The sequence below is a fragment of the Enoplosus armatus genome, chromosome 11, assembly GCF_043641665.1.
Source record: "Enoplosus armatus isolate fEnoArm2 chromosome 11, fEnoArm2.hap1, whole genome shotgun sequence".
NCBI classification, from domain to species: domain Eukaryota; kingdom Metazoa; phylum Chordata; class Actinopteri; order Centrarchiformes; family Enoplosidae; genus Enoplosus; species Enoplosus armatus.
The window spans coordinates 6,808,911-6,880,999 of record NC_092190.1 but is presented as its reverse complement, the minus strand read 5'-3'; the positions used below and the strand labels follow the sequence as shown (position 1 = coordinate 6,880,999).

The window sequence follows — 72,089 nt, the reverse complement described above, 5'->3', positions numbered from 1 at the left end:
AAAATCTTCAAGTTTATGTTTAAATTTCTAAATATCCACAACAAGCATGGAGACATTTTTTATTTATTTCTGGGCATCATAACAAAGTCACAGATGGCAGTTTTAAAGTTCAATATTTGTGATCATTTGGATGGAAGTGTAGCTGCTATTTCTTTCTGCTGCTTGTTTTCTCTTCTTTTTCTGAAGTCTCAGTGCGGCCGGACTGATTTTATCTTAACTTCAGTCTTAATTCTTCGCTCATCGGTTCACTCCTCATCCTCTCTTTTCAGCTTGTTTGAGCCATAAAACCATGTTAACTTTGAAGGGAATTCATGTGTGACTGACAAACCCCAGCTATGGGTTTATTTGAGAATATGTATTTTTGTGAAAAGCAGGGATCAGACTTATGAGAGTTATTCATGCTTATGAAGCATATAGGAGACTGTAAGGTCTCTGAAACTAAATAACGTCTAGTTTAAAACGTGGCAGGAAAAGTGCACTGATGTCAGTTGATTAAATGTCTTTTGTTTTTATTTTGTGTTTTATGTTTAAGTTATTGTTGAGTGATTGTGCCTCCTGCATAAAGAAAAGAATGAAAAGGTTGTAAAGCCTTTGGTTGCAGTATTTTGACTGTGTAAAGTGTTTATTATTTTTATTCAGTTGCCGTTTCATTTGTGTACAACAGAGTCCGGCGGGTTTCAGGGTTCTTCTTTGTACCATCAGATCAGAGTTCTGCACAGGTTTAAAAAAAAAAAAAAAGCTTGAAGCTTTACGCAACAAAACAGCCCCAACCAGCTGGGTCGCAGTACTCCCATCACAGATTACTAATGCAAGAGTACAAATTAATAAAATATGTAATAAAGTGTTTACTTGAAAACTATGTTTAAGGGATGTTAGCAGGCCGTTGTTCTGAATCTGTTTGTCTGTATATATTCAGTTTTACTCCAAATTAAATGTTTTAGATAATCTGGATATTTAAAACGTCTTGGGACCTGTTGGACCTATTTTTTAAGTTTTCTGGGTGGAACTTGCTAGTCGCATACCGAACCGAACATACTGCTATGTGATATTGATGCTTATTCAAAAGCATGAATTACTCATTTGTATGCAAAACATTGGCAAACAAATAATGAATGACCCCCGATACCTGCCGGGCTCTGCAGTTTGCATCTGTGTAGCTACAGCAGCTGACTGGAAGACTTGTGCATCTGATCACTTTAAAACTTTGATTTACTTCTTTGCTTGTTTTGTGTTCGTCTGTTCATTCGTACAACTTTGGTTTGTGTTTAGTAGATATTTTATTTTCATTTCCATCTGGATTTGGAAGCATGAATATAAACATAGTATAAAATCTGATATGAATGATGTTTACATGTTAACCTCACTGCTAAGTTCTGTGTCGACACCCAGCTTTAACAAACTTCTAAAATGTTTTATGAGTGACAATTAGCATTACATTGAGCTGTGTTTACGGGTTGTCACATCAGAGCAGGAGTGTGTACAAGTACAACACTGGAAGTGTTCTTTATGTTGCAGGCACATCATGATCATCGCAGTATGTTTTACTTGACGTGTTTGGAGAAGATATATTGTACAGTATTTAAGCAGAGTAACTGGACGGAAACTCTTCTCTCTTTTGCACTTTTTAAGTTGTTTTTTTTTAAATCATTGTTTCATTTCATCACAGCCAAACTCTTATGCAAGTACAGGGAGATTTTCTGATTTAATCAGCCCTTCCTCCTGTCTGGTTTTGTTCATATTTGTCTGCTAGCCACTGATGCCAATAAAGACAAACTTCTTAATAGTCAAAGTGTTTGAATCCTGTGTGGAGAAATTTGGGTTTGACTTCCTGTAACTTCTGCTGCTTCTATATTCCTTTGTGCAGGTTTATTTGAGTTAACTAGTTATTAAGCTAAATACATGCAATAGTGTTGTCTTGCATTGGAGAGGTAACAGCGCCAGCTACAAATGTCTCTGCAAAGGTATGAGTGAACATACTGAGCCTACGAGTGGATGGCAGACGTTACTTGAAAAGCACAATGACATTAAGTCAAAAGTGGACTTTTAATCTCAATTTAAGGTTCAACATGGACCTTAAAATGCTCAGAAAAATTGAAATATGAACATTAAAACAACTTCTTCAAAGATCTTATGTTGGGATCAAAAGTTCCAGAACAGCTATTAATGGACGTTGTGGTGAGATTGTTTAGTCAATTGTAACAGACCAGACGCGTCATTACTGAGCAGAAGGAGAACAAAACGCTACCAAAACTGACAAAAAGCTAATTTCTTACCTCAACATTCACTGTTAAACGTGCACTGAACACCTCTTGCTTCACGCCGGCGTCCGCGTCAACCAGCAACACTGAACACAACAGCTGAATCCATTCTGCATCCTCTGCTCTCTGTTTACAGATCTGTAACAAAAGAAAAACCGTCTGTTAGAATCACACCATCACTGATGAACAGGTATGTTAAAGGTCCTGTTAAATGGTATTATTGAAACAGGAGTTTTGGGCAGATCATTACACAGTGAGGAAACAGTGTTTTCAGATATGCAGTGCAAAGCACTTCAATCTGATGCATAAAGGTGAGATTGTTGAAAAATGTGAGATGGCTTTATATACAATATACACGCTAAACATCAGCATGTTAACATGTTGATGCAAGTTCAGACAACATTATGGGATTTATGGGCTTTGTAACAAAATCAGGGAGTGCTCCTTTAAAGTGAGATAATTTGTCACGTGTCTCTTGATAGTTGATAGCAGTTCAAAACATGAATGTAGATTTGTGTAGCAGAATTTTTTCCCTCTCCCATTAAATCATCTCATGATCCCTCATATTTATCCCGGGACCCTCTGGAGGGGACCAGGTCTCTAGGTTGGGAACCACTGGACTAAACCAGCTGACTGTACATAAAGTTAAAACAGGCACCTCAACCAGCTACATCAGGAAAATGTTGTTTACACGTTGATGCATCAGTAACAATCTAATAATGTCATATATAATAATCCGCTGAGGAAGCTCGTATGATATGATCAAAAGCTCCACGGCGGCCACTAAATGGTCCATGTGTGTGAGATCTCCCCAGCGATGACGTGTCAGTTGTGTGGCTGGTTGTCAGGTCATGAGCTCAGCCTCAAACCGAGCCGAGAGAGAAAACAGGTTCATGTGAATAAAAGGTGCATATAAACCTGCCTGAGTGAATATGCATATTGTCTGAGAGAGCAGGGAGCTCTGAGGCTGAATCATTTGCCTGTGATGTATGTCGAGCAGCGGGCAAATTGAAGCTGAGTGTCGACCGCGCTTAATTGTCATCGCCAATTAGTGCATTGTGGGACGCCCACAATGGATCAACTGTAGCGAGTAGAACGAAGTCCTTTGTGCTTCTCCAATGGCCCGCGGGCCAGTCAAGACTCATTTAGGACTCGAACAACGACGGAGCAGAAATGCCAACGAAAATGAAAACAAAAGACAGTTTAAGGAGAAAAAGAGGACGGAGGAAAGAAAAAGACAGGCGGAGGGGGGAGGTGGACAACGGTCACAGAGGAGTGAAGGACTGGGCCTCTGCTCTCCCAACATGAGAGGAGGGTGTACAGCTTTGACACACACACACACACACACACACACACACACACACACACACACACACACACACACACACACACACAGTGCCCCCCCTGACATTTAGCAAGCTGCTACACAAAAGCTGGCAGGGCCCCAGTGTTCCCAGTGACCTGGTTGTTCAGAGGCTCGTTTGGCCACGTCGAAGCTTTCAGCAGGTTTGAGCCGAACAGATTGTCTGTTTGCTTTTGTCAGTGTTAAAGGGTAGATCCACTGTTTTTTTTTCTGCTCAAATCCTTATTAAAATGTGTTTTTCTATCGATCGCAATTAAGCATAAAACAACTTCCTCACCAGGCTTTAGTACAGTCCAAACAGGGAATCATTCAAGCCTGCAAAATCCAGCTTAAGTGTGTTCACAAGCAGAACCATAGCCAGGACTTAGGACTTAAAATACAGAGGTCACGAAACCAAATTCCCTAAAAGAAAGTTTGACTAGCTGCCAACCAAACTCTGTACAATTTTCTGAGAATTTAAGAAAATCATAAAATTTCATTCCATTTAACTGTTCAATGAAACGTTCTGAGTCTCACTTATTGATGTCAGTGTGTGTGTGTGTGTGTGTGTGTGTGTGTGTGTGTGTGTGTGTGTGTGTGCGTGTGTGTGTGTGTGTGCACAGCAGGACAGAGGCTTTGTGCAGACACCTGTATGAGCAGACAGGGAGGAGAAATAAAACCACAGAGGAACAGATGTTTAAAAAAAAAAAAAAAGGCTTTGACGCTTAACTCTAACATCTCTGAAAGCCGACAGAAGTTTAGTTTTCAGTGTTTGAAATGACATTTTACTGTTAGAACAGCATATATATAAATACATATACATTAGACTAAAACAAGACAAAATCAAAATCAGGTGCGAAAATGGATACTGACCCCTTGAAGGCTTGAAATTGAAAGTCTCTGAAACGTTTGGATGTTGCTTCGTCAGCTTGGATTCACAGGAGTCACAACGGATTCCAACGGAGACACAGAGTTACTGTAAAAAAACAAAACAAAAAGCATCAAAACATCAATAGAAACCTCTCAAACCACATCAGTAGATAACCACCTTCTTCATCATCAACTCGTAAGTTCAGTATGTTCTTACCCCTACAGAAGTTGCACCTTTTGTGATTTACCAAAGTGACGGAAATGTGCAACATGAGCAACTTGCTAACACATCTGCAGTTTGTCCAGAGACTAGGTAACATCGGCCACAACCGGCATCTGTAAGCTGAAAGCTATGTTAGCTTAGTAGTTACGACTGGGGTTCTTCTTCCTATAACAGTATTTTTTTAATATTAAATGTAAACCAACACATTAACCACAGTCAGATACTTTCTTTATACTCTGCTAAAAACTTTTGATTGACTTTTTGTCTCCCGTCTTTGACAAAAATGCCAATAAAGTCTTGATTTTTGTATTTGTCATGCAACTAAATCCACACCATAAGCCCAGTGGTATCACAAAACAAAATGAACAGGAGACTCAACACCTCCATATGCAGAAACCTACAGCTTTAAATACTAACGCAACCTCATTCACTACAAATCAACGGATACGTCTCTTTACTGTATTTTTCCAAGCCTGCAGTGCTGTTTTAGACTTTTTAATGTGTTTTCCTCCCTCCCAGGCAGCCGCATGTTTCCATCCATTTCACTATCACATTAAATGCAGCCAGACGTAAATGCAGATTGAAGCATGAGCCTCACAACAGTAACGCAACTGTGACAACAAAAGCAGAAGGTGACGTTTGTTCACTGTGACGGATCACCTCACTCAAACCAGCTCCAAGTCTCTGCATGTTGATTTTCATCTGCTTGGGAGGGTGAAAAAACCCCACAATGTTCTGTATTAAAACTATTTGTAAGTGAGTCGCCTTAAGGTGTGTTCACACTGAGCACAAAGCAGAGGCTTAGAGGCCGCAAGATTACATCAAGTCAATAGAAAGTCGTGTGTGGACACCCACAGACACAAGTTTGTCTATATATGGGGCGGGCTCAGGGGTCGTCCTCCGATCACAGGGTTGGAGGTTCGATCCCCACCTCCTCCTAAGGGTCCTTGGGCAAGACACAGAACCCCAAATAACTCCTGATGTTTGGACAGCCCCCTGCGTGGCAGCTCGCTGTCATCGGTGTGTGAGCGTAAATGGGTGTATGAGCGGCAAAAAGCACTTTAGATAAAAGAGTTATAAAAATGTAGCCATTTTACTTTTTATAAAGGCGTAAGAAAACAGCCAAAGACAAGACCACAAGAGTCGAAAATGCATAGAAATAGAAATCATCATCACAAGGATGATTGACTTCATTTATGACAAAGAGAAAAAAGACAAATGCTAGCCAGCTAACAGCTAAAGCTAACGTTTGTGCTGTCGGCGAATTTGGGGTGAATGAACATGGACAACCTAGAAATAAAACACTTCATACGAATCAAAAGGAGTTGAAAATGAATTTTGTGATCCACCTGAACACCTTAAATGGGAAACCCAAAGCCTTTTGTGGCTCCAGAGGGAGCTGTGTGAAGAAAATTGTGTTGGATGGGCGTTGGATGGTGCTGAAGACTACAAGTTTGAAAATGAAGTTAATCTGTTGGTGTGAGCTTACCGGACCTCTGCAGCCCGCCCCTCACCTCTGCTTGAGGCTAGCAGCTCGAGGCTACATTAACCAAAACTAGCATGACGCACCCAAATCTCTGACCCAGCTGTCTGTGATTGAGTTGCATTGTGGGTAATGTAGGTGGCAGGTTGAGTTTTAGACTTGTTGTTTTCTGGTGTTCTGGTCAAATGGCTGTTTGAGGGTTAAGGCTAAAATTAGTACGTTATGCTAACGGCCTGTGTGTGTGTGTGTGTGTGTGTGTGTGTGTGTGCGCGTGTGTGTTCTGGTTACCTGATCAGTGAGTGATGCAGGTCACATCTCCTTGTGTTCTCGCTTAAGTCTTAGTCAAACAGGCCTGGCACCACAAGTAATCACATGTGTGTGCGCGTGTGTCTGCGTGTGTGTGTGTGTGTGTATGAGTGTGTGCGTCATGTGTCTGTATGTACACATGAGAGATTGATGCCATCCAGGCTTTACACATGAACCCCTCACTGTTTGCTTTCATTTATCAGAGTAACCTGAGAGAAGGTAAATCAGACCGAGAGAGACTTGTCTTGGCTGATATGTTGAGCGCGCACACACGCACACACACACACACAAACAAACACACGCAAACACACCCTTTGAGACCTTTGTCCCCCAGAGAGCGTTGTGACCTTTGTCCAATGTGGGATATGGCTGTGTGTGTGTGTGTGTATGTGTGTCTGTATGTGTGTGGAAACAGAGCAGAGTCATGAGATAAGTTATTGAGCACCACAGTTATTTTGATTTTGTTGTATTTAGACATCAATGCATTCACTCTGTCTCAAGCAGTAGCTGGCAATGTTGACTCACATAGTCTCCCCACACACACCCACACACACACAAACACTTTGTGAATAGGCCTGGGTGTTCAATACTCAATACTTTTTTGATACTGAAAGTTTCAGATTCATCTCCTCGTTTCAATATTTGATCAAATAGTTCCTGATTTACATCTTGATTCAAATTAGACTCTGCATATTAATATTCCTCCATACATACACCTGGGCAAGTATCAATTTAAAGATGAAACTCTAAATTGGGTCCTCAAGACTGCAAACAGAACGACTGTAAATAGAATTGACTGTCGATAATAGAATTGATTATGTAAAATGGACATACTGGACAAAAAATTAAGAATTACAGCGTTGATAGAGTGAAAGAAACAATGAGCAAAGAATATTCACTAAAAGAAAAATAAACCAAAACTGTGAAAAACAGCCTGCAAGTCTGAGAAAAAAACACTGGATGAATTTATTATAGATGTTATAATAAAATGCAACAGAAAACACCTTTCAGTATAAAAAACAAAAAAACAACAACTTTGTTTGAGTGAGTGAGTGAGTGAGAGAGTGAGAGAGAGAGTGTGTGTGTGTGTGTGTGTGTGTGTGTGTGTGTGCGTGTGTGTTAGTTTGGTCGTGTGTCAGTGGGTGGAGAGATCTTATCCATCACCTGATACCTTCAAGCTCTCCTGGTGAACTCCTACCTCCTAATGCAGGAAGTCATAAATACAACTCACTGATGCATTCAGGTGCTGCAGGCTTGACTGAGCTGCAGAATCAAGAGGAAAGAAACAAATCAGTAGTCAGATTTAAAGTATCTTTTACGATCTTTTGTCGGTAAAAATAGCACATACTACATAAAAAAACATTTAAATCCTGCATTTCAAACTTGAGTAAGTACAAAAGTTATATAACAGTAAAATTTACTAAAAGTATCCAAAGTAAAATCGCACCTTCCAGAGTGAAACGTTATTCTATAGAGTTTATTATGGGCTATCATTAGATTATTATTGGAGATGCATTCGTGTGCAAGCAGCATTTAAATGTTGGAGAGGTGTTGGAGGGGACCTCATTTTAACTAGATACTGTAAATTAATTAAAATTTAATAATTCACAAACTGTTCAGGTCAAGTATCAAGAAAAACTTTCAATATAACATAAAACAACATAGAGACATAAAATGGAAATACTCAAGTAAAAGAACCTCAAAATACAAAACGTACCAATACTGGAGTAAATGTACTACTAAAGGACACTTTAAGTCAATAAATCACGACAGTGGAGAATTAAGGACCAGTACATTTTCTATTACTGCACTGAAACTACAATTAAACTGTATTATTATTGTTATTTTATCATTTTTGTCAATTTTTAATTCAGTTTATTCTTTAAATTGCTTTAATGCTCCTCGTTTTGTTGTTTTTTCCCCACTTTCTTTAATTGTAGCCCTAATGTATTTATTTGTCTAAAATAAAGCACTTAACACATAAACTTAGACTTTCATATTGTTGGGGGTGAGGGTCTAATAATTCACAATTAAACACTAAAGTAAAAAACACATGGTCAGATACGTATAAAGTGTCATCTTTCATGTCAGAACTGTTGATTTGTTTTGGTTTGGAGCGCGTTCCCTTCCATACAAATCCCCTCTGTGCGTCTCATGGCAGAATCGTGACATTTCCGACAGCCCCTGAATGCAGCAGCCCCTCTGTGTGATGAGGAGGTGCTGCGGCTTCAGACGGACTTTATTCTGTCCTGGGGGCTCAGTGAAGCCGCACGCCGCTGGATCTACTTGATAACACGGGATAAAGTTTTGACCTTGAAGGACGCGTCGGATTATTATTGCGTTTTATTCCCCGCAGAGGCAGCAGACATGACGCTTGTAAAACTTTGAAAAGAAAAAAGCCAACATGTGCCTGAAAGCTGTTTTCATCTTCCTGAGGGAATAAACCGACCCGGGAGGAGACGTCAAGTGGATTTCACACAGCGGGCTCCGGGCGCAGAGGCTGGACACTTTTACACATCTTTGCTCTCTTCGACAAAAAAAGTTAAATTGTGATTATTTCGTTTTTTCACATATTCCTGCTTTTTTCCCCCCCACCGCCCGTGAGTCTCATGATGCGACTTTTTCTGGCGTTTGCGACCTGTCGGGACCGAACAGGGCCGGTGAACATGTTACAGGCTCGTTAAATTTATTGGAACGTGACCACCGGAGATGAACTTTCTCCGTAGTGATCGCGGGAGCTCTGGTGAATGATTGACAGCAGAGGCTCGCCTGGTGCTCTGTGGACCTTTATGGACAAACTGGATTTACCGCCAGGAGTTCCGCTTGTTTTGTTTCAATCATTAAGAGGCTGAAGGGGGACTGAAACTCTGGTCCTGATCTCTGCAGCAGAAGAAAGATTCCATCCAGGTTTCCGAGATGAACTCATAAATTAAAAGAAGCGTCTTCTCATTGTTAGTTTTCTTGTTTTAATGACTCAAAATTTTTATTTTTAAAAGAAGTTAATATTTATTTTCTACATGGCATCTATGGTGAGGCACGCGCCGTGCAGCCCGGTGTTCCCGCGGCCCCTCGTGCTGCTGCTCCTGCTGTTCCGGTGTCCTGGTCTCACGTTAGGAGCCTCCAAAGATCTGGTGTGTGAGCCCATAACTGTGCCCATGTGCAGGGGCATCGGCTACAACCTGACCTACATGCCCAATCAGTTCAACCACGACACCCAGGAGGAGGTGGGGCTGGAGGTGCACCAGTTCTGGCCCCTGGTCCGGATCCGCTGCTCCCCAGACCTGCTTTTCTTCCTATGCAGCATGTACACCCCAATCTGCCTGCCGGACTACCGGAAGCCGCTGCCACCCTGCCGCTCCGTGTGTGAACGGGCCAAACGCGGCTGCTCCCCTCTGATGAGCCAGTATGGCTTCGAGTGGCCCGAGAGGATGAGCTGCGAACAGCTGCCCCAGCTGGGCGACGAGACCCTGTGCATGGACCAGAACAGCAGCGAGACCACCACCCTGGCTCCACCATTCCCCAAGCCCACCCCTAAAGGCCGGACCAGACCCCCCAGCCCCCCGCAGTGCGACAGGGAGTGCCGCTGTCGAGACCCCCTGGTCCCCATCAAGAGGGAGTCCCACACTCTGTACGGCCAGGTCCACACCGGCCCCCTACCCAACTGCGCCCAGCCCTGCCACCAGCCCTACTTCTCAGCCGACGAACACGCCTTCACCAGCTTCTGGGTGGGACTCTGGTCGGTGCTGTGCTTCATCTCCACCTTTACCACCGTGGCCACCTTCCTCATCGACATGGAACGCTTCAAGTACCCAGAGAGGCCCATCATCTTCCTGGCTACCTGCTACCTCTTCGTCTCTTTGGGTTACATCATCCGCCTGGTGGCAGGTCATGAGCGAGTGGCGTGTGGCACCAGTAGCAGCATTGGTGGTGGTCAACTGCACATCCTCTACGACACCACTGGTCCCGCTCTCTGCACCCTCGTCTTCTTGTTGGTGTATTTCTTCGGCATGGCCAGCTCCATCTGGTGGGTGGTGCTGTCCTTCACCTGGTTCCTGGCTGCAGGGATGAAGTGGGGCAGCGAGGCCATCGCAGGATACTCTCAGTATTTCCACCTCGCCGCCTGGCTCATCCCCAGCGTCAAGACCATCGTCGTCCTGGCCCTCAGCTCTGTGGACGGGGACCCTGTGGCTGGAATCTGCTACGTGGGGAACCAGAGTCTGGAGAATCTGAGGGGATTCGTACTCGCACCTCTTGTGGTTTACCTCTTCACTGGCTCACTTTTCTTACTCGCAGGCTTTGTTTCTCTCTTTCGCATCAGGAGCATCATCAAGCAAGGTGGCACCAAGACGGACAAACTGGAGCGGCTGATGATCCGCATCGGGCTCTTCACGGTGCTGTACACCGTCCCCGCCACCATCGTGGTGGCCTGCCTGGTCTATGAGCAGCACTACCGGCCCGGCTGGGAGCGAGCCTTGGCCTGCTCCTGCCTGTCTGAGCGCCAGCGCTCGGGCGTGGGCCCCGACTACGCTGTCTTCATGCTCAAGTACTTCATGTGCTTAGTGGTGGGCATCACCTCAGGAGTCTGGATTTGGTCAGGAAAAACCCTGGAGTCCTGGAGGAGGTTTGTGGCTCGATGCTGCCCCTGTTGGCCGCAGAAAGCCACTGCTCCACCCTCCATGTATAGTGAGGCCAGTACCGCTTTAACTGGACATACTGGAACTGGGCTGACCTCAGGGATCTACCATAAAGCTGCTCCATCCCATATATGAACTGACCCTGACACTCAGAAATAAACTAAAGTATCCAGACATGCAGAATGTGAGTGCGGACAAACATCTGCACGACTGTTGCTTGTGTATCACTGCGCTTTGAATTTCAGCTCTCACAAAAACTAGACGATTGTGACATTATGAAACACAACAAAAGATTCAGAGCGTAAAAAGAGAAAAATAAACAACCTGGGCTTAAGCTAGAGAAATGCCAACACAGAATATTTAAAAGAGTGACTGACTTTTGTGAAAACTGGGGTCCAACAAGCAGCTTTTCGAGCTGAAACAGTCGACCAAACTTGACTTTTACTGATAAAACTCGAGACCCCACAGAGTCGCATGGATCCATAATGGAATCACACATGCGTCTTCACATCTGCTCATCCTGAGCACTCAGAGAGAAAAAGATATTTATTTATGTACATATTGTATAAATTTGCTGTAAAAACAAAAAAAAGAAAAGGAAAGAAAATTAGGTGTATAGTGTGATATGTTTAGTTTGTATCCAACCAAGCTACGTGTGAGACAACAGAGAAATAAATCTCGCCTGATTTGAATTGTATAAACTTGTACATAAATGTGCTGTTTCATGTCAGTGTTTGAGTGTGATATCTGGAGTGTTTCGTACGATTACAAAGTGAAACAGAAGAGATGTTTGTTGAGGTTTTCTCAGACTTGGAAGTGATCGGAGAATCAAACTAAAAAGGAAGTCCGTCTTTATAATGGAGTCTGTCACGACCTGTTGCTAGGTTACGTCACACTCACAGTCACTGAAGTCTGAGAAGTGAATTAGTTTTGTTCGTGTTGTGTGAAGTAACAGGTTAACAGCTGCAGGTTAAAGCTGCAGGATGAAACTGACCCTGGCATTTACCCCCATCTGCTGGTTCACAGTGGAGCTGCTCTCTTTGTGTTCTCCACATCAGGGACTCTCAAACATGGACCCCCAAACAGATCTACACGAGACCACAGACCCTGAGTTGAATAACATTTTGTACCAAAACTGTCTAAAAGGGGTATGAATAATGTGAAATCTACTATTGGAATAGTTATTTTTCTCATTTTTTATAACTTCTGTTTTGATGATTCTGCTGTGGACTCCCTGAAACCAACTCAAGGACCTCTAAAAAGGTCCCTGGACCTCACTTTGAGCACCATTGTTTTACTTTGCTAGTGATTTCATGCCTGACATCAGATCAGACAGACGTTAGTGTCATAGACCAATAGATTTTTGAAATAATTAGTCGATTAATCAATGGACAGAAATTTAACCAGCAACAGTTTTGATAATCAAGTAATTAGACCTTTTCTTTTTAGCAAAAATTGAAACGCTTGAGCTTCTCAAATGTAAGAATTTGCTGCTCTTCGTTTTGGACTGTTGGTTGAAGAAAACGTCACAACAAACAAATAATCAAAAAAAAAATCAGCAGATTAATTGATAAGGAAAATACTCATCAGTGTAGTGGTGGTGAAAGTCAAACATATTATTTTTACCGATTATGTCGTTTGTATACGTTCTTTTATTGGAACAATTTGACTTAAATTATTCCTTATTCAGCTGGAAACAGTCCTGAAATATGTAGAAGCACGACACCACTGCAATGATAACATTTACAGAAGAAGACTCACAACATATTTTCTGTCCCCAAACTCAAACAAATACGAGGATTTGCAGCTTTTCTATGATTTTTAAAACATTATAAATTCAATATTTTGGGGGTTTGAACTGGACAAATAAGCTCATTGAAAAGTCCACACAAACAAGCACTTTTGGACTTTTGGAAGAAGCTGCTTCTCATCACAATTGATGGTATTCACACTACATATAAATCGTTGTATGTAACAATATTCAACAAATCAGTTCCACAGAACTAAATCTCATCAGCAGGGATCTGTGGTCTGATGTGGATCATCTGTTTTTGGGGGCCTTGACAACATGAACTGAGGGATCCTCCTGTCTCCTTACAGATGTCACATTAACTGTTTCTGTTGGGCGTTCAAGAGTATAAATGAACTGTCATAATGTAACACAAAACTACACAAGGAGAGCCGTCTCACAGTGTTAGAGAGACACAATGTGAAACCTAATGTCTGAGATTTGGTGAAAATGAAGCACGTTTAAGCGTATTGTTTTCTGCTTTCTCCCTGCTGTGATGCTCTGTGATACTTTCATTCATTGTCGTTGGCCAACTGTGTTGTTTAGACTACTGTGCGTCCACATGCTAGATTATATCTCTAATTTATTAGCCCGATTTGAGTGAATGTGTTTATTTGAATGGTGATGAATTGAATGAAAGGATTGATAAAAACTGACATTTAGGTTTATTTGTTTAAGTGTAACTCTGCTTTCATATTGATGATTGAGTTCTTCAAAGGATATAAAAAATATTGTAGAATTTGATTCATATTGTGGAATTAAAACGGAGTTGATCTCGAGTTTGGTACACGTCTCATGTACATCTGTGTTTCTGTATATCATATGGCATAACACATGTACACATGCTTCAATGGTTCACTACATATTTGCGTGATTTAAAAGTCGAATTTGCTTCAGTTATAATCTCCACATAGTGAAAGTTTAACTGTTCAGTGGCCTAAACATGACGACTGTTCTATGATCTCTCGTATCAGGGCATGAAGGGGAAGTGATAGACGTACTCACTTCATGCAGGCGCCGGTGTTCCTCCTGCTGCTTTCTGCAGACGTGTCGTCATATGGTGGTCGCTTGCTTGTAGCGCCGTCCACCATCTTTAAAACCCTGGACTTCTCTCTATTGACAGTAGCCTCAAAGACCAGAATACAAGACACTCATTCACTTCTTAACACCTACTCTGTACTTTATAGTAAGCAGTAAATTCTGATTTTGGACAATCATGAATCATCATAACGGACAGGTCAAGTGTCGCACAACTGTGATTTAACCAGTGAATTTTGACTATTTTGTAAAGTGGTGTACATGTTATGGACACTACATCTGTTAAATTCAGAATATGGACACTCAAATGCAATAAATAATTCACTATGTTGCAAATAGGGAATGATTTTGTATCGTGATCTGGTCAAGTTTCTAATATCAACGGTTTATTAATAAAATAGATGGGCAGCATGTCTGCTTTTAGCTAATCCAGCAAATTAAATACCTTCCAAATCACAGCACACCATCAAATGGACACAAAAATAATTTAAAAATCAAATACGGTCATACAGATCTCCCGCTTATTGACGGAGAACATCAGTGACCTAATGCAACCAAAGATATTAAAGGGAGAGATGTCACTATGTATAAACAGGATGACACAATCTCTGACAGTTGACAAATGAATATCGTCTCACAGTATATATCCACAGTGTATTACTGCATATATCATCATGTCGCCCAACACGGGTCAGGTCGTATTAGAACCAAACTCCTCACCGGTTTGTTGACTGCAGCACCACAAGAACTTCAAAGAGTTTCTGAATGCAGTATTGGATTGACTCAAAAACTGTGTTTAACTCACTTATTGTATTCATACATTAGCTGTACAATAGTAAAGTTCCACATAGACAATCTGCAAAAAAACAGCTGCTTTTATAGAGTTTTGATCAGAATTTGTACTTATTTATCAACTTTATGAGCATCTGATTAATGTTACAACTGCTTCCTTAAAAACTACGATTAGAAACACATTGGAATACACCAAGAATTGATAAATCCATACTGTAATGTCATTAAATCGAAAACTATGAGTAGTTTGTATGTAATTAAACTACAGGCTCAGGACCTGAAAATAACATAGTGCTTTCTGTTACAAGTTCTTTCACATCTTTATCCTGATAGGTGTGTAGGATCAAAACATTTGACAGAGAAAAAGAAGAATTTCCATACTTGTCAGTCACTTGTACTTATTTTACTGTTAATATGCTGTATATATGATATCAGGAGCTGTCATAAGTTACCTGAAGGTCTAAGGACCAACTTTGTACAATAAATAATGTAATAAATAAAGAATAAAAGGACTAATACTTACAACTCATCCAGGAAATTGTTTAGTTGAGGAGGTAAGTCACGCTGATCCTCGTCTTAAGCGATTGCCATACTAAATATAACGGCTTTATGTGTATGAAATGGCGCATGTGCTAAAGTTTATATTGTTGTTTAAATAAGTTTTATATTTCATGAAAGTTCATTCACTGGCTTATGATGTTGGTGGAGGTGGTCTTTGTTTCAGGCGAGGTGTCCCCCCCTATGCTACAAGAAACCCTGCAACTGGGACTGGTTGTGTACTGGTTGTACTGGTTAAATGAGCTTCGTGCTACGGCAGCACAGCTGGTCGAACACTCACGACAACAACACATTTTGAATTATTAACACAAATAACACAACATTTGTTACATGATTAGTGTTTATTTAAAATACTCCATCTGCAAATGTTTTTTTTTTCAATTAAAAACAAGACAAATTTCACAGCTAGTAGCCTACATAGTAAGCAAAAAGGAGGGGAGTATCCATCAGTCTCTTTTTACCCCCTCAGTATCTATGTAGTTTGTTCAAAAGCTCTGGTCGGGGCCTGGGACAAGCTTGGGTTTGGTTATCTGTTGACGGGGCTCTTTGAGGCGGGGTGAGGATGGCAGGATTTGAGGGGCACAATACTGAGGCTGGACAGTGTGGACCCAACCTACATTTTGTCATTATGTCAACCTAACTGCTATATGGAGCCACTCAGTAGTGGTACTGATCCAGAATCTGTAAATCGCTCCTTTTTAACCACCTGGAGTGCATCTGAAAAGTGAAACTGACCCCAGATTGGCACTCCTGATTCCCAGACAGACAACAGCTGACAGAAGGTTTGCTTAACTCCTGTGGAATATTTATACTTCAATACTTTGTCATCTTTGACGTTTTGTATGAAGATAATTTACTGATATAGAATCCAACATCACTGGAATTAACAGTAAACAAGTCTTTTTTTGTTTTACACTCAAAAGTTTGGTACTAACTCTAATTTACAAAAGAACAGCTTTTTTACTCGATGTGATGTGCCTTTTAAAAAGATATGTCTGGTGATATTCTATATTTCCTTATTGTCAACAAATCCCATGAGAAGACCAAAACCAACAACGAATTGATGCGACTAGCAAGTATTGTTTGTGTATCTAAAGTCTGATATATCTTATTCCTCTTTGCCGTAGAGCTCCACTGTTAAAGACACATCAGTGAGAAGACTGTTGCACTGGGTGACATGTTCCTTCATTACTATGAACACACACTGCAGGAGTAATATCGCACTGTACACTGTTTATTTTGAGTCATTTCCACACACACTATCCTGCTGCTGTAAATACTCACTAGGAGCACCAAATGTGTATTAATCCACTGCTAAAAATAGTCCCCAGCAGATGCAATATTTCCTCCTGTTTGAGTAACATTTGATAGAAACTACAGTGGCAGCTGTTGTGGAAATTACTGAGCCCTTTTAAGAAGTAAAGAAGTATATATTTGTGAGCCATATTAACTATTCATGGTCTTCAGTGCAAACCAATGGCCTCGGGGCTGAGAGCCACAGACATGGTGGGGAAGTCGGGAAGTATAGAGACAGAAACATTGTTGGTTTTGGTCTTTGGTGACAACTAAAATATAGAATATTACCAGCCTCATCGTTTAAGGCTGGAGTTGGAATAATTCAGAGAATGTAATGCAAAAATGTAATTTATATGACGATCCAAAGATTACCCCTCAAAGATAACTACAGTCGAGGGATTCCTACTTAACACTTTCTCCTGGAAATAAGGGACAAGTAAGAAATAAATAAGGGATTTGTAAAAACAATAGTTGTGTAGTGAAGTTTTAGGTTAACACCTCAAATTCAAGTTTAATTTGACAATCATGCAGCTGTAATGCAAAATACCGTTTGGGCAGGTCATACAGTAACATTTCGAGGCTGAATCCTGCCTGATGTGGCTGTGTTGACCCCGTGAGGTGGCTATGTTTGTCCGGGGCTGGCTGTGGGTCAGCTGGGCTTTGGAAATCAGACGGCAGCAGTCCGACCTATGACAGCACAGCGTTGGAGTGTCGTATACCTATGAGGTTGTCTGCGCTGAAGGATCGTCTCATCGCTGCTCGACTCAGGTCCTTGTACTTGTCCTCACATAGTCTTGAAATGGCCTGGACGGACACACGCAAACACAGTTACTGACAAATTCTCATAGAAAAAGTAAAAAGATTATTGTGTTTTAATTAGAGGCGTTTGAATTCAAGAAATCTGCAGTTAAAATCCGATAAATAAGATCTTGTCACACTTTGCTGTACATGACACCAGCAGAGGAAGCCAAACTGGAAATTCCTGAGATGTTTCTCTACAGTTTCGTACATAATTCACCCTGTTTGTAGAAATCAACGATGCCTTAAAGCTAGTAGCTAAAATAATCAGAATCGGAAGTAGCCACCATCTTCACCAAGACAGCCTCTGATCTGAGGTCAGAGGCAGTACAACAAGCGTGCAGTGGACTGGAGGTAAACATCACAGATGTATCATCATGAGACAAACTCAAATTACTGGTCGAGGCCTGAGGAGGGAGGGCTCACCTCTAGTTTCTGAGCGCGCTGGTTGTTGAGGGGCTCCAGAGGGAAGTTGAGGTTGTTGTCGTCAGCCAGCTGCCGCAGATCAAAGTAGTACTTGGCATAGACACTGGCTGGCACGTTGATATTAAACTGGAGAAGTTCCAGGAAGTGGCGCTCCATCTCATTCCTGGAGGGCGGAAAGATACCTGAGGGTTATTGCACACAACCAAAACTTCCGAGCAGAGTCTTAAGTCTACTCTACAACTTTAGCTGATAGCTCTCTCTCCTATAGTCAACTACATTGCGTAACACAATGAAAAAGAGGAAAATAAGATAAAAGTCCTCGACGCCCAGTAAAAAATACAAGAAATGCAAGGCCATCTTCTCAGGCGGTTTATCGCCAAAGCAAGTTCCAAAATTCATATCTCAGCAAACCATTTCTAACCTCCTCGTTCAATTGATCCACTACTGTATTTCTGAGCTTTTGCTACATACTGTTATTCAAAGGACAGCATGTGCAATAAACGCTGTTAAATCATTTTTTACAGTTTTATTCTTACTGACAATCCTAACTTGACCGATGACCATCAAAACAAACAAAAATTCAAAGGTTTCTTTCACAGAAAAGCCACTGTACATAGGGTTGATACTCAATAAAACAATAGTCACAAATGATAATCACAAAAGTGATAATTAAAATCCCATGAGATCTGGATGGGACTTAATAAATGAAAGGTGCATCATGTCAGAGAGGGACAGCGCTGACAGTGATCCTATTCAGACCTCGTCCTCACCCCCATCAACTTTGATAAAAAAAAAAGAGACATGAAGCCCCGTGTATGAATTTTGATCAGCTACTTGGGATACTGAAGGTAAACTGTTGACGCTACTCAACAGAAGAAAAGCTACTTCTATTCTACACAGGTGAGATGATTTTACTAAAGAAATGGTCACACTGTAAATTTGAGCTTTGACTTTGGAGATGGAAACAAATCTAATCCACACACACACACACACACACACGTGCAGGTAATCAGACATGTATCAGCTCTTCTTTTTCCAGACTACAACCTCCATCATCCTTCCTCCTCCTCCTCATCACAGCCACGAGAAAAGCTAAGGGAGGTGGTCGCCAAGGAGACAGCATCTAGGATGCTTTGTTGGTCAGCAGAGGTGGTGAGAGTGAGCGCGAGTGTGTGTGTGTGTGTGTGATGTCTGGTCGCCCAGGGCAACTAATGGAGTGGGCGAGAGCCAGGGCCATTATGTAGAAGCAGTGAGAGCACTTGAGACCCTCCCCAGCATTTCTCTCTGTCTGCCTCTCTGTTTCTCTCTCCACCCTTCTTCCCATCCCTCCATCCAGACCTGACCAGGCTCACAAAGACACTTCAATGGCAGCAATGACAACAGAGCAGAGAGAGTGCAGGTCAGACGTATATGAGAGGAAAGAGAGGGAGTCAAAGAGGGATTGGGGGAGTGGGGGGGACTCATGGACAGAGAACACGCAGGCAGGCAGTGCATGCACCTTTCCAAAACACAAAAAGCAAGGAGGCACTTTCAACCTCTTTTACACACACACACACACACACACACACACACACACACACACACACACACACACACACACACACACACACACACACACACACACAGAGGAAAAGCAATTGTAGGAAATAAAGCCTGGGTGCTCCAAGTGCAGCCCCTGGCCTCTTCACCAGCTTACAGCCCGAGTGACAGCAGAGATGATACAGCCTCCATCTATCCCAGCACTTCCTTTCTTTTGTCTGCTTTAAGTGCATCTTTGTTGTTATATTTCTTTTATTAGGGGGGCAAGCATGTACCCTGTCAGTGCCCCGATGTATCAGTTAAGTATCTGCAGCTCAGAAACCCAAATACCCACGGCAACCAAATTTAGAGATGAATTTGAAATGTCAACCACAACTCAGGAAACACCAATTTAACATCCATTTTTATTTTGCTGCATTAGTTAAATGACCTGACCATTGTTAACAAACAAGCTCGACAAACACAAAACTAAGCCTTTACTCAGCTGTGTCTCCGGTCCCTGAAGTTTCCTACCACCTGGACATGTCTACAGTATGTCCACGGTAAGTGTCCAGGAGACCTCCTGAGCAGACACAGAGACACCTCAATGGGTACCCTTTAAACATGAAAGAGCAGTGTTTCTACAGTGTAACTTTCTAAAAGAGACATTTCACACACTTCATGCCGTGATTGGACAGCTGTGCGGAGGTGAGAAAGGAGCCAGGGTTTGAACTTCTCTCTCTAGCTCCGTTTCATCTGTTACACTATCTCTCTCGCTTTTCATGTGAACAACAGAGTGCAACACTACGAAAGCTTTCTCTGAAAATGTGTGCTGCTGTCCCCATAATTAAACTATATCACAATTGCCTCCTCCCTATGATGGCCGGCTTTCCACCCTCCTACGAGTGGTGGCTGTTCAGAACTATTTGATTTCCGACACAGGACAACTCAACCGCTTCACACTAGTCTGCAAAACACTGCAATGCACACTGGAGTTCACAGTCTGATGAAGCCAACAGTACTATAACATCAACAAAAAGTACAGATGCAGTCTGGTCACCAAACTGAACAATCATCTGTTTGAGATTCTGTCATTTTCAGTGTGTTTTCATATAAAAACCAACTCACATGTCCTCCACAGTGATGTCTTTGAGGATCTGGCAGTAGTCGACATTCCACACAGCCTGGTCATCCCAGACTTTGGAAGCCAACAAGATGGCTCCCAGGACGATGCGCTTCCAGTTGGTGGGGCAGATATCCAGCTCAGCGTAGGTCAGCAGGCGCTCCAAGTACACCTTGAGGAAGAAGAACGTTTAAAGGTTAAAATCTTAATTGGGAATGGGAAAGTTTTTGGCAGTAGAATCCTCAATAATAACTCTATTAGACCCACTACCTACTAATGTTGCATCTTGTAAAACTGTGTTTTTATTCTTGTAATAGGCAACACATTTGAGGACGATGGCATCATAGTTGTATTTTTCTTTCATTACTCATTGGAAACAGAACAAGCCAGAGCAAAACAAACAGTCTACATACTACTAACTGCAAAAACTACAACAATTTGGTGATATTAATTGGGGGTTGTTTGCTATTTTCAAAACAGAACATTTGGTTTGCACTGCCTATTTGTGTTATGTTCAAATTTTATGTTTATTAAAAACACCAAAGAAACCGAAATACATTCAGCCTCACATTGCTCTTTCATCGCCACATTCTCAAGCAAATCTGCTCAGTCTGTTGAATCATATAACTAAATTGGATATGTTGGGATCAAACCTGTGAGATTAGTCTTGTAAAAACACAATTTTTTAATGCAGCCAAGAATGCATCTACTTTCAGCCTCCAATGCTTTTTAATCATCTCTGACGTGGAGTCTGTGTTGTGTGATCATAACACAGACACTCAGCTCAAGTGTTACCTGGGATAAGTCAGTTTGTAGGAGTTTACTGCCCTCTGGTGACCAGTTTATAGTAATACCATAGCATTTAACTACATACTCGACCATAAACTTTACCAAGTGTAGTTTCAATAATGTCTTCCTACATTTCAGAACAACTAAAGAAATATCTAACAGATTACAGAAAGAAGCATCTTTACAAATGGCCTTGGACTGATACGATTAAAAAGATCCATAATAATAATAATAATAATAATAATAATAATTCATAGACTGGAGTGTCTGATTTGATTGAAGACTGTCTAGTTTTGTACTAAAACTCTGTTTCATCATATCAAATTTGGACCGTTTTTACGCAAAAAAAAAAAAAAGGCCTAAAAAAGAATTTTGCAATCAACTAAACTTCTATTAAACTGTCCACTGAGTCTCAGGATTCCCACAAAAATATAATTATCCTAACAATATATTGGTGTAAGCTAAACAAGGTGTGTACAGCAGAGCATTATAAAGTGACAGACTTACTAGAGTGACAATGGCACATTCTGCAGTGAGCTGTGCAGCGCTGAAGAGCGTCCTGACGAAGCGGTAGATCAGTTTGTGTTCTGGGTCTACTCGGGAGTAGTCATCTGGCACTGGCTCTCTCTGTATGGGACAAACAGTTCACACACACACACACACACACACACACGTCTGAGGGAAGCAAGTACAATGTAAGATCATAGATTCATCTAGACTGATTTGCTTCTGGGGGAAAAAAGACTTTGAAGGAAATGGACCACAAACAATAGGTCAAATACAAGTCTGATACAATAGCTTCATCTTTGCGTATATAAAACTGATATGTGATAAAGAGACTGTTTGGTTCTCGTGTTTAAATCCATTAACAATGTCCTGGCATATGTCCAAGTTTGCAATTTATTCATTTTTCACTACTTCAAGCATTGCAAAGACCAAATTTCAAAATGTCAGTTACAAGAGAAGCATAACGTGTTAATGGGAAATTCCAGTATATTTCAACATGGCATATTACTCATAAATGTGGCTACTGTGGCTCTATGGGTGTAGCTAACTTTGCACTTGTCACCTCCGTTGTAGAGTTCGCGCAAAACAATGTATATCGGGGCAAGCTGTGTGAGCCTGCTACATCTTTCCAAATAAACATGATTTTTACATATTTGATTTCAAACGCTTGTCTCCGAGTCCAACTGAAAGCAAACACAGAGAGTAGCCCTCTGGAATAGCCATGTTGGCTAACATAGGCATCTACATCTGGGCCGATTTGCAGGCCGTGACTTTCACTGCGGTTGTACGGTCGGAAACTCAAAAAGCTAAATACAAAAGGCGAACTATCCTGTGAATCATTTTGTGCAGGATTGCGAGTCATTTCGCTTTGATGGTAGACCTTATTTACTAAATCAAATGAAAGAAGAAAGATTAAGAATGGAGGCAGAGGCAGAAAGGCAACAGGACCAGACACAATTTCAAGCAGACATTTAGTGGTAATGTTTGTTTTATGAGTGTTACTTTTAAAAAGGCACTTGTAATATCGCAAACATGGATATCAGTTTTGTCCGAAATGTTCCTCTTAACCCTCCCCTCTATTTGATGTCATCTTCAGCTTGAAGTGGCCCTCCACAAACTATGAGGGTCGACGGTGAAACAACTTCATTGTGGAATGAGACACCACTCATGCCTCATTATGACAAGTCTACAAATGAATGGAAACCATTTATAAAGACCACAAGAGAGGATGAGAAAGGACACTTTTTTTTTAAACGAGTGAATCAAATCCATTTTAATGATGCATAACTGAACACAACTGTTCATGTTTTTTCTTATGGATAGCTCTCAATGCCAGGTCAGTGCTAAAACTCTCCGTTTGAAGGAAGACAAGAGGGTACAACTGTCTCTACACAAAGCAAAGGTTTGTATTGGGACACCGCTACGTATCACATGGACATGCAAGCAAGGACAAAAAGAAACCGTCCACAGCAAAGTACATTTTCTACATTTATCCAGATTGTATGTACTCAAGGGGTAAACTATTGTACCAGATCCCACCTCTGATTTTGGCATATAGGTCATGGTTTTCCAGTTGTTAGGTTCAGATTCAACATGCAAATAAATTGCAGCAACATCTTAAGACTGCTCAGGCCAACTGACTGGTTGGATAGATAAATAATGGACAAATTACTTGATGTATCCAAACTTCTGGATTGAAGGAATGACTTTCTGACAAAGTAATGAGACTCTCTGACTAGCAAAAGTCACCGTTGCCGAGTTTGAGAAAATCTCATCAACATACTCACTGATAAGGGGTGCAACTTCTCATCAAAGATGTCCAGTGACCTGTCAGAGTCCCTAAAGAACACATAATACATGTGTCAACATACTTCACACACACACACAAAAGTTCTGGCAACATAATGTGCCACAAATGACATGATGAAGATCAAATTAAAAATATACACCTACCTGTTTTTGATGTGGTAGTATATTGCTAATGTGACACTGGAGAAAGAGAAAAATTAGAGAAAGTGTTGATTAGTTTTTGCATTTTATAGCTTCAATAAAAACAATCCCAAAGAGAGAATAGCATGCTGTGTGTGTGTGTGGTGTGACAAAACATTTGCACACATTCAGCAAGGAGGCTCCATTTAAACACACTGAGATAATCCTGATAAAATGTGATTCACTGAAATAATGTCATTACAGAGGCCTGTCCTAAATTAGGAGGACATCTGTTTCAGTCACGCAGCCATTGAGTATTACTTTAGGATTACCACGCTGTGATGCAACAGGATTTTCTCATGTGAAATGCGTGACTTTTGGACAACACAGAGTGGCGCGTTTGTGTTTCTGTGTGTGTGAAATTCCCTCACCATTTGATTGTGCTTTTGAGGTTTGGCTGGCTGACGGTGTTGTCGTCTATGAAGATTGTGGAACAGGAGCTGTATTTCTTTGACAGCGGGCCAGGAGATACCTTGAGGCATTGAAACCACACAAACAACAACATGAGCTGATCACAGGACAGGAATTAGTCATGATGTCTACATTTCTTTAGACTGATTCCACACTTCTGAAGTTTAAGTGTCATGCTCATTGACAGCTGTTTCCCCAGTTTGAACGGAAAACAATCAGACTTGGTAGGTACGTGCGTACTTGTCTTTTATGATGAGAACTAAATAAGGTTAGTTTTCTGGTTTACGCTTGTTTTTACTTGAGCTACATGTACTCGCCTTATCTGATGATTGGGCATTATGAACAGCCTCTATTGATCTACCACCATTTTGTTTTAATAGAGAGCTTAGATGTTCCAAGCTCTAATGTTGTTTCACAGGCTTTTCCACACTGACAGCAATATAATTCTGGATTGACACTGAATACTTGTCTGACATTCTGGATTTGGTACACAAATTAGTGAATATAAAGATGTTAAATTCAAACACAAATTATCTACTATCAGAATCATCAATTAATTGCCTTGAAAAAACCCTGAACAGGCCACTCAACATTGTAAACTCTCCTCCATGTCAGAAAAGACAGTATAGCTTTGCACATATAATCAATGCAGCAATCGGATTTATGATCAACATTTAGATTTTGACACTTACATGACTGATATGATTGATATGGTTGCTTTTCCTCTTGTCTCGTACTGTAAAGGAAGAGAGGTTTTCAGCAAAAACCAAGCTAGAAGCAGGAATGAACTCCTGGAACAATGTCCATCTTAATATGCAACATTAAATCATGTGTTTCTGATGTATGTGCTCTACAAAGAATCTTAGGGAAGTGTGTGTGTGTGTGCCATTTTAAAATTACTCACCGTCTGTCTGGGACTTGCTAAGGAAGATGGTGCTCACTCGGGCGTGGTCCGACGGGTTAGACTCCAAGGCCAGCTCTGAGGAAACAGAAAGTGTACGCAAGTGCTTTATAATGGCTATCTGTCAACAAAAGGCACATTGTCTGCTGCTTAGCTCACACTCCTGGGTTGTGATGAAGCCAAAGAAGAAAACAGGAAGCCATTAATGCCAATAATGCAACATGAGTCTTTGGGTTTATTTGTGAACCAATCTCACAACAAAAAGCCTCAGAGATAAGCAGGAAATGAAGGTGGCTGCAGCACAGATTTCACAGAGCATCACCAGAGAAGACATCTATTGTCTGATTATGTCTGACTGCGATAGACTTGACACCAAACAAGATTAAGATAAATAAATGTTCACTATGGACTGACTGGTGGACTGTGAATACAAAAGGCTACAATCCCTAGACCACTGACTTTCTGCTGAAAATCTAAACTTTGCCCTCATAATGAGCGTTTCATTTCAAATCCAATTAACCTGAGTACCAACACTTGCTCCTATTACTTTCAGATTTTCCTGGACATTTAACCAATCACTCAGTGATTTTCATGTTAATACTGTTATCACCCGCAGCGGTCTTTAAAGTAAGAATAGACTGACCAGACTTTTGTTTAAAATATAAATTCAAGTATCAAGTATTATATTAAGGCTTTTTACTTCCACAAATGTGTGGCTGGTAAAACAAAAACTACACTTAAAACTTACAACTACAAACAGCTTTTGGCAGGGTTTTACTTTTGGACTGTACAGAAGGCAATATGCAGTATGATTAGTTTACATTGTAGACTTATAATGGACATTGAGCTACTACTTTACAGATACAACTGTAAATTCCAGCAATGCAAACACTAAGAAAGCACTGGTTTATACACAAGCATGACTTAGAGAATTGTGTTCTTTATCCAAATCTGTGCAGACAGCACATTACATAAAAAACAGGGGATTAGACGAGGGCAGCATTTGTGAAGTGAGGACAGCAAGAAGAGACACGAGGAATGTAGGAAGGACTGTTGGACAGATTCTAACCCTCACCCTGCCAACAGCTGGTCTCACCAAACTGCACTCACACACTACTGTCCCACAACAACAGGAATGGAATGAACACTGTGCATGCCTGAGAGCCAGTGAGGAGTGGCAACACTCGGACTGATAGTACAAAACTGGGCTCGGGCCCTCCTCACAGAGAAATATTTGAGATGCTTTCCCTATCAGGGGCCTTTATCACAGCATGAGATCACAGCGTGAGCAAAAAAAACTTTGAGGGAGGTTGTCTGAAGACAGGGCCTATTTGCTAACCTTAATTTACACTTTGACTCTGTAGCAGTGGGCAGTTTGATCACAGGTACATAAGCTTGTTAAGAAATCACATTTGTTCTGATTAAGGCATGATCTCTTCCCCCCCAAAAAAATACAATAATGATGAAGGGCTTGTTTTTATTGCTAATTTCTGAATGGTTAATGTGGCGCCAAGAAGATGAGGGAGTTGGTAATGTGACACCAGTGTGATCAACATGATGCAGTGCCCATCTTAAGTGTGTCAAGAATGTCATCATCATCATCATCATCATCATCAGTGCACTGCTGGCAGCCGGATGGGAATAAACACGTCTGGCACTAACTAACGCGGGTGTCTGTGTGTGAATTTCCTTGCAGTTGTGAAAGACAGTGTATCATCAAGTTGTTGTATATTGTTACACTAAAGATTGACCCTGTTCGTGTGTCCATATTAGTGCAGGGGTCCCTAATACTGACACTAGTAACTGGGTGTGTGTGCACAGGATATTTGCTGTCCTCAAGGTTACTTTGTGTGCTTGGGAGTCACATGAAGGAGCTTCTTCACTATAGCAGTGGCTAGATAAAGATGAGCCTCCCTATAAACAAACAACATGGGTGTGACACTTCATGGGCTTAAATACAGGAAATGAGTATCCAGTTATATACTCTAATCATCGCAATACAAGGTAGATACCTACCATCAGGGACCTCTCTGTCGCTTATGTGCTGCAGGTAGGGCACGGTGTTATCATCGCTCACTTCGGTGCTGGTCTGGAAGTCCTCCAGCCGCTCTGCCGGTTGTCTCGAAGGTAGTTTGGGGCTCGACTCGGGAGAGACGCAGCATGACACCGTATTCCCCATTACGAACCGGGTGTAAGCTTCACACTATAGCAGCCAAGTCCAAGTAGTGCAAATATCTGTAGCTAGCTAAAGTTAGCGTCCCCCAGCCTCATGAACATTACAAGGCTATAGTCAGTATTAGCACAACACTATCTTTGCGTGCTAAATCGCCGCTGTCCAACAACTCCCAGGAACCGCATTCCTGTCCATTTGTGGGTATATAGTGTAACAGTCAGAAGAGTTAGCCAGACAGGCTCACCCTGTTGTAGAAAATCAGCGTCGTCTTGTGTATTACTCGACGTGTTGTTGTGATAACGACAAGCAGTTTTTAGTTAAATGCAGGTGGTCGCCAATTCGTTCATTCATTCATTCATTCAACATGCTAGAGTTTCGCTGCTGGGTCGCTAACTAGCATTTTAGCAAGCTAGCGAAGTAGTTAGCTTGTCTCCTTAACTTTCTTTTTCTACTCCACATTAATTCCACCGTTTACTATCGTGTAAACACCACAGACTCTACAAAATAAACACGCTACAACTTCAAACCGTCAAATTCTGGTAAATACATTTCACGAGACTTTTCCAAACAATCCCACATATGTCTCCTCGCACTCGGATCGGCGTGTCGCCAAATCTAGCCCGAGGTTTCTGCGGCCTCCAGTTGAAAAGCAAAGTAAAAAGAGAAAAATCCAAGACTGTGGGCAATAAATTCTCAATGAGGTCAGATTGACTAGATCATGTCCAGATTCCTCAATAGACAACCGACTCTGGTAGCTGGTCCGAACTCCCCCATCAGTGCCTCCACCCCGTCGGATTTGTGCTGGACGTACTCGCCGCCGACATCTGTTACCGGAGCTCCCAAATTGCACTACTTGGAACGAAGTGTTGTAGCCCCGCCCACTTAAGATTTCCATTCACTCCCATTGGCTGAAAAATCAAAACAAGGACTTTTTAAAGCCGCTCATTGGTTAAAGGAGCTGCCTGTTAGAGACGATTTAAGCCGATGAAACATTTACAACGGTACTATTTTTGTTTCATCGCCGATCCACACCCTTTTTTGACTGAAGGCAGTCCCCTATCGCCTGTCAGTCAGTGCGTTGGGTCAATATTAGATATTGGGAGACCAGGGATGGTCGAAACTTCATATTTTCCTTGCTCATGAAATATTTCAAAATATGTTTGTTAACATGTACTCGTCTGTTGCAAATGTTTGAAAATCTTTACAGTGGTCAGATAAGGAGCTACTTTGTGTCAAAGACAGAGAAAAAAAGGTTTCTACAGCTGTAAATTAATCCTGAGATAGATTTAACATTTTAGGTAAATAACTCTTTCTAAACTGCAACAACTGAGCAGTGGTGAAAAAGTACATTAGTCAAGTCAAGTGCTTTACTTAAGTAGTATTTAGAAGTACTTGTACCTCACTTGAGTTTTTCCAATTTTCTGCCATTTAATGGTGGTAGTTTTGTACTTTTTACTAGAATACGTGTATCTGACAGGTAGTTTTGCAGCCAAAATATATAATCATTTCATAAAATATGATGTATTGCTATAGATTTAACTACTCAAGAAATGTAAATAGTTCAAATGAGCTCCATCTTGACCTGCTGCAACAATAAAATTCTACTTACACATTAATGCATCAATAAATATCATGTCTGAAAGGAGACATTCTGCATAATGTGCATCATTTTAATTTTGATACTAGTATATTTTGCTAGTAATACTTCTATAGTTTTACTTCAGCAAAATCTGAAAGCAGAACTTTCATTTGTAATATTTTAACCAAATGCCTATTTATTTACATGAACAAATGATAACCCATCTCTTCAAAATGGTAAGAAATGGACTGTTGTACTTGTATTTAAGTAAATGTACTTTACACCTGTACTTAAATTGTAAGATGTTGGAAAATTGAACCTGTCTTTACATTTAAAAATGATCCCTTCATGGTTTTCAATGTTGGTCATGAATAGAATGTTCACATACAATTAATCAATTACAAATAAAATACATAACAATCTTCAAGAGTTGTTTATTGCGACATAGCAAGTGTTTACAAAAGATTGATGTAATGTCAGAGTAACAGCACTTTTAAATAATGGGCTGGTATAGTTTTGTAATGTGACAATGTTGAAACAAACAGTATATAACGCATCATTTGGTGACCTTGTCTCTACAAGATACTATACAATACATGGCATTTTTTATTGATAACTTGTAAAAGTGGCAATATATAAACTGATCACATTAAAAGTTAGAAAAAATGTTATTATTACTGTTCTAGAAATTCTATATATATATACTTTTACACACATGGATATCAATCTGTTTCATGCAGAAATGAGGCCCGTGAGTATAAACTATTCTGGCACAGAAATGAAAACACTTTTGGTTTTGTTGGAAAGATATTGTGTAATCACATCACAAAGTTGAGTTCACTATATCAAATCAACAGGAAAAGATTATTAGTAGTTTCAGCACCAGCACTGGATGTGTGAATTATAAGAGGTGGAAATTATTTTTTTTCAGAATACACATACAAAAGTTTTCATCCCAGTAACTATCTGATGGCACCAGTATCTAAAAGTTTCCCCAGCCTCACACGCATTGTTTAACCCTGTCACTGATTACTCTGTTATTCTTAAATAGTGATTCTATCAAATGTACTGTTTCCTCTCCTCTAAAATAAGATTTACAATCAGCGAGGCCAAAGGTGTGGTTTGTCAGACATAATTTCATCCCTTACAATGCTTTTAAAAAATATTACTTCTGCATTTTGTTATGTCTCTACATAGATTTTTTCAAACCACATGGTGACAGGCAGGAGAAGAGCAAAATAGGGACAACATGTACAGCTACAGTACATGCTAATGTGTACAAGACAATTCATTCAAAGCCTTCCGAATTACTAAGTACTTAAGTATGAGGTGCCATGTGATTTTTTCAGCTGGTTCAACCCCTTTATCCTCTATATATTACAAATACATACTGTACAATATCAAAATGTTTAAAACTAGAAAAATAAAAGTGAGCTACCATGAACTGATGATCTTTGAAAAACTAATACAAAAGAAACAAACTACATTTTAGGGAGAACACACTCTAATTGTTAGAGCGGCCATTAGTGCCTCCCAATCTTCTCTCACTTCATGATTGAGGTTTTGAAACTTCTTTGTGAAACACAGAATTGGTTTCAAGTCAAAATAAAGTTAACTCAAGGTCCAGAGCTTTCAACCAAACAAACCAAAGACCATCTTTGGTTACATAATCTCAAAAAAGAGAAAAGATGATTCATATGAGATTTAGCTACTAGCTAATTTCCATCTGTAGTCCCTGGATAGTAATGACAACTGAGCAAACTCCATCTGCTGATGAAGACTGTGAGATGCATTTGAAAGCTTTGGAAAAAGCTATTACTTGGACCTTGAGCTAAGTTGATTTTGTCTAACTACTGTTTCTGAGGTCAAGAAAGAACTTTGATGCTGCTCAGAAACAGAAGTTACCAAGATCTAACTCAGATTCAAACATCAACAGTGAGCTGGAGGAAAAACTAAGAATTTGGAGTTTCCATAACTGAATCACAGAGAGCATCTTATACCCCAAAAATGTCCAATATTTTTGTTTAGAGAGGATTCAGGTTAGTTTCCAGGTGAAATGAGAACATCTTTGTATTGAGGATTAACTAACTGACATGTATCTTGTTAATGGAACCCATAAAATGAAAACCAATAAATAAAATCTAATGTAGCTTTGTAGTAAAATGAATGTAGTCAAAATACAATAAAATAAACATAAAAAGGGCTCCAGTGGAGATAAAGATTGTGCTTTCATTTGATGAGTGGGAAGATATAAAAAATGGCTACTGATGGAGCCATTTCTGTTCAGGTCTATGAGAAGAAAACATTTACAGTTAAAAACATATACCACGAATTATGAAACTGATATATGCTGTGGACCTCGACTCTTCTCAACAGACTTCCTCTTCTCTACAAACAATCACTGCCGATCCTAAACAGAATACAACACTCCAAAATATAACATCTCCAACAAAGGCCTTTTCTCATACACTTAGCTGCCTGACGGTGGTAGGCCTGGTGGATAACATGAATACACACATACATTGTCATCATTATTATACATTGATGTATGTTACAAATATGCAAAGTTGGTTTCATACAAGCCATAAGAACATTTTTCATATCAAATAAACAGAAATACATGAGGTCTACACATGCTGTTGAGTCTATGTACAGTAATATAAAAAAATAAACAGACAAAAACATTCATTATCTTCTCAAAAAACACACACAGTTCCACAAAAGTGATCTTTTCAACAGAACGCACAATTTCATGGATTATTAGTGTTAAACTCATGTCACTGTAGCTTACATCTTCTGTAGATGTCACAAAGAATCCAATCTGCTACATATTTAAAAAATGGCTCTGCAATCTCACATCCATATTTTACCACCATTTAACAGATATTGCAAAACACTGAAGAATGAAATGTCATGGAAAATCATGGTGCCAACAAACTGACCGTTTACTGTGATACAATAAGATGACGCTTAACTTCAATTTTAACGCTAGTTGAGTTTAGAAAACATCTAGGTCTCTGGTGTTAGAATCCGTAAATGTGCATTTTTGTACAACCTGGATCTTCTTTTTATCGTTATCGACGTCCCTCTCTCATCTGTTACAAGACAACATTTTACTCACACAGTCAACTGCTGACAACTGGGGACACAGCGAGCCACAGGAGCAGTGAGTTATAGACAAACCGCCAATTATCTATACCATTAACACACCTCAGTGTACATTAAAATTGTGCTTTGCCTTTAAAAACTACCTGTGTGCAGAACCAGTCAGACAAAGTTGAATAACTTAGTTTTCTTTGTATTTTTTCCCCCCAACAACCATTTGGGTAAAAACTTTAACATTCACATTTGTTTTCACTTCCAAATCATTTGGTTTAGATAAAATGACGCCTTGTGTTGCCGCCCTACTGGACATAAGATAGTAAAGAGAGTAAAATGTTATCATAAATAATAGAAAACCATAAAAATGTGACTCCAAGTTTTAAAAACAATAATCTTTCTTTAAGACTTCCTCATCCTGCTAATAATCTTATTTTCATAGCATCTCTGACAACCGTCTGTTGTGGAGGAGCAGAAAAACAATGTGTGTGAATTGAAAAGTGTGACGTCACACAACAATACCATTTTTAACAGACATGACCGAAGCAATCCTGTCTGCTGACACACACAGTCCTTCCACTTCCTTCAAGGTCGGCAGTTGGTAGCATCTTTAAAAACACTAAAAAGATCATTTGTTTGTGCCCAATTAGTTGTAGAGTCCGCTATACAAGTGGCCATATTTCACTAAGTTGGTTCTCATCAGGATGTGGATCAAGTAGACAATTCATTCAAAGTCTTTAACTGCAACTGACTGAGCTTGCCTGACACAGAAATGTCAGTCTTAATAGTACAATTTGTTTTAAGATAAAGATGTGTAAAATATACCACACAGCCGGCAACTAATGTCACAATTAAAGGTATTCAATAGTGTTCATAATCAAATTCTTTTACAAGCTGGGTCTTGTTGTCATGGTTTTGGCCAGTATACTGTTTAACACTGAACTCACCAACATGAATGTAAAGTTACAACATGGCAACAGGAAATATTAATTTATGAATATTTGGCAGGTAAAACTGCATCAGGATGCCTTCACATAGTTCTGGTCCACAATTTAATTACTGTTCTACATCAAGGTAAATTAAACTGCAGGTAACTGCGACGCTTCAAGGACAACTTGTATTGCTCACTTAGTAAACACAAATGCTCAACTGGAGCCCAAATCGAAATGAAGGAGGTTCTTTTTGCTGTCCAAAGAAGATTTTAGGATAGTATTTCTGTTGTCAAACATTTTACCAGTGAAGTATTTCCACAATGGCCGTGATGAGTTCAGTGTTAAACTAACTTTTATGAGTAAAAGCCAAATCTATGACAATGAGACGCTGGCTCACAGACAAAGTAAATGGACGCACTTTCAGCGCGTTTCAACCTTTACGGTTCCCAAAGCGCTTTGCAGATTGGTCTCATTCACCCATTCACACACACACACACACACACACACTCACACACGATGACGACGGAGCCGCCATGCAAGGTGCTGACCTCCATCAGGAGCAACTTAGGGTTCAGTATCTTGCCCAAGGACACTTTGACACGTGGGGGGAGTCGACCTGCTCTACATCCCTTGCAACAATGCTAACAACTGCACCACCATGCAGCCCCGAAGCTGTGTGGAGCAACATCTTAACCATTGTCAGCAGCAGATTCGACCTTTTTAAATCATGTCGCACAGGATTGTAGCTACTGTTTTAGACTATAAAGTTTCAGTTAGCACTTTGCCAATTTCTATCATCAAACCTGGACGACAGTACGCACGGGTGTTTTCAGTGTACGGATACTGGAGACATTTCATATAATTTAAATGTATTACACTGACAGGGTACTGAAGAGTAGGTAGTGTTAGGGCGACTTCGTCAAAAAGAGCTGGCCAGGTGCAAACTGGAAGGCCAGGCAGGCAGAATCAAACAGTCAAAGTATTTGAAAAGAACTGAAATGCTACTTGGCCCAGCTCGGTGTTCAGGACAGGAACTACTCAGATTTATGGCAGTAAAGGTCTTTGAGGGCTTTGAGTTCTTCAATTAGTGTCTTGTTTTGGTTCTCCAGGACGGCCACTCGGTTCTCCAGACACTTAACATACTCCTTCTTCTTCCTGCGACATTCACGGGCTGCCTCTCTGTAGGAAGGATAACACACAAATTGTCTTTCCAAATCATTTTGGGGGGATTTGGAGGAAATTCTGTGTGCGCTATATCATTTTAATAAATAAAAAACTCTCTTAGCTAATCTAGCTGTATTATTATCATACGGTCAGATTTTTATTAAATGCACCTACCCCAGACTGACTTTAAGGCTGGCCTGTTATACTGAGACATATTTCGGTCATGAACTTTCACAAAGGCACCAGCGTGGATATCATTTCTGATGCAACAGCAAAGCCATTATTGAGATCAAACATACAAAGACACAGATTTCCTCCTCTGCTCATACCTGTTCTTCATGAGGCGCACTTCGCGTTTGCGAGTGACCTCCTCAGTTGCACCCCCGGTGGGGAGGGCGGGGGATGAGGCCATGACCACCCCCGGGGCGATGGTACTTGCGGGGGCTGCTCGGATCTGATAGGCCTGGACGTCACCGGAGGCAGCTGAAAGGTGTGTTTGGCAGAAAGTTTAATTTCATTTCTTGATAAAACCACTTTTACTTGGAGAATCAAAGTGTCGTTAGCTTGTTTGCTGACTGAGAATAGAGAAATGTTTTTGTCTTTGCGACCAACAGCAGAAAATTACCATGATGAGGAAGGAAATTGCTTTTCTGCAAGTAATGGCTCCACATGCAAAACATCAGACATCACTAACTTCAGTCCAATTACACAGCACTTCATTAATGCAGATGATAATGAAAACAGCCCACTCCCACCTTGGACCACCACCTGGTTACTGGGAACCAATATCTGCTGGCCGTCGCTGGTCTGTGCGTACTGGAGGATGGTGGCTCCAGGCTGGGCGGCTGCTGCTGCATTGGTCATGGTCAGAGTCTGGAGGCCCTGGACTCCATCTGTACCGTTATTAGCCAGCTGAATGGCTCCTCCCTGTGTGATTGCAACTGTGTGTTTGGTGAGAGGGACAGATGACAAGAAAGGTAACACATGAGAAAATTCATCAAATCAAAGAAAAGGAAAATAGAAATAATAATAACAATACACCATGTGTTTTATTTATATTATGGTATGATCATATTTCATTTTGTACTTTGGGCAAGAAGCCAAACCAGGACAGAGCAGCCAAGACATAATCTGTTGTCCAGCTGTGTTCATCAACAGGGTGTGACAGGTGGAGTTCACCACCCCAACTATGATGTTTGAATCACATCGACCTGCAGCCTCAGCTCAAGTGAGACAACTATCACCTACTGTATTGGCCGCTGCTGGTCTGGTAGATGGGTGTGGGGACAGTAACAGTAGTGATTGCGGGTGTGGCAGCAGCAGCAGACGCATCCTCCTCAGCTTTTTCCTCCTCGATACGAGGGACAGCAGGGGCGTCGGATGAAAGGTCGTTCAGGATTTTCCTGTTGGGACAAACAACCGTGGGAGTTACTAACAAAACCTACTGGACAGGTAATGTCATGAGCTGAGCTTGTCATGGTAGACAAACTTCACATTTATTCATGTGGAATACTGCATTGGTTTTAGCATCACCATCACCTTCTGATGATCATTTCCATTAAAGAGCATGTTGTTTTAAACATGTTTTCATCCCCAGATTTTAGATGCTTTTGTACCAAAATTTGATGTTTCTTGCTGCAAGAAGATTGTCATCATAGTTCACAGTAAACATGGTTCTCTTGCAATGAACACAGCTCGAACAATCTTCTAGTTAAAATAAATAGCAGAATGGAGAGAAAATGAACAGCTGATTATGTACCCTATAAGAAAGTAAAACATTTTTTATTATATTCTGTATTATTAATTATATTAAAATATATGTGCATGCAGGTGTATGTCCTTTTAAAAAGTGTAAATAATGAAGCAGTTGTGTGTTCAAATGACCTTTGAAAATTGTAGTGTCTGATTTTATTATGGGATATCATGATTGTCTTGGCGGTCTCCTGAATGTCTTGCACGTGCACACACACACACACACACACACACACACACACATGAATTACCTGTACGAGGGGCGTCGTGACAGAATCTCTCTGCGCTTCTGACAGTCAGTCACACTGTCTACTGACTCCTGTGAATCCTCACTTTCTGCTATGGTGGAGATCTGGGACGAACAAACGGACAGAAATGCATCAAACAAACCTTCCAACTTTATGTTCTTAAAATTGTGGCTAAATATGAAACACTTAAAACTAGGTACGTGTACATGTGTGTGTGTGTGTTTTACCTGTACAGCCTGGACCTGTGGGGACTGGATAACAGACGGCTGTGCAGCCTGGATGACCCCGTGGACCTGAACCGTCTGTCCATTGGGAAGCTGTACCAGCGTTACTGTGGGACCTGTTGCTGAGGCGTGGCCTGTTGTCATGGTTACCTGAAATTCAGAAGCGATGTGACCGTGCTGTCTGCCATGTGCACATTAACATGAAATATTTTTTATTTTACATTTGTGGCATTAAAAATTTGTATTTTCCAAAATGTTTGGAAACGTTTTGCACTTCCTGAGCATCATTACAAAATCAAAATCTTACTTTTTTCAATAACCTTACTTTGCTGAGTATGCACACTGTTTCCTACAAGATTAACAAAGAAGAACAAACGAAGCCAAACTTGCAAAGCTTTAACTGACTGAAAGCAGTGGTACTAGTGTTAACGTCATCTTTTACCTGTGCCAAAGTAGCAATCTGTGCTTGGGTGATTTGCTGGTTCTCCGTCTCAGTCACAACAGTCTCCACCCCATGCCCTGCCTCCACCACTGACTCCATCTTCATCAGCTGAGCAATGGATGGAGATTTGAGGAGAAGCTGTTAGAACTGAACTTTTGTGGAGCTGCAGCGACAGCATCTGTAGCATCAGGATCACCAATGGTTTGTGTATGTCAGGAAACCATACAAATTGAAAAACACATACAAGCAAACACATGTGGAAAAAGGTTCCCCAAAAATCTTAATCAGTTCCAAGAACATTCCTGGAAAATCTCTATATGTTGTTCTATCTTGGTTATGTACAATATCATAAGGAATGTTCACTTATGGTTCTTAGGAGGTTATATACTGTACATCTATAACAACTGGAAAAAGGTCCCTGAAATTTAAAGTGATCAGATCGGGAAGGGTCCCACAGGTTTCATTTTTGGATCCAGATGGACTCTCTGATCAGGTGGTGCGTCATAATCATCACAGGAGAAAGATGTGTGTGAAGTGCAAGTTAAATGACATGCACTGCTTTTCCTTTCAACTGTTGTTGTTTGTTAGTTGGTGGAACATCATGCTGCTGCCAGTGATGGTTTCTCTGTCTCTCTCTCTCTCTCTCTCTCTCTCGCTCTCTCTCTCTCTGTGTTTGGGACATTTATGAAGTTCATTGTGGTTTTTGATGAGACTATCAGAGAGGTGTTGATTCAACTCTAGAGTCATCCAATCCATTTTACTTAAAGACATTTGTATTAATACAAACTGTGGAAAAATTTTAGAAAAACAAGTGGAGGTGGCACCATGAAGCCCAGAATGAGGTGTAGTGACAGTGAATGACATGTTTATGCAGGTGGCTCTATGACCAGCATGTACAGTCTACAATAACACGTGGTAGCGGTACAATTTGGTACAATTACTTTTGTATCATGATGGTGTTTTGTATCTGCTGTGTGCTGATGTTTTTACATTCAAACTGTGACTGAATATCTTGATGGTGACAGGGTTTCACTCAAATAAAAAGATTCCAAAATAATTAAAATGATTTTATCATTTTAATACAAAACACCTTTGTACCTGATGAAGAGCCAATGGGGCTGAACATTTGCAAAACGTAATAAAGTAAAAAAGTGTTTTGGGAAGCAGAAATACAAAACAGTCAAGAATAAGGCATTCACAGGGACAGCTACAGCTACTTGTTTAGAAACTTCTGCCACCGCTACGAACAACAACAACCAACACATTCAGGCTAAAGTCACAAGATAACAGGGAAACTAGTTGATCTGCAACACTCAGATTCGCCCCATCATCTGTCCCTTCCTCCTACAATGGTTCTCCTGTATTCTGTCAGACCTGACAAATGTACATCTTTTTAGCAGCATGAAGAATGCTTTTAATGGCCAGCCCTAATCAGCTTGCATTTCATGCAGCTACATTATGTTTCCAGCTAGCACCACACTGGAGTGATCCTACATTTAATATATCCTACATTTAATGCATCACTCCTGAAGCTTTCATTGTTGCCAGCATGGTCATGTTTTGGTAAGTGTGGCCTTTTGGTTCTCTATACAAGAAAAACACGTTATAGCAATGTTCAGGATGATTGTCACCCAACTTGAGCAGAGGCAGATACATCTTCTTTAAGTGTATTTCTCAAAAATGTCAATGAGTTAACTTAATAAAAACAGTACAAAAACAAAAAGTTGCGATGACACCCTATTTTATAATTAGCTCATATAAAGATAAGATAGAAATGTATTTATTCCGAGGGAAATTGTTGTGCAGAAGTTGCAGTCCAAAGTAGGACAGACTGCAAATATAAAATATCAATACGTTGAAAATTAGTGTATTCATATCTCCCCCTTACTGCTTATTTATATATTACATCTATACACATATACACACTTTACTTCTCTTTGTACTTCTGGTTAGATGCTAAACTGCATTATGTTGTCTCTGTGCAATGACAATAAAACTGAATCTAATCTAATCTAATTATGGCTGTGACAGAAACTGTGCTGGATAAATTGATTATTATAAAAGTGGCTGCAAATAGTTTAAGAAAAATAAATTGAATGTAATTCATTTAATTAACTAATTGAATAAAAAAAGGGACATTTTAAAGCTTTGTAGTTTTTTTAATGATTAAAACATTTTTACTGTAATAATAATAATAATAATAATAATCTAAACAGGACTAAAACAGGAGAATGTATTCAATGTAATTAACCTTCTGGAGGACACACTGCAAACTCTTGATGCAGCACATAAGTTGATACTCGTGGTCTGAACCAATGTACGTGCACACATTATCATTATTTTAACAATAAGGGGCCTTTGGGCCTCGGAGATCTGATCTCTGACGGACTTCAGGGAGTGTTGATCGGGGACGTGTTGCTCACTCAGCTCAGTGATCTCACACTGTGCGTAGCTTCTCTCCGCTGCATGATTGGCTTTACACATTTCTCCCTCTGCTTTTCAAAAAATCACTTGGATGCTGTGTGTGTGTGACAGCAGAGCCACATGGCCCTGGCAACGCCCCCCTCCAACGCACACCGGCCACATCCCAGGAGATAAGAAACAATTACAACCCAAAGTCTGACCGCAAAATACAAGATGCGTGTTTCACCTCCAGGCCTGAGTTCATGTTTTCAACCAAACGCGACGGCCCACAATGGCCGATTTCTATCGCGACTGAATTAATGAAAAATAGCAACAAGCTAATTATCGATGAGGCAGTGGTGATATAAGCAGCCGTGGAATCACAAATCATCTATATGAGATAGCACACATCAAATTAGAGCGAGCAGGTAGCAGAAGTAAATGAACATATCGCGGCTGATGCGCCGTTGAGGGGAAAACGGCGCAAATATGTGCGCAGAAAGCTCCAACCGTTATCGCGCCATTTGTCAGTTGAGTGTATTAACGACGCTAAAGTCCCATCATAGTTTCTGATGTGTTAACACACAAACTGTCCCCCCTGGTTCACTATCAAAGCCACACATTTGCTCCATTTCTCTCAAACAGCCGCAGCCTCCCCTCCCTCCATCCTGCTACAAACACACCGCGGCGCCATGATCTCTTTGTTTCCTTCGGGCCGAACCCGACCAGACCGACACTTTCTACGGCCGCGTCCCGTCTCTCTGAGCCCCGGACACCGCTCCGTCCTTACCGATACAGACTCCCTTCGTCACTCCCGGGCCTCCGGAGCTCCACTTTTATTCTGGCCGACACGTAAGAGCCCGCGTCAGGCTACACCTCCGCCGCGTCACCGGGAACAACAACACGGAGATTGGAGAAGGACGAGAGAGCAGCTGGCGACACTGGCCGGAAACGACCGACGTGTGAACGGAGAAGGGCGAAGAATACCGAGGACAAGCGGATCATAACGACACCCTCCTGCCCCATGAAGCGTTTGGCAAAATTACACAATTTTCCAATAAGCAGTTTAATAATTATGTAACTACAACAACAATAATCTGTTAGCTAGAAATGATGGTCATAAAAGCTGCACCCGTGACCTGTTATTAACTAGAGCTTAAAGGGTCGTCGAGTTTGCCTAAATCATAAAACAGATTTTTTTTTCTGTTCTTTTTTTGTTAAATGTGGTTATGAAGATAGTGTTGGTTTTAGTATAGATGGACACATTCATTCAGGAAAAGTACTAAAGTATTGGCATCAAAATATACTTAAGGTGCCAAAAGTCCTCATTATGCAGAATGGGCCATTTCAGAATAATATGTTGTGCTACAGGTTCCTCGGCTCATACCCATAGGAGGGGGGGTTTGGTCTTTACCCTCTGAGAGCAGGAACCAGCCTCTAGGGTTACACTCACAACCCTCCATCATTCAGCTGCTTCATATAGAAACCTTCAGGGAGGTTTCAGAGATATATAGTCTCAATGTGTGGGGTTCTTCTTCTAATGCTCTATATCTGCCCCTGAGCATAGTTTAGCCTGTCCTTGCTCACATTGGGGCGAGAAGCAGGTTGCCAGTCTATCATAGAGCAATCACTCACACTCACATTCACACCTATGGGCAAATTAGTCTTCAGTTAAAAACCTCGGACCGTCTTTCTGTACACACCTCTGCAAATGTATACTTTTCTAACAAACAGGTCTTTTTCACAGAAGACACTTTGACAGGAAGAGCACACATTTCTTATAAATCATAAAATGAATGATGGCTGAATCCCATTTAGCTGTTTCAGTTGTACATACTGTCACAACTTACTGAGGCACTTGAATAAAACAGAGCCATCATTAATGTTATTAGCAAAATCTGTGCTTCTCATGGTAAAACAAGCCAAAATGTCTGTCTTCTGTTGGTGAAGCCATTCTCTTTGTAACCACCAGAGGGAGACATGAGACCATTTCAATGCACACTAGCAGGTACACTTGAATAAATACTTTATATGAGAAACATAAAAATACTCCAACTGACGTTAACTAAAATTAGATAAAATATAAGCACATCTATAGGACCTAAAGAAATATACTTGCAGATTTTCTTACATGCATCGTTGTTATAATGAAATTGAGCTTTATTTTACCAAATCATCACCTCCAACCTGGGACCCGAATCCTGGGTTATACCTCAGGATGGGATACTTTATTAAACCTTGGTACAAGATTCTCCACCACACAACTGAGAATGAAAAAAAAAATACTTGTATTACACTCAAATATTTCATTTTCTATCCGGTATTCACAGTACGACACCCAAATTACTGTGATGTAGAAAAGTAAATGCAATGCAGATATCTTCAATGAGCTTGCACTGATACTGAGAAATGAATCAGCTCAGTAAGTCCTGAAAATGTATAGCTTTTACAATCGAGGAGCAAAAAGTTCCCGTTTGAATTAAAGTTTTTTTTATGTCTGTCTCCTGTCAATCCTCAGAATGGAAAACATCACATATAATCTGACAAGATTTTCTTTTTTTTTCTTTGTGGAACACAGACAGACAGACAGAAAGGAAGCCTGTTTTTCTTCTTCTCCCCAGATGGTGGCGCTGTAGAGCTGTGTAAACTCTCTGACCATGTGCTCCTTAGTCCCTGCCTCCCCTCCTCCTCCCCAGCGACAGAGAGAAGAGAGCTGCTGGTGTGTCATCACGCAGATATGTGGAGTTTATCAAGGCAATTCCTTTTATAATCCTCCTGATGCTCGTTGCCGGTGTTTTATCTGTTTAATAGCATTTTACTGCTACACGCCATAAAAAACACCCTTTTTATTGTGACACCAAACACATTGTTTGGGGAATTGACCCTGCCTGGGTAATGAACAGCAGTGAATTTGCAGCCAGTTATATAAAAAAAAAAAAAACAGGAGAGGAGGAGGGTGAAGGGGCTGAAGGGGGGAGACAATTTTGACCCAAAGAGGAGAGGAGGAATATTTTACAGCAGGGGGGAGGAAGCCTGTTCTCCACGTCCCATTAGAGGTTTCAACATGGCTGGTTTTTAGTTGTTTTCTGGTTTTGCAGGGTAGAAAAAAAACAACAAGAGAGCGACATTTAATGTCGCTGCTTGAGTGCCATTTTGTCATTTGCAATAAATATTTTTGGATATACTGCAGTGTTAGAAACTTACATATAAAAATATACAAACGGGCAACAAATCAAAAAGAAAAAATCTGAATAAAAGAGTCGCAAAACATAATGAAAATTATGTCAATTATATGCTTAGAGTTAAAATTATGTCAATCATATGCTTTTGCCTTCACCAACTAAACACCTCAGAGATATTTTTGGAGCAACATGTTTCTTTGACAAAGAAAACTGAAGCTGTTCTTGATTCTTGTGGTGGACTAACGCCTCACTCATGGCCCTTTTCCACTGCAGGAACTTAACAAAACATAACCTAACGAGTGGACGTTCATGACCATCTCAGGTTCTGCATGTGTTGCCACTGTTCTCTGGACGAGTTCCTGGAACTAAATTTGGGCACAAGATGACACTAAATACAAGTACCTTAGTTACTTTCAGGGGTCAGGGACAACCATTCCTACAAGAAGAAGAATGCTTGCTGAAAAAATTAAATGACAAAATACTTACTGTTTGTAACACCCCTCCAGAACCACACATATAAACATTTCCTGGTCTGGTGTTCCAGGACAATGTCATGTCTGTGCCTTCAAAAACTGATCAAAATCGCAGTTGCAAAAATGAGACCGTTATCTGATCTGACACTGCTATTGTTAAGGTATAGGTTTAGGCACAAAGACTACTTGGCGACGGTCAGGGGACCCCCATCATCATTGTTACGACCATTTGGTTAAGGTTGGCAACAATCGTGCAAACAAAATACCTGCCATGCTCAACTCCAATGTCTCACAAATGAAGATGTTAAAGCCATAATCAGCCTCCTGTTAGAGGAGGCCATTCAGAGGGTGCTGGAGTCAGTGGACCAGATGATTTCTCAGGTTCTGGTAGAAGTGGGGACACAACAGACAGCCAACAGCGCAGGAGGCTCACCAAGTGCACAGTGGAGAAACACAAACCGATTGCAACAGGTTCTGCATTAACATACGTTTTTCTTTGTCACATACACGTGTTAACACCAGGTATAATATTTAGGGAATGCACGCCCGGTTGCAAATGTATAAAATGTATAAAGGCATAAAGCAATCCACTGCCAACTTATATATTATATATATATTTCACGACATGTTCATGTTTGACATTTTTCATGAGCAGTATCTCTGTGTTTGTGTTCTGTGTTTTAGGCAGACAAGGTTTTTCAATTTTCACAGATTTCAAACCCCTGCTGCTCATTTTCACCAACACTCTGTGTGTTTTTGACACTTTCTCAAGGAACTGCGAAAGGTTACCTCTCTGGCAAGATCTTGTTTGTGTGTATTCAGTGTGGTTCGGCAGCTATAAACATTTCATCTTATGTCATTTTAGGTGTTTGTATCTAAAAGATAAAGAACGTGTGGGAATTATCATGAAGAATGGATCTACAGGACTCAATAATAGGCCATGAATGACTTATACTTATTGAGCAGAAGTAGTACAGTTTTGACCAAAAGAAGAGTGAAGGGGAATATTTTAGAGAGGGAGAGGGAAGTGTTTTGTCCATGTAGAAATAAAACTGATTCTACATGCACACACAGACACAGACACACACAGAAAGAGAAAGAATCAATAGAGGCATTTGGTCTATTATCATAAACACACAGTGAGTGTGTGTGTGTGTGTGTGTGTGTGTGTGTGTGTGTGTGTGTGTGTGTGTGTGTGTGGGAAGAATGGTGTTTTTATCTCCAGATGGTTGACTGAGACTTGGCTGGTTGGTACAGAGTCAGAGAGAGAAAAGCAGGCAGAAGGCGTCTTTTCTACTTGAGCTCGACTAAATGTGTGTGTGTGTGTGTGTGTGTGTGTGTGTGTGTGTGTGTGTGTACCACGTCTGCCAACCTGCCTGTATGTGTGTGTGTGTGTGTGTGTGTGTGTGTGTGTGATTGACCTTGAGGAAGGAGGCTCAGTTGGAGGAGAGAGGGATGAGGAGCCCCCCTTCTTCACCTCCCTCACCCCCCCACTGTGCCTCCCCCCCTGGGTAAAGAACGACTGGCTTCTCCTCCTCCTCCTGTCCTCTCTTTTCTTCTTCTTTCTCCTCCTATCTATTTCTTTTCTCTCCTCTTTTCTGCTTTTATCTGCTCTGCTCCCCTTTCATGTGCCTTTTCTCTCTTTTTTCTCTCCTGTTCTTCTCGCGTCTCCTCTTTTCTCCTTGTCTCCTCTGCCCTCTCGTTTCCTCACTTTGTTTCCTCTCATCTCCTCTCCTCCTTTATGTCCTCTCCTTTCCCATTGTCTCCTTGTTTCCTCTTCTCTCCTCTTTTCCTCTCCACTGCTCCCCTCACTTCTTCGGTCCTCTCCCTACCCATCTCCTCTCCTTTTTTTCTCCATCTCTCCCTTCCTTTTGTCTTCTCTCCTTGTTTCCTTTCTTCCTTTATTTTTATCTCCTCTCCCCATTGAATAACTGTGGACTTCTCCAACAACCCCTTTCAGCAGCCAAGGTGCTTTGCATTAAAGAGAAGAAAAGAAAAAAGAAAGAAAGAAAAGAAACAGACACGTCTAAAGAAAAGGAGAGCAGGGAATCAAATGCCAAACTAAAAGCTCTTTGAAAAGCTTTGGAGGCTGCAGGATGTCCGGGGGGGTAATTTAAAAAAACTGCTATGGGAAACGGTCAAAGAGAAGGTGTGACAGTCTGTCTGCGATATGCTTCATATTCACAAAGGGTCCGAAAACAGCGCTTTGATTCCTTCACAACACTTGTATGAGCGTGTTTCAGTGTGTTACAGGCTGTGTTTTCTTTCACATGATTTGGTTTTTGTTCTCCTTTCAAATAATGCCATGGATGTGGATTCTTCACAGCGTGTTTGTTTGCTGTTTCACATTTTCTGTTTAGTCACAGTTGGAAGTGCACTTAACTCACCTTATTTTGAATCTCTATCTTTCTTCCACTCCGGCGCTCTCATCCTCCCCCCAAAAAAATCACACGGTTCAGAGTAAAAGGGATGCAAGTTAACATTTTGGTATTTTTACAGAACAAAGAAGATACAAATTTAAACGACATCATCTTTTCATTCAGAACAACACTTGAACCGTTCAGCTGGTCACAGTCAGTCATTGGTAACTCTTAAAAAGCACGGAAAGTGTTAAGGCCTTTAAATTGAATTTAAAGCCTGACAGCACATCATACACTGTTTAAATAAGTAAAAATGAAATGACAAAAAATAAATGTTTGACAACCTCTCTTGTACAAGTTAAGTTTGCCATCAGCTCATGTCTGCAAGGACGTCCATGTTTGTATATCCAGTACTTTAGATAAGACACAGCAGACAGTGTACGTCCTGCGGTTCTGTACATACAGCACTGAGTGCCTGCATTCATGTTCCATACATGTGCAGTTAGCGCACTTTTGTGTTGAAAATATAATATTTGATCTGTAACGAGTTGTCCGAAATAAAAACAGACTAACATAACATAACAGTAACATGCGGAAGCAAAAGACCCCCCGAAAAAAAGCAATTGTACCGTACAATTCCGTACCGTCCCTTTATGACAACAAATTTGAAGTCACGTGTTAGCTTGTCAAACAGCGAGTCAGCGAACGAACCGAGTGAACTACAGTGTAGTTTAGAGTTAGACTACGTGGGCGACACTGCGTCGAATAAATTACATGTTAGTTCTTATTTGTTAGAACTTGATTTTTTTAAAAAGTGACAGCTAAAGCATGCTCGCAGGCATGTACAATACGCAGACACTCGTGGACACGAGCAACTGATGACATTTATGTCACACAGACCCTTACAGCTATGCGGATATGGAAAGTATAATTTGCCCTTATAGTGCTGTCATGTTCCTAGCTGTCTTAGGGTTAAAATAAATATTAGACAAAAACTGTGGAAAAATATATGTTAGTGACAATTTAAAGAGCTCAAAGGTCATCTTTATTTGTCAGACAGACTCAGTCTAAGAGTTATGATGATATAAAGTACAATAACAACATTAGTAAAGGATGCATGCAAAGTAGGGGGTAGTTCACTTCACAAACAGCCCAGAAACTACTAACACATGATCTTATATGACATACTGTACATCTTTTCAAAATGTTGCCACCTTGAATGGTACCAAACTGTGAAATTTTATCTCTCTCTCTCTCTCTGGTCTAGTATACCTCTCTCGCCCTGCTTTCTGAACTGACTAATGGGTTGAAACATTGGCAGACTGTCAGAGATTTACTGTTTACACTCCTCTATCTGCACAGCACACATGCATCTACTCAACTGGCACCAACACACCTGAAGTCCCAGTTTGACATCCACTCTTCCTCAGCCACAGATCTGCTGTGTGATGTGTGTGTTGAGGGAATCCTGTGTGGGAGGAGCGTCAATGCAACTCTTCACCTCTTCCACATGAAGCACAGGACGATGTTCAAATACTCTCGTTTTGTCGGCTCCATCTATCTTCTCCTTGTTCCCACTGTGACCTTTAAAAGAGTGAAGTAGGAGGATGAGACCTTTAGCAATGGTGTGTATCCTTATCTTGTAATTTTCCACTTTTCCACCTTAAAAACCTTGCTGTGAGTTCACTAACTAGACTGGTGTTCCCTGCTGTGTAAAAGCTGTTATCTCCCATTCAGAGTATAAATAGCTCATCATTTATGATATCAAATCTTCAGTAAGGTCAGTGACGTGTAGATATTGATCCATGAGGGAGATTTACGTGTTGAAGATAGAAGCATCAAATACAAATTGTGAATAAATTAAAAAGTATTTCCTTGCTTGACCTTGTGCCGGGCAAACTTAGTACTACAGCACACGAAAAGGCCGGTTATTCCTCGGATGATAGCTAGGTCAGTATCATAAGAAAAGAGTTAACTTTAGACAGTTTCTTTCTAACAGATGTTTACTAAAGAGACTGTCCCAAAACAAGATTATGCTCACGTTCAAGTGACAAGTGTGTTGAGTGCTATGAGACTGTACAGTCTAACCTAAACTATGTGCAACAGGAACCAAGGCTAAACTGAACAGAATCAAAACCAAACAAAACCAAAATGGGTCAGACCATCAGGGAGAATCTGGAAGAGGGAACACGGATGCTGTCATAAGGCCTAGAGCCGTCACACAACACAGAGCGGGAGCCACTAACGTTACACTAAACTCTGAAAACACCGGCTCCCACACAGTCCTGAACAGAGCTTTTTCTAACGTAACCTGTACCCCCACATACTAATGTAGTTAGCTAATGATGAGATAACTCTTGGCCTTGGAAACCACGCTGGGTTACTTCTGTGTAGTTAGCCAGGCATGCTAACGTTAGAGCAGACAAACAAACAGTTTAATTCATTCCTTATGCTTTTGACTTGTGGTTTTGGTTCTTCAAAAGTGATTACAAAAGACAAAACCCTCCAAATTCTTTGCTCACTGAATATTTCTCTCACTAAAGCTCCTCGCGCACCACTTCAACATGTGAGCGAATCCACAGCTTGACAAGCCTGCCATGCCTAGTTACTGTTGCTAGGCTATGGTTGGACAGTTGCTGCTTGGGGGAGGGGCTTGTTGAACTGATTCAAATTCACTTCTTCACTTCAAGTACAGGCTGATTTTGTAAGTTACTCAGAGCAACAAGACAGTTTGGTTTTTACTGTCTCTCCTCAGAAAAATGGGGGGAAAGAAAATCACTTCACATCAGTTCAATATGACTTACCATGAAGCCAGATACCTGACTAATATCTATATCATGATAAAAAGGGAGACCCAATCCATTTACTAAACAAAAATCTAGATAAAGTGAGTTTACATTGGTTTTCCACGTCTTACATACCTGATAACGATATACATGTGCTGAAAGGGAACTTTATTGCTGCTTTGCATCCACAGAGATGAAGCAGGCATCTCATTTTTCTGTCTGTGCATCCTAGTTTTTACATTTAATGTCTGGGAAGAGCAGCTCCTCATTTCCCCTGAGCAGAGACTGAGTGCATGCAGAGGAGGAGTGGGAGGCGAGAGGAGGCGAGCAGAGGAGGCTTTAGCGGGGCTATTTTTACGAGACACATAATAAAGATATGGAGATGAAGCATCTATATGCTACCTGAGGACCTTCCCTCCGCTCCCAGTCTGGCCCGACAACCTCTTCTCTTGTTTCTGCTCTCCGGCTCCCGTGGAGGATAGAGAGAACAGGCTGAGATGAATGAGAGTAATAACCCTACTGTCAGGAGAGAGAGAGCAGCGGGGAGGGTCATGATGGTGTAAACACCAGAGCGAAAGCTTGCAGGTCTGCGGTTCTATTTTTACTATGGCACAGGGGGGAGGAGAAAATGGGATGGAGGGAGGGAGGAGGAAGTGGTATGAAAATGTGCATGTGAGTTCTGCATTATTCATGGACCCAGTAGAGGAGCATGGACGGCGGCTGGGACACCTTTCACAGTCTGTACACACACTCTTTTGTACTTATATATACACTTATGGGGATGCTCTTTGACATAATACATTCAGCCAGTTACCTTAAAGGGGGATTTCACCTATTCTACACATTAAAAATCCACTAACCATATATTAATAATAAATTGTATGTGTAATTTGTAAGGGGTCACTCACACTGACAAACCCACAGCGAATTATCACCAGGTCTGCAGCTCTACGGAGCTGCTTGGCCTCTTTTAGCTCGTGTGGTTCAGTCTCAGAGCTCTCATCAACAAAACAAGCTCAGATAAACCTACTGTACTCTACCTGCCCAGCACCAAACGGCTCACAAGTCAGCAACTAGCTGGTGAAGAAGATTAAGATAGACTTTAATTATCCCACAGCGGGGAAATTTACAAAAGGTCATGTCAGAAGTGGGATTTGAACCCACGCCTCCATTTGGAGACCAGAAAGCCCATTATATAGGAAGGGTTTACCTTGAGTCTGGCGCCTTAGACCACTCGGCCATCCTGACAACTGTGGACCCATTAGCAGCTAAGGAGACAGATATTTTTCACAGTGTAAATCCGACTTACATTCACTAAATTCAACTGTTGGCTAACATCAAGTCAAAACCATTTTGTAAACTTTTGGTTATTCCGCCCTCAAGTGGCCAAAGTGTACTTTGCAGCTTGAAAGTCAGTAACTAATTGTTGTGAGTAAAACTCTGTGAAAACAGTTGCATATTGTCCTCCATGAAGCTTAAGAGGAAGCTTCGACAAGTTGTAGAAAATAACTGTAACACATTATATTGTATCTAGCCGTAAATTAGCTTAGCTTCTCCGAGCAGCTTCTCCTTCTTCAAATGAGCTACAGCAACAGTGATGTAGTTACATCTGCTAATATCTTTACATTCTCAAACAATCTTGCAATTTTACTCCACATTGTGTTTACTGGTAAGGTCTGTGCAGAGTTGCCAGGTTTGTGTGTTTTCTGCAAAACGTGGGGCTATTTTCATGGAGAGTGAAAAAGCGAGCTATGGGGGGATACCTGACCTGATGATGTGGCAGCCGTGCCAATGCTAGCAGTGCAGCGTTGGCATTGACAGCATACTGCAACACTGGCAGTACTGTCTGTGAGATGAATGAACAGCAGTTGGTAGTTATAGGTTAAAGGATTCAAACATCACAAAATTAAAAATAATGTATTTACTGGATATAACTAACATCAGTCAGTCGATTTTGTAATTAAATTTAAGGTGTAATGTGTTCATTAATTTGGATTCATTGCTAATTGTTGTTTTCAGAGACTTTTTTAGTTAGCTTATAAGAATGTTTTTATCTGTGACATTGCCATAGCCTTAATGTTAAGCAGACTGGTACAGACTCTAAGTGCTGTTGCATAAATGCTCTATGTTCATGATGCATTATTCATAATTTATTTCATAATTTCATGCCATAAATAAATTATTTATTTGATGTAAAGTTAAAATTTAAATCTGATGTGATTAAATGTATTTCTCCCATACAGTACATGAATACACTGTGTATAACAGGTAGAAAATGAAAACATAGGCATCTGAAGGGTTGTAGCCACTAGTGCATTAGTCCATTGTTAATACTTCAAGGTTTCTCTGTTTGTAGTACCACTATGACGGAATTTATTGATGGAGGCTCTGCTATATTACATTCAAAGTTATAATTATTCATGTCTGAAGCCAAAGCAGACTCTCAAAGAGACTTTCGAAAGACTTTCAAGGACTGGAGAACCTCTTTTCATGACAAGCGGCCAACAAGGTATTTTGTTTTACTTGTAGAATGCTCTTTGTTCCATTTTGTATTTTCATTTGTTTTCACGCTATGTACTGTATAACTGATATATTTTGTATTATGTATATTAACACATATAGTTCCCACGGCGTGCCGAAGGCATTGATGCATAAGAGAAAACAAAAATAAAGCAGGGAGTATTCATTATTGTTTAAAAGCTATTAAGCTCTTCTGTTCTGGTGTCTGTTTGCATTTATGTGTATTGGTGTGTGTGTGTGTGTGTGTGTGTGTGTGTGTGTGTACCTAATTAGATTTCAATATGTGTGTCTGACCATGAACTGTTTCTCTTGGGTCATTTGTACATCTCATATTGCACAGCAAGTTTATGGATTTATTCACGTTAATATCTGATACTCTCGTGTGTCTTTGTATCACTGTCCTGCGCTGTGTGTGTGTTTGTCAGTGTGTGTTTGTTCATGGATGCCATATTATTTACATGGATGAGTGACCTTCACAGGGTCGTGTCACGCTCAGTAAAACCCTCTGTGCTGTAACTGGGCACAGTTTTCAGCCCTCTACTCCCTCGTTCAGACTGGCATCATATTTCCTCACGATGGAGCTCCAAGAATCACAACAGCTTTGTGTTACACACTGAAGTCTCACAAACTCACATGACAGTAAGGTTCAGCAAAGGGTCTGTAATATAAATAGCCTATGCCTGCTAATGTGATGTGATGTATTAAATATAATCCAGGGTGCCATGAAAATAAACAAAGGACAGTACAGAACTGGGACACATTATCCAGACTATATAGGTAGTGTACTGATATATCTTTAAAGGAAAATCATTCTCGAACTTCAAATTGTAGTTTTTACACTTTGCTTTTATACAGACAAATAACTAGATAAAACATGTTAATTAGTGAGTTTTAGAGGAACTGGTAGGATGATTCTGTTACCTTTGGACAGAGCCAGGCTAGCTGTTTCCCCCTGTTTCCAGTCTTTATGCTAAGCTAGGCCAACCCGCTGCTGGCTCATTTACCATACAGACATGAAAGTGGTATTGATCTCTTGGCAAGAAAGTGAATAAGCACATTTCCCAAAAAAGTCGGACTGTTCCTTTAAGAGTCATTTCATGGGGCCTTTAATATAAAGTAGTGATAATATTTAAAGATATCAGCACAGACATGAAAAGCAAAAACTTCTAATCTTTGGGTAAGTTTTATGAAAGGTATGAGAGCACAACTAGTAATATTATATGAGAGATTAAGGTTCTGAAGATTGATTTTACGAGGGAAGAGTTTTAGAAACAAATTTAAATTATGATTGAAGATTGAATCAAAGACAGAGTTCTCAAATAATCAGAATGAGCTCATCGAAAATGTGAGCAACACAGATTACTTAAATTGTTGTTCTGGTGAAATTGTGCAGCATTCACAGTCATATTCAATAGGGTTATGGCCTGGTACACCTTTTCTCTGAGGCGCCATGATAACACTATAACACACACCATGAGTGATCTGCGACATTTTATTGAAGGCAAACTAAATGAAGCTCACACAGAGTAAAATATTAAAACCTACGACTGTGTTTTTATGGTTGCGTCATTCTGTCAAATGATAATATTCTAAATGTCTTGTGCATCATTTTAGACCCATTTCCCCAACACTCAGCCTGATGTATTAGATATGTTTGGAAACTTTAATTATGACAGTCGATGGAAGATGGAGCCACCGGTGTCTGGCAGAGAGTAAGTGGCTAATTAATCTAAACTAGATGAGGTATTAACATGATTTTATGAGAGGTAATAAACCAGTAAAATACGCTTTTGAAATCTTACCTTTCCACCTTGTCAAATTTCTCTCCATCGGTGTCTGCTGCTCCTCCACTGGTGCACCACCTGGCAGAGAGTTATGAATTTATTTTATACTGTAATGTGACTTTTCATGCTCTATAATTCATCGGTGGCCGTGGTGAAACTGTGGCGTTGCGCCACCTGTCCCGTCACCTCTCCACTTAGCTCAGCTCACCTCCATTCGACCCTGGGACCTGAGCCGACAGAGCAGCAGTGTCCTGTAGAGACACAGAAGACAGAGAGACAGAGACTGAGGCTGAGACAGAGGAGAGATAAGCAGAGAGAATGTGAAATCCATCTGCAGCCGCTCGGCTGCTGGCCAGGATGCTGCTGCTGTTACATCCTTAATCTGACTGGCAAGGCCTGATGCTGATCTGACAGCTCCTGCTGATGTACTGTGGAGAGAAGAGATAGGAGCTACACACACACACACACACACACACACACACACACACACACACACACACACACACACACACACACCATCATCATTCTTGTCTTGTTGCAGTGGCCCCAAATCCCAAAGACATTTCAGGATTTTGGGATGTTATACTACATCCAGAAGTTCTATTAATATGTGGTTAATTGATGTTGCTGCACAAGTTGCTGTGTAGTGATGGAAGAAGTATTCCAACAAGTTCTCCAAATTGTCTGTACCTTCCAAAACCGTTGTAAATTACTGGTAAAAAATAAATCAGTTTTATGATGTGACACTATGGACCTTCGTTGTCATGGTTACAATAATAACCACGTAGTTAAGGCCAGGGATTGATTGGGATTGACGTAAAAAAATAAAAACCCATGTGGACTCGTGGAAGGAAATGGGAAATTAACATCCATCTCCCGTCTTAAAAAAAATAAAAATCTCCGCATTAAAAACTCAACTGGGGGAAATTTAGTTTGTAGTCTCAAAAATTCTAAAAAGTGAAATTCACTCAATGATGCAGGCAGTTGTATTTAACTATTTAATGTGAGGAACAAATGATTTCCTGGCTTGTGCAGTGATTTGTAGCTATATGTCACTTATACCAACATCAGCCACTAATTAAACAGTGAGAATACTTCCAGGAAATAAAACTAACATTCTGTGTAATGAAGCTAATGAGCTTCGAAAGAACAGGCGCCATTGTTCTGACAGTCCCAGGTGATCACACACACACACACACACACACACACACACACACACACACACACACACACACACACACACACACACACACACACACACACGGGAATAGTCTTCCTGGAACAGTATTGGATGGGGGAAGGGGTGTTTGCTGACATGGTGCTTGAAGTGATGCTCAGAAGGCAAATAAAAACTTACTTTCACCTCTCCCAAGTCTAGTCTAACACCACTGGCTTTATACTCTGTGAGAAACATGTCGTCTGACATATGACATCAGGTTTGACGTGAATGTGACACGTCGTTGGGTGCCATGCACCTGCTCTTTTTTCTTTTAGGTTGGACTTCGGGTTTCTCTAATCCCCTACCCTGATTACAGAAACACGTTTTTTCGTACACATGACGGTTAAGAAGTCACTGGAGAAGGCCGACTGTAACCGGCTCACTTAAGAACATGTAAACACACTGAATTACATAGGTTACCTTTATGTGCCTGATTAGGACCCATCAACATTCACGCTTTCACAGAAACTGCGTTTAGTGATAATACGTCACCACAATAATGGCGACTTCACGAGTGCGAAAAATAGATGGCTAATGAGTCCATAGCATAAATTATAAGTAGACAACAGTTTTTATAATTATTCTGAAGGTCACATGTAAGAAAATATCGCTATTTTTTTGTAATAGTATACTGATAATGTTACATAAAGCAGAGACATACAAAATGATGCATAATCAGTAGTGACAGTCCCACAGCCCTCTGATCCTTTTTCTGTCCTGTGTGTATGTGTGTGTGTGTGTGTGTGTGTGTGTGTGTGTGAGTGAGTGTGTGTGTGACTGGAATAGCAGGTGACTTGTTTTGGTGCTGAGCCCCATATGTGCTACGTAGAAGGGAATACATATGTGTGTGTGTGTGTGTGTGTGTGTGTGTGTTTGTCTAGCTAATCATGTGTGGCTGAGTGCACTCAACAACAACAACACCCCATCACCAGACAGACAGGCTGGCCGGCAGGGACCCCTGTCCACCATCTGTGTGTGTGTGTGTGTGTGTGTGTGTGTGTGTGTGTGTGTGTGTGTGTGTAAATGACACAGACAAACACACACAGACTGGTGGTAGTGATGGTCTGGTCTCCACCTGTCCCCCCTGTCATTACCCAGGAGGTGATGGAGGGGAACAGAGAGAGAGGGATGAGGGAGGAGGAGGAAGAGGAGGGAGAGAAGGTGGAAGGGAAAAAAGGAGGAGGTGGAAAGGGGATAAAACCTGAAGAGATAAACAGAAAAGGAAAAGAGACAGAAAGAGCAGAGTCCTCAGTGTGACTGAGGAGCAGGTGAAGAAACCAGAAAGAGACATTGAGAGACTGCAGGAAAGACTTGATGTGACACAGACAAAGAAACAGGATAAGAATGGACAGACCGAGATGTGGATGGAGAGGGAAAGGACAGATCAAAGAGGAATGATGAGGGAAGGAGAAAGTAGAGAAGAGGAAAGAAAGGTGAGCAGTTCTAAAATAGACGATGAGGCCCAAGAGTCTGTTAAAGTGAAAAATAAAAAGTAGAGGAACAGAGCAAGTCCAGTGTTCGGACAGAAAGCTGTGAAATGTGATGTAATTAAGCTGAAAGTGAATATAATAGATAAAAAACACAAATAAAAAACTGTAACCCGTTATTTTATAGTAAGCCTAATTAGAACTCTAGATACATGGAAAAGAAAATATCAATTGGCAGAAAAACAGCACATTTCTAAGCAATAAGACCAGTAAATAAGTATGCAAATATTTAAAAACAGCTGACATGCATAAAATATCTGAAATTACTCTCTACGAATTATTTTGTAGTTTAGGATGTTAACAGTAAAGTAAGTTGATTGTCATAATCATGGAGATGTAAATAGTACATTTATCTCCCTTTTGGTTCAAATGCTCCTCTTGATACAACCAGTCAATCAGTCAATGAATAAAACTTAATTTGTATGCTCCTTTCATCGGTTAGTGCAGTTATAGGTGACAAACTAGTAAAACAGTAGAAATATAAGCAGTAGAATGATGGGAGATTAAATGTGAAATAAAATATAAACAAGAAATGACAATAAAATAAATTATTTAGAAAAGTAGATAAACGATCTGAGAAATTGGGCTGGGGCATCTCTTGTAGTCTTGTAGTCACATTTTCCTCCACATAGCCGTGGAGTTCCTCAAGGCTCAGTTCTTGGACCTCTATTCGCCCTCTTCGTGCTCCCTTTAGGTCACATTATCTGTTGGTTTGGTGTCTTTTGTCATTGCTATGCTGATGATATTGCTCTTCATATTTGTGACACCCAGTGAGCTCTCAAATTATATTACTTAATGTACCTTCTTGTGAAACAGTACCTGTACTCATAGCCTCAATTAAATCACAACAAAAATTCTTGTACTTTCCCCCAAGACAATTTTAAGCACTTAGTTTCCCTGGATACTAGTTCAGTGTCATCATGTAAATATATGATTCCTGTCATTTGTAGTTACAAAATATTAAAAATGATCCCTCTTGCATATTATATCTTGTTTTGCAGTCCCTTATTATCCAATTACTTTACAGAGTTTGATGCTTTCGCAGATTTGGCCATTTTCAGAATCTGAGCTTCTGTAAAAATACAAACAGGCTGTTGCCAACATTTTTCTCTGTGACATAACCAGCATATTAGTTTATTTCCTTAATGCCTGCTTAACTGACCATGGTAGGATTAAAAAAAATATCACCATCTCTAATAGAAATGAGATGATGATACTGATAGCGACAGTGTTTTCTCTGGATATTCTCTGCTGTCAGACTGTATCTTCAGTGGAAGAAACACATTGCATCTTGTGCAGCTATGGGCTTACAGAACATCTAATTCATTGTTTTCTCTTATTCAATGTTGCTTCATTCCTAGATCATTCCAATGTTGACGTGCCTTGAGACAATGTGTACAATGATACAACACCAAAAATCAAACGCAAATACGATGCTGATTATTTTAGGTTTTCATTGCAAAAAAATTCATTTTGTATCCTGGAAAACATTATATGTTTTCTAGAATAATATTAGAACAAGGATTCTTTTAAATGATCAATCTATCTCAACACGTCAATATGTCACTGGAGAACATGGCAGACGAGGAAAGAGACATGACTGATGGCCTTAATGTTTGATTGTAATTATTGCTAGCCATGGCAAAGGGTACATTTGTACCAAATTTAATGTTGGTACACAAGTGAGAGCAGTTTTCCTTTTTCTGGTCTGTTTTGCTTAAACGTCACGTTTACATCTACTTATAACAGTGAGAATTAACCTTGAACTCATGTGCAGCAAAAAGCCAGTCTGTTGCTGTTCCTGTGTTTTGCAGCTTGAGGGTTAACACAGGGTTAAATCAAGTTTTCAAAGCTGCGGCAAGCTTGGAAACACACACACACACACACACTTACAAATTTCCAGGAACCCTCCCATCCCTCCGGCTCACCCCAATTCAGATGTCATATGTGTATTCTCCCCGGATCAAAGGGAGGTCACGTTAATTAGCCAATTTCACACTCCTCTGCCAGCATACACACACATACACACACACATGCTCCACTGTCACACAGACATGTTAATTAAAGACTTTAGACCACAGCAGTGAGAACCAATCATCGCTCATCGTCGAGGGTTACAAGTCTGTTTATGATGAACTGTTGATCAGTGGTTGATCTGCTGTTTGACTTTCACAGCAAACAGAAATCTCCTGTACAAAAGCACCGCTTCATATCACATGTGCATTATTTTTAATTCTACATGTACACAATGTGAGCTGTAACATATGACAGGGTGTCCAAACATAGACAAGATAATAATGGACAAGGTGAGGGTGCCACAACGAGAAGCAGAGTAGTGTTTCCTCTACAATGCATTAATGCTAACACATTGTCATCATCTTATTGATCGCTGCCAAGTGGCCAAAACACTCCACGTACGAAATGAAACTCATGGATTATTTGTTCATTTATTTATACAGGGCAAATTGCTGTAAAAAAATTATATTATTTTAAATAAATAAGCAGCACAAATTGTTGAATATATAAATGATTAGCATATAAAGAAAAAAGTTGTGCCGACAACAAGTGAGTCCTGATAACTTGTAAAATTATATATTACTCCAAGTTGAAGTAAATTGACATATATGTAAGCTTGTTTACATGTATGTTTAAACTTGCCACCTTTTATTTGTACATTCATTCAATTTTTAAAGTGTATCTGTGTTTAGGTTAGTTTACTGGTAACATAGCATCAAGCATCACTATTGTTGCTATGGTTACCTGCCGTTTCATATACCTCGTACACTGCTTTAAACTGGTGGTGAAACTCTCCACGCTGACTGTTGTTGTGGTGTCCTCATATCTGATTTTAACTGCCCGCCAATCAGAAATGAATATTTTCTGTGGTCTACATAGCTTCTGTATCATAGTTCAAAATTAATTTTCATAGATGGAAAAACATTTTTAGCTGTTACTTGGCAACGGCTTCCACCTGTTTGAGCAGTAATAATAATTCCAAGGCTGACAAACATAATATTGACACAAAGGTCTAATTAAAGAGGGTTGAAAAAGAAAATCTATAAACAATACATAAGTATTGATTGCTGGCAAGTGGCCATAGAATGGGCAGGATAATACACTTCAGCCCACGCAGTTATGGAAGATAACCCAGTCTACTGAGGCAATAACCCTCTTCTGCTTTGCATGATATATATATATATATATATATATATATATCCTCCAATAATCTCAACTAAGACAAAACCAACTATAAAAATCCCAAAATATTATATATATTTAAATGTTTTCAGTTTATGACAAAGTATTCCATATTTTTCCAATATTTTTCACACAGTAGTTACTCCTTCTGCATGCTGTCTGTTTACACATGTGCATATGAAAGACTCTGGAGATTTTGGCCATCTGTGCGTGTTGCTTGAGTCTCTTGTACACCTGGTAACCACCCACACACACACACACACACACACACACACACACACACACACACACACACACACACCCTCTCTCTCAGAGTATGAGTAAATGCACCTGGATGGACTCACACACACAAAACAAAAAACATGCCTGGCATACAGGCTGAGGCTCAACCGTTCTTCTTACAATTACAATATTATTATTACTAACACTAATATTTGGACTCTAATATCAATATTTTGAGATTTAAGCTGTGTGCACAGAATGACAGCTACTCTCAGGAAAAGGTCCAATTATCCTGTGGTGTGATTGGGATCACGTCCACATGAAAAAGCTTCTTTAGACTACATCAATAAACTTTATATTTCAAATAACAGAATCTGCACCAGCTGATCATCACGGACACACAGCTGCAGCAGTAGCACAGGCTACTTGACAGAGACATTCCCAAATGCCAAAAACCGATGTGGACTTGACGAACACATCACTTTAACCTTTCACCAGTTCCGAAGTCTGGCCTCATTTATACGTTGAATCTGGTAGATATGATTTTTATCTTTTTGAGTTTGTAGAAACTCTTAAGAGGTCCTTGATCCTCCTTTGAATACATTTCCCAAGTAGCTGCCTTAATATTGACATATAAAGGCAATGCAGATTTATAAATAAATCAATATATGATGGAAGTCTGCGCCCTGATAAGGTGTGTGATGTAACCAAATATAAACTACAGCCTGAGGCATTTATATTTAAGGCAGAGGTTCCTGATGTAGAGGTCAGGACCCCCTGAGGGCTTGCGAGATATCCATCTGATGAACTGCTCGTAGCTCATAGACGGATACAACCTGTGATGGGGGGTTTGTGGGAGGGCATTACTTGAGTATAAAGGGTCACAAGCCAAAAAGGCAGAAAATCAGTGACTCAGGGTTAGGTCAGGTTTAGTGTTAATATATGTGACTAATATACAAACCTCATATTGGACCTTGACATTAGAGGTGGGGATTGAGATTGTGTCATCCACTTTCATATGACACACTTTTACCGAGAATTATTTGATACTACCAGGGCTGCAACTAACAAGTTTTACCCACGATAGGGACGTGTGGCAGTACAGGTCTGTCTGTCAGTTGGTTGGACTTTGGTGATCCCATTTATTTTCATCTAGCACCAGCAGGTCAAAGTTTTCAGTTATCCAGTCTACGAAACGGATTGGCAGAACATTTTGTACAGTCATTCATGATCCCCAGAGGATGAATGCTAATGACTTCCTGGATCCCCCGACTTTTCATCTAGCACCACCATGATGTTAACATTTGTAGTTTTGAGTCTCGAGAACTATTGGATGGATTGCCATGAAATTGTGTACATTCATGATCCCCTCAGGAGGATCCCTTAACTCTTCATCTAACTCTTCATCTAGCACCATCTTTAGGTCAAAATTTGCCCAATACTTTGGTTTATGACCAATTACCTGCAAAACTAATGACATTACCATCAGTCTCAGCTTCATATTGTTTTGTGTTAATTTAGCAAATGTTAGCATGCTAACATGCTAAACTAAGATGGTGTAAATGGTAAAAATTACACCTGCTAAACATCAGCATGTTAGCATAGCCATTGTGAGCAAGCTACCATGCTGACTTGTGAGCATGTGTAGACTCTTGTTCTTTTTATTATCAATTTATCCTTTAGTGTATAAAATGTCAAAAAACAGAGAAAGCAACCAACCAACAATAGAAAACCCAAAGTTATAACATTTTAATTAAATTATATAAAACAGAGAAAAACAGCAGTTTGCAGTTTTGCTTAATAAATGAGTAATCGTTAATAAGATATCAGAGGTCTTGCCAAATAATTTCCTATCCATCAAATAATAAGTGAATCAACTAATTGTGTAGGCACTTGATACTACTCTGCTTGTCTGTGTGGAGTCTTATTAGCTTATAATTAACATGTTGAAATAGTTCCACACTATTCATGAAAATGAGCCTTATTCCTTCAGTTTTAGCATCTTCTGGTTTGATCCCTGATGATCTCTCTGTGAGACACATGGCTTTATAAAAACACTGAATAAAACATGGAATAATATCTATTGATATTGAGAGCTTCCATCCCCAAACATGAAATTGTTGTGGGACTAAAAAAGCTCACATGAACCTAACCCCTCCTCTGTGAACAAAGATGAAGCCTTGCTGCTGAATTCCAGGCATGCTCCCTCATTGATCCTGCCCGCTCTGCTCTGCTCTGTCTTCACTCATATTGCTGTGTTAAATTGAGTATAAATGGATGGCACGGTGCCGTAACATAAAAGGTCAAAGGTCAAACCCTCAGGATCCTAAACAGCCTCAGGCAGCTGCTGCTCCCTTTGACCTGAGGACCTTGATGAAAGAGGCTCAGAGGATGGAGAGAGAGGAGAACAAAGGAAGGAAAGGGAAGAGACAAGACACTGGTGGACAATAGATCAGTAATGCACCTTCAAACACACAAAAATATAGTACACCTGTCTCTCTGTGTGCACATATTATGACCATGTACATAATAACGCAGATACATTTTAAAAAGATTCTTTTTCTCTCAGATTTGGCCTTCAAGCCCGCAGATTCCACCCCCAGGCTTTTCAAAAAATGCTCTCCACAGTGAATACATTGAAAATGTTGGCCTTGCTTTTCAATGTGGACAGGAGAACAGCGCTTTTTCTGTTCTAAGGCTGGAAACCTTCAGATCTATGCACTCATGGTTAAATCATCATCAAAAAAACATTGACTAATATGTGAGACAGGGCCTCCACTGTGATTTTTGCTGTGCTACATAAATATCACACCACTTCCTGCATTGTGACTATAGTGAATCATAAATCACTAATGCAGAATCGTCAAACATAAGCATACAGAAAATAGATCTAGGAGTCCCATTATCAAGAGTATTTATACACTGCAGCAATTTTGGATTTCTTAAGCAACAGCAGACTAAAGGGGGTTTTAAACTTTTGTTAAAGAAATGGTGGTTGAGGGATTGCTTGGATAGGTTGAATTAAAACAGCTATAATCAATATGTTTTATATTAACAATTGATCACCTTGACTTACTCGTAGTGACAAACCCACAGAGAATTATCACAGCTATACGGAGCTTTTCAGCATCTTTCAGCTCATTTATATTTTCCAGCCCGCAACTTTTACTATTCTGGTTCACTCTCACCGCTCTCATAGCATTGTTTTCAGTTACAGCGGACAGCTGTTTCCAGTGAAAAAGCTCCAAAATCCGAGCACTACCTGCTCAGCACAACATGGCAAATAGATAGTTGAAGTTACTGACTGGCTAGTGAACATAGCAGAGCATTTTGCTGTGAAAAAACCTGATATTTCTTTTAGGAGACCAAAAACAGCTAAAAAGAAAGTGAGTATTGGACTTACTTTCATCGGGTCACCAGAAACATGGCTTCAAATACATGCTAACCCTAACCCTAACCCTTGAATAGAGGATCAAACTCCACAAGAGGCAAGTAAGGACAAAGATCATTGCGTCTACAGAAGACCCAGACATGTCTGGTTCTGCTGCACCAACTCTGTCTCCTAGAAATCACATTTATATGCAAATTCGTCATTTTGCCTTTTTGAGGAAAATGCAATTGTTGTCCAGAATATGTTCAATGGCAAAGTCTTTTTCAGTCTTTTCAGCGCTTAGAGTGCTCAAACCTAATCATGAAAACATTAATCATGCTTTAGTTGCCACAAGCAAATATTGTATGGAATACCAAAGAAATATGTTGTCGGTCAGCATTTACTGATACATTATGATATGCATGTCTGGCCTTTACTATATGTAACTCCATTGCATAGTCCAGATTGTTTTTTTCTAATGCTTTATGCTCTGAAACACAAACATTGAGAGCTCTTTCAGAACATGGACCTTTAAGTACGTTTAGATTTTTATACTTCTGTACTTTGACTTGAGTAAAATTTGACCTTTTAACAGAATATTTCTACACTGTGACCTGAGCACTTCTTCCAACTCTGCTTACTACGAGGACAGATCAAACTCTAGGCTGTATGTATTTCATTTCCGGTGAACGGCGAGCTTTAAGACACCGATTTCGAAATGCTAGAATGCGTGAACAGTTTCACACATAAACTGGGCTTTCAAATGTAACCACATTAGTGCTGACATGGTATATGACTATGGCTTCACTGTGGTTGTTCCACTGGGGACCAAAGCGTGAGTTCATCCATGACTTCTACGGCAGTGTAGCTGATTAAAGCTATAGAAGTTGTTCATGCTCTATGTACCCTTTAAACAGCGATGCACACCAGCAGTGTGAGGCATGGAGTCAGAACTCAGAACAAGGTTACTGAGCTGCAGGAGTATCAGACTGGTAATTACTGAGGCAGTTACACACACACACACACACACACACACACACACACACACAGGCATCTGTCATCTGTAGGCAACTGGTGCCACGGCAGCTAGCAGCTAATTGGATCATTGTCTGGAAAGGAGAGAGGAGGAGCGAGGGATGAGAGAAGAAAAAAAGAGAGGAAAGCAGGCAGGGGAGAGAAAACAAGAGATTAATGAGACCAACAGCTCTCAGAAGACTGCTGGGCAAGGTGAAACTCACCAGGGATAAGTGCTCTGGATTCAAGTGTTTTCTACCAGTTATGCAAAAACAATTTATATATTGTGACCATGCACAGCACCTGTTTCTTTTTAGAATTCAGTTGTTGCTAAATATAATATGTGATCTGTCGTCATTCAGCCTGGTTTGGTCTCAGAGCAGCTGTAAAATAAAATACAGATGAGTGACTTGAGAATTTAAATGTCATACAAATATATGCAAATGCACTCTTACTTGAAAGCTCCACTAATCAATATCTGTCAGTGAATCCAGTGACTACACACAAAATGAAAGCGGTTGCTCGCAGGGATGACCCACTGATAATTATCAGATAATCCTGCAGCTCTATGCAGCCTTTCAAGCATAGTTTTGGTGATTTACTGTTTTAGTTCAGTCACATTGCTCTTATCAACCCTGTTTTCAGCAAACAAGCTTTAATAAACCCAATGTACACTACCTGCCCAGCACCAAACAACAGATTTTTGAGAGTAGCTGCTGAGGTAAATGGATCATCTGTAAAGAGCCAGATATTTGTCTCAGGACACCAGAGAGCTAAGATGAGAGGGAATATTGGATTTACATTCATCAGGTGGACACAAATACGAGTGCAAATGAATGCTAATGTTCTGTGTCTCCTGGATGCTGGCAATTGTCTGCTAGGACATTAGCCAAAACAATTGGGAGGCAATAGTATGTAATATGAGTCGTATGTGTGTCAGCTTATTGCAGAGTTTTTCTGCCCCCGGGTGGCCAAAAATCAATTAATGTAGCTTTTAACTCCGTTTACTTGCACCAGGTCTGAGAGATTAATTCAATGTGACATCTACTGGGATATTATAGGTTAGGGTTGGAGACTATTTCAAACAAAAAGCTCACTTTTCAAAGTGGGATGAGGTGGGAGGTTGAAAGAAGTTGGCGTTAACAGCAATCACAGAGCTGCTGCTAAAGCCTAACAGTGAATTAGCCTAGCTTAGCTTCTCTGAGAATGCCTCTAAGCGACATCGGTCACATTGATGCATTTTTTTCAACCAACAGTAACTTATAATTGTCTACATGTCCAATCCCAAACCAAACACAACTCTGAATGAATGATAATCTTGCTCTGTGTAGCTACATAAGCAACTGTTACATTAGCACACTAACACATTAGCCAAACAATTCTTCTTTACACAAGTGGCCACAAAAATTGATTAATCTAGCTTTAACTTGCACACGTGAAAGGTACAAAAATATCCAATATAAAAGAAATATCTAAATATATTAATAAGACTTTGGAGTATCTGGAGGGTGAGCTATCCTACGTTTAAGCTAGCTAGGCTAGTTCCCCCAACTTACAGACTTTGTGCTAATCAAATCAGTTGTCATTTTGTCTTCACTTGATTATTCAATCTGACGTTGTGTTCATGTTAACCATTTTCTGTTTGTGAGTGGTTTTGTTTTGCCACACTCTAAATCATTTTCAATTGATAAGGAAGTGGTTAGCAGTAGCAGTTTCTATCAGCAGTGAACAATTTTCACATCAAATGAAGAGTCAACTTACAACAACCTGTACAGCTGTGAAGATTTCATCCATGCTTATCGCCATTTTTAATGGTACTGGCACAGGACAATGATATCCCCATTCTTAATCAGTGGCTGGTAGAGATCAAAGACAGAGCTAAAAGAGATTTTACATTTTACAGACACTGGCCAGAAACATGACTCCAGATGAATGCTAATGTTGCTCCGTAACTGCTGAATTTCTAAATAAGCAACTGTTTGCTGACAAGTTCACCATATCAACATGAAGTCGAGATGAAATGGCATTTCGAGAGTATCTAGCTTCCTTATCTTGACTTATTTCTGAGTCAAGCAGGATAGGCAGGCGGGACATAACATCTGCAGGAATTTGATTTGAACGTTGAAAAGTGGGCGTGTCATAACTGACGTACCGTGCTTTTGCTAGCTAGCTAATGAATGTTAGCTCTGTGCTGCTAAAAATTGAAGATTGATTGATGGGTGGATGTCATGATGTTATTTGTTGAAATTGGTTGGTTCAAGCTTATGTAAGCACATGTCACATTTTGTTTTATAGGAAGAAAACATGATTGGATTTTGATTAAGAATACAAAGAAATAGATTTTTTGTTAATGTTTTTTGTTAAATTTTGTCAATATTTGTTAATTAATTTTCCAGAACGTTGGACTCTTACTCATTTATTCTACAAAGGGATTGATTCTCCTGAATGGCTGACCTTTTTTGTCCCAGCAGGCCACATGTGTTGATCTTTATTGTTGCTGAATAAAAATGGACAAATTGGTGTGTGTATGTGTATGTGTGTGTGTGTGTGTGTGTGTGTGTGTGTGTGTGCTTGTGAGTGTATTTTTACTGGAAGCTGTAGTCAGGGGAAGAATGACTCATATGGATCGTCTAGTGAGACAATGAGGTCCGCTGGAGGATATCGCTCTGCATGTGTGAGCCTATGTGTGTGTGTTTGTGTGTTACAGTGCTGATTGAGGGAATGTCACAGAGCAATGAGAAGGAACCAGGCCAACTGCCACCAGAGCGCTGGCGGTCAATTTGGACGGACTGTCAAAGCGGCTCGCCTCATGTCCACGTCGCCTCCTTCCCCCTGTTGCACTCCAAGTGCTAACAGCACACTGTGTGGATGATCAGTGTGTAAGCGTAAGTGTGTGTGTGTTCACTGGCCTATATTTGACACCAGTATAGCCTTATAGCCAGATGGTAATGATGCCCCACTGGCCCCCATGTGGAACAGAAACACTGACACGTTGTGAGCGCTGTGGATGTGAAGCAGCGATGAGCAGTGACAGCACCAAAGCTTCTGCTGTCACCGCTGGACACAGCAAGGACAGGCTGACAGCACACACACATGCACCAACATCACGCATACTAACATGAGAATTTATCTGGAGTTTTTATTCTGAATGCTAAAGCTCCATTAAGTGATTTTTCTTGACACAACCACCGTATCAAATGACTCACTGTATTGTGATAGTGTTGCTGCTGAGCTGTATTCAATGGCGAGCACACCACAGTCAATCACAGCTGTCAATCATGACGTTTCACCCCCTTTTTTTATAGCATCAAATAACTAATTAAAACCAAACTTATCAGAAAAATGAACACTTGAACAAACATCAGCGTGATAAGAACTACCTAAAATGACCGGATCCATCTTTTGGAAAATTTTGATTTAACGTGTAATTTGATTGGTCCATATTTCATCCCCTAACATGGAGGGGGTGGGGCTTCACTTTTGCGGAGCTGTCATGTCGTCCATCTTTATAAACAGTATATGATTTTACCAGGTCAAACGTTTTTATGGGGTTAAAGGATAGGTTTTTTCAAGTCTGTCTTAAAACAACACTCACATGCTCATATGTACATCAAAAGCATTACTGGTCACTGTAACTGTTCCTCCTGTCTATACAGGCTGTGAAGATACCCCATACTAAACACAGTTTTTCAGTACAAAATCCCCTCTTTGTGTTATTATCAGCATGGAAACACTGTCTGGGGAAACACAAAGAGGAAATCTTTTACTAAATAGACTGTCATTTTGGAAGATACCCACTTGATTTGTCTAATCCAGACTGCAGTGTCACGTTACCTTCAGCTGAACTTTAGAATTCATTTTGACAGAAACAAGGAATGTGGACTTTGTCCTCCATCTCTTACTTGTACGGACAGGAGGAACAAATTCATTATACATATCGGCATGTAGGTTTTATGATAGGTTTAAAAAAATGTGAACGAGACATTTCAAGTCTCAAGTAGGTCAAGTCTCAGAGGAGTCAAGTGCAAGACAAGACTTCATATTTGTGTCCTTAGTCTCACTCAAGTCTCCAGCTCTGGTTCAAAACCCACTGAGAACCAAAACCAAACTCAGTGCAGTTGTAAGCACTTTCGGCTCATTGTTAAAGCCTGTTTAAACTGAACTTTAAGAAAATGACTCACTTTGTTCGACTGCTGGAGTGTTTTTGCAGTTTGTCTATATTGCTTCTCATACATAGCTTTGTATGAGGATTTCTTGAAAACTCTTGAAACTGATCTTAATTCAATGGCACAACTGCAGACAATGAATTGATAAAATAATGTGTTTTGGTTTGTAGTGTGTAATGTGGGTGGGCTGATAGTACAGTGGCCGGTTCCTGTGTTGTTTGGGAATATTTTTGACCCCTTATGGCCAAATGCTGCTTATAGTGCAGCTTTAAATGGACACTATTACTGAAAGGTCTAAATATAACATTTGGGTTTGTTGTGGGGAAGTGATGTAGCGATGAAACCAAGTGGTTCATTAATTTGACCTCTAAAAGTGAATATTCTTCACAATTCCTGAGTACATTTTGCAGCTAATATACATGTTCACATGAAGAAGGATTGTGAACCAGTCATCACACACACTGTGTTGTGTTGGTGAGTCGTCTGTTGTTGTTGTTGTTGTGCTCTTTGTTCCAGTTCTATCAGAGCAGATCCTCAAACGATGACCTGAGACCTTGACTCAGAAGAAACTGATTGTGTACGCATGTGAATAGGCTTTGTGTATGTGTGTGTGTATGTGTGTGTGTGTATGTGTGTGTGTGTGTGTTAGTTCTGGCTTCCTCTTCCTTTTCCTCTTCCACAATGGGCGGCTGCAGGATGCACCAGGTGCAGAAAACACAAATGGAATCTGTTCGTCTCCAAACACACACAGAGAACTAAAGGACAAGAGAATTAATGAATTTCCAATCAGACTTTCTGACTGTTTTTCTGTTTCTCTGCATCTGTTTCGCTCTTCTATTCTCTTAAATTCCTCTTGATTTTGTTGCCTTCTAAAAATGGCCTGTCATTTGAAACACATTGCTGCGTATTGACTAGCTTTCCTTTAGTGTGTATTAGGTGACATATGAAATGATCTACATCATTAATCATTGAGCTGAAAAATGACTCACAATATCAACTAAATCTTATAAATGACGCCCCCAAAGGAGACTTGTTCATACTGTATATTAAAAGCCAGAGGGTGCAATTAAATGACACGTTGAATTGTCACAGGTCTCAACTGCAGGTTGATTTCTTAAAAAACGAATGTGTCCTCAGCCAGAAATATAAAATCAGTGTCTTTGTGGATTATCTATGTAGAATCTAGAGCTGCTCGACGAGGACAGGGTCTTATTGTTCTCCTCTAAACACTCTCTCATGGCTGTTCAACCATCTTCCTGCGAGGAGAAACAGGCCCTTCAGCAGCTCATCGTTCACTCTTTTCATACTGTTTCATGTTTGATGATTACAGACTGACAGAAGGGACACAAAGAGCTCGAGGCTTTTAGCTGCATGGACAGGAGGAATCCATGATGCTCTTTCAGTTCTCCTATCAAAGGCAAGAGCGCCATTACAAACTTAGATCTGAGGAGAGTCGATAGCTTTTTGATTAAAGGAAATTTCATGCTTTTTCTTTACAACCTGGGTCAGATTTTGTTGGTTTGGCCATTATTCCTTTGGGTTATGAAAGCATTTTGCTCACGAACGTCCATTAGGACAAAAAAATGCAAGTCATGAGTCAGACACACCTTAAAGAAACCCTGACCTCAGGCCTCTTTTTAGGCATCGCCGACCTAGATTGTCACCTGCAGAGCTCCACCAGCTGGGATGTACGCATCAAGACAGAGGGAGAAAAATAAATTCTATTTATTTGTCAGATGTCTCTCTATTCTATGTTTAAATTTCCACCTGAGTGATGTACATTAGTGCAGGCTGAGGTTATAAAGGTGAGTCAAATGTACGAACAGACTTCAAGTTCTATAGTGGGCCGAGAGTTTCGACTCAGATACAGTAAACCCTTCTGGAAGCTAGTGGATCCCAGTGATGAACAGAAACTTTACAGATCTCAAACCAGCTCACACAGCTCTTCCATCATTGGGAAACGAGAGACCTCTCACTTAAAAATCAGCCAGCTTGTCTGTATTTCAGAGACATTTCTTCGGAGTTCCATTTTCAATACAATAAAAAGTACTATTGTACAGTTTAGGAGATAATATAAACAACACTACACTACGCTTCATTTTTCAAGTAAAAAAAAGCTCAAATTAAACCCAAGTAAATACCCCTTCATTGTGCAAGCCTGAAGACAAATTTCACATTTTTGCATATTCAAGCTGACTTGACTGAAAGATTAAAAGTCAGAGTTACACTGACCATTAATTGGAAATAATTAACTGGAAGTGTACCAATTAAACAGTCTCTTTTCTCCTATAGAATAAATGCAAAATTACACACCCATAAAATAATAGAACAGAAGAGAGGACACAGTAGGACACAGTAGGACACAGGACACTATAGAAATCACTCTGGGACACTATATAACAACATTATCAGAAAATATTCTGTTTGTTTGATTTGTTTCTTGGAATGAAAATAAAACCACACTCAAGCAGGGCAAAGTGGCGTCTATACTCCTCTATACTATACACACATGTGGATCAGTATCACTGTGTAGGAGTTGATAATCTACAGCTGCTGAGTAAACTTAACACTCCATTAATGTAACTGCAGAGCAAACAGGGGAACGAGAGAACCATCCACAGGAAAGCAGAGAGGAGGAAAGAGGACAGAGTTTATTCTGGTAAACACTGTCTGAACTGATGTGCAGTGAGACGGAAGAGGAGAAAAATAGAGGCTGCTGTCAAAGATAATGCCCCCCCTCCCTGCCCCTCTCTCTTTCTCTCGATCTGTGCAGGCACTGAATAATTTAAAGCTTTACAGTACAGCCGGTGATAAAGTCAACCAAACGGCAGAAGCTCTGACTGAGACAGAGGGAGAGGATGGTAGAAACATCACGGCTCGATATTTGACTCTCTGTGATAAGCAGAACATGCAGCGCTCATCGTCGACACAAAGAGGACAATTTCCTAGATTACTGTTCCCGATAAAGTTGTAATGTTACCTGATTATGTCTCAATTCTACGTCGTCATTCAGGGAGAGTGACACTTTAGCTTATTTAATCTGTGTGTACGCATGTGTTCCTCCTGTGAAACGTGTGGCAGTGCTATTTCCTTATGAGGACGGTACAATAAAGCAAAACAAACGTGACACAAACATCTTCACTGCCTGTTGTGCTCTTTACATTTGAATGCAGCCAGGGTTTAACAAGGCAAATAATCATTTGTAGGGAAAAAATAAATAAATATTCACAAATAAAAGGGCACAATGTCACTGTGCCATTTAGTAAAATAAAAAAAATGGGAAAGGAATGTGGAGTAATGACCTTTTTGTGTTATGAGAAGTCTAATGTTTTTAAAAATGTGTAAACATCAAATTAGGGCAAAACAATGGCTCAATGTAGTTAAATGACTAACAATGAAAAACATTACATGTATGTAATACTAACTATTAAAACTTAAGGATAAACAGGAGCAAATGAGTTTAATGTTGCTTCATGTCTCACAATAGAGCAGGAAACAAAACTATGAATGTGAAGCCTCATGGATCCTTCGCCTTCAGTCGAACCTGGATTCTTTTTAAACAGAGAGGCATGTATTCAAAACTCAAATAAATGATAGCACTGCAAGGAAATACACCTTTCTTATGTTAGCGTATGTGGTGTTGATATAGAGTGTCAGTCGTAAGGCGGACTCCCGAACAGATTGTGTGTTATGTGACTGTATGTTGCTGTTACAAGAGCATGCCTCTGCAGCAGAAGGATTTACAGGAGTAGAGAAAAGTTTCAAGTAAGACTGAAACAGGAAATGTGTGTTTACATGCAGTTGGTCAGTAGTCAGATTAATCTTGTACCCCCTACTCTACAAGTCATGTATTTGGGTTTTTAGGGATATTTTGAGGTTAAAGTTGTAATATTTTAAGAATAAAGTGATAAAATCTTCATATACTCACAATTCTACAACTGACTATCTTGAAATGTTCAGACTTTATTCTTGTTTCATAATTAAACTTCTTGCAAATCTTCTTGTAATTTATTTTGGGAAAATCACGACCTTTTCTGGAAATTACAACTTTATTCTCATGACATTGCAACTTATTTCTAAAAATATTTATAAAATATATTACTCATCGTTCATTTTTAACCAAGGGTGGCTTATTATAAGTATATTAGTGATATAAGACCTATGTGGTGGGAGTATTTGGACTGATGCTGCACAGGAACCTTTAGTTTTAGTTTAGATATGAGTAATAATCTTGCCATTTGATTTCCAAAATGAAACTAGAGAGGTACTTTCCCTAACTGATGGTAATGTGTTTACGTGGCCACGAAATCAGGCAGAAATATACCTGCGTTAACAGAGTTTCTCAGCCCCTGAACATGATTGAAGGAAACAAGTTTTCCTGTTTACATGTTTACATTTAAGAAATCAGTTTACTGCAGAAAGCCAGCCATAACCTGGTTACTTAAGTACGTATACATGCACTGTGTTTGTGTGTGAGAGAGAGCTACTGAGGTGGAGTGAGGAGGAAGCAGAGACTGACAGGGAGACAGAGATTAGCGGTGATAGCAGGCTAATGTGTGTTTGACCTCCTGAGTGGCTGTAAGCAGCAGATAAGCTAAAGACTTTATTGTCTGTGAACCTCCGCAGACACTCGCTGTAATTAGTTCATCTATCTGAACATGTAAAGACAGAATTTACACAGAACACTTCTCTCTGCTCCAGTGACCCCCGGGAGTCCAGACTCTCGACCTTTGACCTCTGCAGACTAAGCTGCTGAGGTCTCAGAGAAGTTCTTTAGCAGTTAACACTACTATACACCATGAACAGAAAAAATGTCTCACAAATCTAAAAGAACAATTATTCAGTAAAACATAGAACTTTTTTAAGCAAGAATGGAACAGAACTCGGCTCAGGAGACAAGCAGGCAAACGCTATCAACACTGACTCTATCATGAAGCTGATGTTTGAAACTCAGGAAGACGGAGTCACAACTAATAAGGGTTCCCACCTCCAGAAGCTGGCAGGAGCTGTATTGAATTTGGCAGCCTGAAACGGCCCAGAACACCAGGAGAGCAACAGCAGAGAAACACACCTGTCCAAGAGCAACACGGCGGGAGCTCAGGGTTCCTTTATTCGCCCCAAACACATCACAAGTGCAGCACAACAGACCCCTCTGTAGGCTACTACTTTACAAGAAGGAATATTTATAAAGGATTAATAAGCTGCTGGCGGCTAATGTCAACGGATGAAGCTGAACTACAA

At 40.3% G+C, this 72,089-nt stretch overlaps 3 protein-coding genes and 1 non-coding gene across 8 annotated transcripts; 1 reads left to right on the top strand and 3 right to left on the bottom strand.

Moving 5' to 3' along the window:
- Nucleotides 1-9,490: 9,490 nt before the first annotated feature.
- On the top strand, nucleotides 9,491-11,251 carry fzd5 (frizzled class receptor 5). Its single transcript, XM_070914321.1, has one exon. It carries the CDS (start codon nucleotides 9,500-9,502, stop codon nucleotides 11,249-11,251), a length of 1,752 nt encoding a protein of 583 aa, XP_070770422.1. The 5' UTR covers nucleotides 9,491-9,499.
- Nucleotides 11,252-17,073: 5,822 nt separating this feature from the next.
- On the bottom strand, nucleotides 17,074-27,945 carry ccnyl1 (cyclin Y-like 1). Of its 5 annotated transcripts, XM_070914290.1 has the most exons (12): nucleotides 27,068-27,945; nucleotides 26,162-26,164; nucleotides 25,374-25,385; nucleotides 25,055-25,129; nucleotides 24,843-24,886; nucleotides 24,111-24,211; nucleotides 23,704-23,739; nucleotides 23,538-23,589; nucleotides 21,751-21,870; nucleotides 20,460-20,626; nucleotides 17,814-17,976; nucleotides 17,074-17,393 (listed from the first exon to the last, which is right to left on the bottom strand). In XM_070914290.1, exons 1-12 carry the CDS (start codon nucleotides 27,228-27,230, stop codon nucleotides 17,277-17,279), a joined length of 1,053 nt encoding a protein of 350 aa, XP_070770391.1. In that variant the 5' UTR covers nucleotides 27,231-27,945; the 3' UTR covers nucleotides 17,074-17,276. The 5 variants fall into 5 exon arrangements, with proteins under 5 accessions (XP_070770391.1, XP_070770389.1, XP_070770390.1 ...); XM_070914288.1 differs by lacking the exons at nucleotides 25,374-25,385; nucleotides 26,162-26,164 and having other exon boundaries at nucleotides 24,837-24,921; nucleotides 25,051-25,129; XM_070914289.1 differs by lacking the exons at nucleotides 25,374-25,385; nucleotides 26,162-26,164.
- Nucleotides 27,946-33,868: 5,923 nt separating this feature from the next.
- Nucleotides 33,869-39,893, bottom strand: creb1b (cAMP responsive element binding protein 1b). Its single transcript, XM_070914133.1, has 8 exons — nucleotides 39,858-39,893; nucleotides 36,665-36,772; nucleotides 36,226-36,372; nucleotides 36,002-36,102; nucleotides 35,247-35,401; nucleotides 34,754-34,939; nucleotides 34,328-34,481; nucleotides 33,869-34,013 (listed from the first exon to the last, which is right to left on the bottom strand). The coding sequence occupies exons 2-8, from the start codon at nucleotides 36,767-36,769 to the stop codon at nucleotides 33,869-33,871; spliced, it is 993 nt and encodes a 330-aa protein (XP_070770234.1). The 5' UTR covers nucleotides 36,770-36,772; nucleotides 39,858-39,893.
- A 9,114-nt stretch (nucleotides 39,894-49,007) lies between these two features.
- trnal-caa (transfer RNA leucine (anticodon CAA)) lies at nucleotides 49,008-49,116 on the bottom strand. Its single transcript has 2 exons — nucleotides 49,079-49,116; nucleotides 49,008-49,053 (listed from the first exon to the last, which is right to left on the bottom strand). It is a non-coding gene; the product is annotated as a tRNA-Leu (tRNA).
- Between the last annotated feature and the right edge of the window lie 22,973 nt (nucleotides 49,117-72,089).

Excerpts from the sequence above, each read along its gene's own strand:
- fzd5 (XM_070914321.1), top strand. The coding sequence starts at position 9,500 with ATGGCATCTATGGTGAGGCACGCGCCGTGCAGCCCGGTGTTCCCGCGG.
- ccnyl1 (XM_070914288.1), bottom strand. The coding sequence starts at position 27,230 with ATGGGGAATACGGTGTCATGCTGCGTCTCTCCCGAGTCGAGCCCCAAA. Across the intron at positions 24,212-24,836 it reads ATCATATCAGTCATGTAAGT|GTATCTCCTGGCCCGCTGTC; the intron begins GTCAAAATCTAA and ends CAATGCCTCAAG. Across the intron at positions 23,590-23,703 it reads TACTACCACATCAAAAACAG|GGACTCTGACAGGTCACTGG; the intron begins GTAGGTGTATAT and ends TGTGTTCTTTAG.
- creb1b (XM_070914133.1), bottom strand. The coding sequence starts at position 36,769 with ATGAAGATGGAGTCAGTGGTGGAGGCAGGGCATGGGGTGGAGACTGTT. Across the intron at positions 35,402-36,001 it reads TCACGACGCCCCTCGTACAG|GAAAATCCTGAACGACCTTT; the intron begins GTAATTCATGTG and ends TTGTCCCAACAG. Across the intron at positions 34,482-34,753 it reads TAACCAGGTGGTGGTCCAAG|CTGCCTCCGGTGACGTCCAG; the intron begins GTGGGAGTGGGC and ends CACACCTTTCAG.